At 47.8% G+C, this 71,764-nt stretch overlaps 3 protein-coding genes and 1 non-coding gene across 6 annotated transcripts; 2 read left to right on the top strand and 2 right to left on the bottom strand.

The window, feature by feature from the left end:
- The first annotated feature begins 16,726 nt into the window (after positions 1-16,726).
- LOC127314473 (uncharacterized) lies at positions 16,727-17,389 on the top strand. Its single transcript, XM_051344944.2, has 2 exons — positions 16,727-16,872; positions 17,024-17,389. Exons 1-2 carry the CDS (start codon positions 16,866-16,868, stop codon positions 17,221-17,223), a joined length of 207 nt encoding a protein of 68 aa, XP_051200904.1. The 5' UTR covers positions 16,727-16,865; the 3' UTR covers positions 17,224-17,389.
- A 14,403-nt stretch (positions 17,390-31,792) lies between these two features.
- Positions 31,793-33,049, top strand: LOC127335390 (transcription termination factor MTERF8, chloroplastic). Its single transcript, XM_051362049.1, has one exon. It carries the CDS (start codon positions 31,793-31,795, stop codon positions 33,047-33,049), a length of 1,257 nt encoding a protein of 418 aa, XP_051218009.1.
- A 2,380-nt stretch (positions 33,050-35,429) lies between these two features.
- Positions 35,430-35,625, bottom strand: LOC127328015 (U2 spliceosomal RNA). The gene has a single exon (XR_007868926.1). It is a non-coding gene; the product is annotated as a U2 spliceosomal RNA (small nuclear RNA).
- A 272-nt stretch (positions 35,626-35,897) lies between these two features.
- On the bottom strand, positions 35,898-50,992 carry LOC127314456 (LEC14B protein). Of its 3 annotated transcripts, none has more exons than XM_051344926.2 (10): positions 50,778-50,992; positions 49,492-49,931; positions 49,255-49,374; positions 40,312-40,389; positions 39,980-40,156; positions 38,605-38,682; positions 37,788-37,960; positions 37,557-37,709; positions 37,376-37,436; positions 35,898-36,520 (listed from the first exon to the last, which is right to left on the bottom strand). In XM_051344926.2, the coding sequence occupies exons 2-10, from the start codon at positions 49,861-49,863 to the stop codon at positions 36,356-36,358; spliced, it is 1,377 nt and encodes a 458-aa protein (XP_051200886.1). In that variant the 5' UTR covers positions 49,864-49,931; positions 50,778-50,992; the 3' UTR covers positions 35,898-36,355. The 3 variants fall into 3 exon arrangements, with proteins under 3 accessions (XP_051200886.1, XP_051200893.1, XP_051200896.1); XM_051344933.2 differs by having other exon boundaries at positions 49,492-49,927; XM_051344936.2 differs by lacking the exon at positions 50,778-50,992 and having other exon boundaries at positions 36,380-36,520; positions 37,336-37,436; positions 49,492-50,711.
- Between the last annotated feature and the right edge of the window lie 20,772 nt (positions 50,993-71,764).

The following is a 71,764-nucleotide window of genomic DNA, read 5'->3' as shown; positions in this document are numbered from 1 at the left end:
GCATGTACCGTCACTGTCGATCGGCCGGTTGTTGAACGAAAAAAGTCCATTTCAAACCCTGAATTTGTAGAGGTTAGGCGAATCAAACCCTGAAGTCGAAATCCCTGTCGTTTGCACCCTAAACTTACCAATCCCGGTCTAAATCAAACCCTGAAGCCGTTTGGAGCGACCGATCCCGGCCGGGATTACACCTACTCTCACTGATGGTAGGGCCCAACTATCATATTCATCTTCTTCTCTGGTTTCTTTCTTTTTATTCACCCCAAATCAATCATGATCTACTAGCTGCGTCGGCACATGGGGGCGCGCGGGAGGAGCCAGATAGTGCAAACGACGTGCGAGGACAGCAGCACGCCACCGCGTGACGGCTCGGCCCGGGCCGCATCGCAGCACTGCTTGCAGCTCGCAACAGGGGAGCTCGGGGTTGAGGTGGTGACTGGCGCGGGGTGGAGCTTGGGCTTAGGAAGCGACGAAGCGACGGCGAAGCACAACTTGAGGAGGGCACAGTTCTGCTCGGTCGCGATGCACCTGGTTCCTTGGAGCTCCCGGGAATAAAGTATTCTGACGTGTGGCATGTCCGTCTATACTTTGTACTACCCATACAGACATAACAATTTGATCTTAACAACATTGATACGTACTCATTGGATTTGATCTTAACAATTTGTACTACCCATACAGAGTAAGTGGCAAGAGAAATCAATTAGGTATGTTTTTGGAGGTTCTGCAAGTGAGGTGATCTCTTGTGCTTCATGATTTTAGCCTGGGAAAATGCGTGAAAAAAACTGCAGAGACAGTAGCTTTTAGACGCACCAGCGTGTGAAGGCTTGATGAGAACGTGGTGGGAACTAGACGCACTAGCTCGCACGTGTAGGTTTGGCTTAAAGGGACATGTCAGGTTGGATTTCCACAAATAGAAACCGCGGGTCAATCTTTCCTTTTTCGGGCGATGGCCGGGTTCGACTAACCAGCCATCGTTTGCTCCCTAGACGCTCCCAATAAAAAAAGGGAACCAGAGGAGAGAGATGAATATGATAGTTGGTCCCACTCAGTGAGAGTAGCTTGTAATCCCAGCCTGAATCGGTGCATTCCCGGTGCTCCAAACAGCTTCAGGGTTTGATTTAGACCGGGATTAGTAAGTTTAGGGTGCAAACGACAGGGATTTCGATTTCGGGGTTTGATCCGCCGAACCTCTACAAATTCAAGGTTTAAAATGAACTTTTTCCTTGTTGAACTGTGAAGGCGTGACAGCAACTGGACTGTGACACAAAGAGATCGATCCGTCCTCCTCGGTTCGCCCTTCGTCGGGTCCTCGCTCGCCGGAGAGGAGACACCGGGCGGACCACCGCCGGCGTTCATGAAGTAGATAGGGGTGGTCGGCGGCGCACGGCCCCAGGTGACAGCGAAACGATTGACCAAAAGCTTCTGCTTCGACAGGACGCCTGCTGCAGCCTGAAGCAGAAGCTGAGCAAAGCAGAGACGGTTCGCGATCCTGCATGCTTCACTGGTGACCTTTGCGGCTTCGCCTGAGCTTTTTTCCTTCGTCATGTCATGTGCTGGGGTCGCTCTGGAAGGAAGCGTGACGCCGACTCGTCTCTTTCCGTTCCCGGACCGATCTTGACTGCTCTCGGGGCCGTCCTTTTTTGGCCATGGAACGGAATGCGTTCCTCATCGGGATCGAGGTAATTTCAGCGTGGCGTCGCCGCTGTCGCCAGAGGGGAAAAGGCAAAGGTTTGAAGACGAAGAACAGATGACACGGTCCGTTTCGTGCTATGAACTCTCGTTCTCAGTCCCGTTTTGTGTGTCTGTGTTGCCGCGGAAAGCAGCCGACGGAGGTGATTCAATTATTCAAATCCGAGAGTTTAAGTTGAACGACAGAACGATGCGAATGGCCGGAAGAGCAACCAATAATGATCCATAGAATAAAAAAGATACTAAATAAAAAAGGAAGAAATTGGATTTCTAACCCATGACGCTCTCGTCCCTTTCTTACAAGAGAGAATTTCTTATACGACACTAGTTTTAAATTTGATGCCTTATATGATACTATCAACTTTTTGCTTCCTCATGTGATCTGTTCTATAAAATTTATGCCTTATATTACATTCTGTCAATTGTTCCGTCAGTTTTTGCTCACGTTGGACCAAAATACCCATGTTTCCCCTTTTCCCTGTTTGCACACCATCCACATCGAACTAGCCCGCACCTCACGCGTCGGGCGGAACCCTACCAGCGGCGGCGGCCAAGGACCGGCGGCCGAGGCGTCGGTTGCTGCGACCATGGAGGAGACGGCCGGGTGCGGCGGTCATGGAGCAGGCGGCCGGGAGCGCCGCGGCGGCGGGCGCGGCGCGGGCGGGCAGGCGCGCGGCGGTGCAGCGGCGCGGCGGCTGCTGTGGCGCGACAGCGGGCACGACGCGGCGGCGGGCACGGCGCGACGGGCGGGCACGCGCGCAGCGGCCGTGCAAGGACCGGCGGCCGAGGGCAAGGTCCCTCACGCGTCGGTTGCTTGCCGCTCCGTTTCTGCGGCCATGGAGCAGGCGGTCGGGCGCGGCGCATCGGCCAGGCAATGCGCGGCGGCCGACGACAGACCTGGAGGCGCGGAGGGAGGATTTGGCGGCGAGATGGGCGGGCAACGTGCCGATGCGGGCTGGTCGGCTTGGGCAGATTGGCAAGAAGGGTGAGTGTTGTAGGATAACGTTGCATAGAAAACAAAAATTTTCCTACCGCGAACACGCAATTCAAGCCAAGATGCAATCTAGAAGACGGTAGCAACGAGGGGTTTATCGAGTCTCACCCTTGAAGAGATTCCAAAGCCTACAAGAGGAGGCTCTTGTTGCTGCGGTAGACGTTCACTTGCCGCTTGCAAAAGCGCGTAGAAGATCTTGATCACGATCCCTCCGGCGCCACGAACGGGCAGCACCTCCGTACTCGGTCACACGTTCGGTTGTTGATGAAGACGACGTCCACCTCCCGTTCCAGCGGGCAGCGGAAGTAGTAGCTCCTCTTGAATCCGACAGCACGACGGCGTGGTATCGGTAGTGGTGGAGAACTCCGGCGGAGCTTCGCTAAAGCATGCGGGAGCTATATAGGAGAGGGGGGCGGCTAGGGTTTGGGAGGGGGTGGCCGGCCACTCAAGGGGGGCGGCCAGGTTGTGGTCTTGGGGTGGCCGCCCCCCTCCCCTTGGCCCCTCATTATATAGGTGGAAGCCCCAAGTGTTGAACTACAAGTTTCCGAATAAGATCCGAACCCAAAACCTTCCATATGATAGGGAAACCTACCCAAGGTGGGAATCCCACTTGGGGTGGGATTTCCCCCTTCCATATGGGGGGGTGGCCGGCCCCCATAGGGGGAGTCCACTTGGGACTCCTCCCCAACTAGGGTTGGCCGGCCATGGAGGTGGAGTCCCTCCGGGACTCCACCTTCCTTGGTGGTTTCTTCCGGACTTTTCTAGAACCTTCTAGAACCTTCCATAGAACCTTCCGCATCATTTTAAATCACATAAAATGACATCCTATATATGAATCTTATTCTCCGGACCATTCCGGAACTCCTCGTGATGTCCGGGATCTCATCCGGGACTCCGAACAAATATTCGAACTCCATTCCATATTTCAAGTACTACCATTTCAACATCCAACTTTAAGTGTGTCACCCTACGGTTCGCGAACTATGCGGACATGGTTGAGTACTCACTCCGACCAATAACCAATAGCGGGATCTGGAGATCCATAATGGCTCCCACATATTCAACGATGACTTTAGTGATCGAATGAACCATTCACATACAATACCAATTCCCTTTGTCACGCGATATTTTACTTGTCCGAGGTTTGATCTTCGGTATCACTCTATACCTTGTTCAACCTCATCTCCTGACAAGTACTCTTTACTCGTACCGTGGTATGTGGTCTCTTATGAACTTATTCATATGCTTGCAAGACATTAGACGACATTCCACCGAGAGGGCCCAGAGTATATCTATCCGTCATCGGGATGGACAAATCCCACTGTTGATCCATATGCCTCAACTCATACTTTCCGGATACTTAATCCCACCTTTATAACCACCCATTTACGCAGTGGCGTTTGGTGTAATCAAAGTACCTTTCCGGTATAAGTGATTTACATGATCTCATGGTCATAAGGACTAGGTAACTATGTATCGAAAGCTTATAGCAAATAACTTAATGACGAGATCTTATGCTACGCTTAATTGGGTGTGTCCATTACATCATTCATACAATGATATAACCTTGTTATTAATAACATCCAATGTTCATGATTATGAAACTAATCATCCATTAATCAACAAGCTAGTTAAGAGGCATACTAGGGACTTCTTGTTTGTCTACATATCACACATGTACTAATGTTTCGGTTAATACAATTATAGCATGATATATAAACATTTATCATAAACATAAAGATATAAATAATAACCACTTTATTATTGCCTCTAGGGCATATCTCCTTCAGTCTCCCACTTGCACTAGAGTCAATAATCTAGATTACATTGTAATATACCTAACACCCATGGCATTCTGGTGTTGGTCATGCTTTGCCCTAGGGAGAGCTTTAGTCAACGGATCTGCTACATTCAGATCAGTGTGTACTTTGCAAATCTTTACTTCTCCATCTTCGATGTACTCGCGAATCGAGTGGTAACGCAGCTTGATATGCTTCAGCCTCTTGTGTGACCTTGGCTCTTGTGCATTGGCGATGGCACCCATGTTATCACAAGAGAGGATTAAGGGGTCCAATGCACTAGGAACCACCCCGAGCTCAACACTGAACCTCTTCATCCATACCGCTTCGATGAAGCCTCTGAAGCCGCTATGTACTACGATTCTCGTTGAAGACTTCGCCACCGTGCACCGCTTCGAGCTTGCCCACCATCGCAGCACCATTCAATATAAAAACGTACCCAGATTGTGACTTAGAGTCATCAGGATCAGTGTTCCAACTTGCATCGGTGTAACCACTTACAACGAGCTCTTGGTCACCTCCATAACAAAGAAACATATCCTTAGTTCTTTTCAAGTACTTCAGGATATTCTTGACCGCTGTCCAGTGTTCCATTCCTGGATCACTTTGATATCTGCTAGTCAAACTAACAGCATGTGCTATATCCGGTTTAGTACATAGCATGGCATACATGATAGATCCTACTGCCGAGGCATAGGGGATATTACTCATCCTTTCTCTTTCTTCTGCCGTAGCCGGTCCTTGAGTCTTACTCAAGACCTTGCCTGGTAACATAGGTAAGAACCCTTTCTTACTTTCGTCCATTCTAAACTTCTTTAGAATCTTGTCCAGATATGTACTCTGTGATAGCCCTATTAGGCGTCTTGATCTATCTCTATAAATCTTGATGCCTAATATATACGATGCTTCACCAAGGTCTTTCATTGAAAAACTATTATTCAAATAACCTTTAACACTGCTTAATAGTTCTATATCATTCTCGATCAATAATATGTCATCTACATATAATATCAGGAATGCTACAGAGCTCCCACTCACTTTCTTGTAAATACAGGCCTCTCCATGACACTGTATAAACCCGAAGTCTTTGATCACCTTATCAAAGCGTCGGTTCCAACTTCTTGATGCTTGCTTCAGTCCATAGATTGAACGCTGAAGTTTGCATACTTTGTCAACATTTTTAGGATCGACAAAACCTTTGGGTTGTACCATATACAACTCTTCCTCAATGTCTCCATTAAGGAACGCTGTTTTGACATCCATCTGCCAAATCTTATAATCGAAAAATGCAGCTATTGCTAACAAAATTCTCACAGATTTTAGCTTCGCTACAGGTGAGAAAGTCTCATCGTAGTCAACTCCTTGAATTTGTCGGAAACCCTTTGCGACAAGTCGAGCTTTATAGACAGTAATATTACCATCAGCATCTGTTTTTCTCTTGAAGATCCATTTATTCTCGACAGCCTTTCGGCTATTGGGTAAGTCTACCAAAGTCCATACTTTGTTATCATACATGGATCCCATTTCGGATTTCATGGCTTCTTGCCATTTGTTGGAATCTGGGCTCATCATCGCTTCTTCATACGTCGCAGGGTCCTTATCATTGTTATCCACAATCATGACATTTAGACAAGGATCATACCAATCAGGAGTGGCACGTTCCCTTGTCGATCTGCGAGGTTCAGTAGTTTCCTCGTTCGAAGTTTCATGATCATTATCATTAGCTTCCTCTGTTGCCGGTGTAGGCGGTATAGGTACAACTTCCGGTACTGCGCTACTCTGATCAACGAGTATAGATTCATCAATCTCATCGAGTTCTACTTTTCTTCCAGTCACTTCTTTAGTGAGAAATTCTTTCTCAAGAAAGGTTCCGTTCTTAGCAACAAAGATTTTGCCTTCGGATCTGTGATAGAAAGTGTACCCTATAGTTTCCTTAGGGTATCCTATGAAGACGCATATCTCCGCTTTGGGTTCTAGCTTGTCCGGTTGTAACTTCTTTACATAGGCTTCGCAATCCCAAACTTTCAGAAACGACAGCTTAGGTTTCTTATTAAACCATAATTCATACGGTGTCGTTTCTACGGATTTTGATGGTGCTCTATTTAAAGTGAATGCGGCTGTCTCTAATGCATAACTCCAAAATGATAACGGCAAATCAGTAAGAGACATCATAGAACGAACCATATCTAAGAGAGTTCGATTACGACGTTCGGACACACCGTTTCGTTGTGGTGTTCCCGGCGGTGTCAATTGTGAAAGTATTCCGCATTTCTTTAAAAGCATGCCAAACTCATAACTCAGATATTCACCTCCACGATCAGATCGTAAAAATTTAATCTTCTTGTTACGTTGATTTTCTACTTCACTTTGAAATTCCTTAAACTTCTCGAAAGTTTCGGATTTATGTTTCATGAAATAGATATACCCATATCTACTCAGATCATCTGTGAAGGTTAGAACATAACGATAACCACCGCGCGATGCTACGCTCATTGGTCCGCACACATCAGTATGTATGATTTCCAATAAGTCAGTAGCTCGCTCCATCATACCAGAAAATGGAGTCTTAGTCATTTTACCCATTAGACATGCTTCCCATCTATCAAGTGACTCAAAGTCAAGTGATTCAAGTAATCCATCAGTATGGAGTTTCTTCATGCGTTTCACTCCAATATGACCAAGACGACAGTGCCACATATAAGTAGAATTATCATTCAATTTAATTCGCTTAGCATCAACGTTATGTATATGCGTATCACTACTATCGAGATCTAACAGAAATAAGCCATTCTTTTGTGGTGCTCGACCATAAAAGATATTATTCATAAAAATAGAACAACCATTATTCTCAGACTTGAATGAATAACCGTCTTGCATTAAACAAGATCCAGATATAATATTCATGCTCAATGCAGGTACATAATAACAATTATTTAGGCTTAAAACTAATCCCGAAGGTAGATGTAGAGGAAGTGTGCCGACAGCGATCACATTGACCTTGGATCCGTTTCCAACGCGCATCTTCATCTTTCAGCAGTTGTCGTTTATTCTTTAGTTCCTGTTTCGAGTTACAAATATGAGCAACCGAACCAGTATCAAATACCCAGGTACTAGAACGAGAACCAGTGAGATAAACATCTATAACATGTATATCAGATATACCTTCTTTCTTCTTCTTGACAAGGCCGCTCTTCGGATCGGTCGGATACTTGGAGCAATTACGCTTCCAAGTGTCCCTTCTCCTTGCGTAATAGCACTCAGCATCGGGCTTAGGGCCGTTCTTAGGTTTCACAGGAGGCGTGGCAGCTTTCTTGCCACCCTTCTTGAATTTTCCCTTAGACTTGCCCTGTTTCTTGAAACTGGTGGTCTTGTTGACCATCAACACTTGGTGCTCTTTCTTGATCTCAATCTCAGCAGCTTTTAGCATGCCAAAGAGTTCAGGTAACTCCTTGTTCATGTTCTGCATATTGTAGTTCATCACAAAGTTCTTGTAACTTGGTGGCAGTGATTGAAGGACTTGATTAATCCCCAGTCTGTTAGGAATCACTATTCCCAAGTCACTGAGTTTCTTCGCATGCCCGGTCATGGCGAGCATGTGCTCACTAACGGAGCTGCCTTCTTCCATCATGCAGCTGAAGAATTGTTTCGATGCTTCATAGCATTCCACGGCCGCATGAGTCTCAAAAATAGCTTTCAGCTCTTTCATCAACTCATGAGGATCGTGGTGCTCAAAACGTTTTTGAAGATCGGATTCCAGATCGCACAGATGGCACACCGAACTTGAGAGTACCGAATTTTCCGAGTCTCGTAAACAGCTTTTACTTCATCGGTTTCAGTTTACTGCAGAGGGTCACCTAGCGGTGCATCAAGCACATATTGCAGATTTCCGCCAGAGAGGAAGATCCTCACATGACGGAACCAGTCGGTGAAGTTGCTACCGTTGCTCTTAAGTTTCTCTTTCTCTAGGAACTGGTTAAAATTGATTGGGGACGCCATCTCTACAACATATATTTGCAAAAGTTTAGACTAAGTTTATGACAAATTGAGTTCAAATTTTAATTCAACATAATTAAAAATCTAGGTGAACTCCCACTCAAAACAATATCCCTCGCATTGTCTTAGTGATCACACGAACCAAATCCACCACACCTAAGTCCGATCATCACGAAACAAGGTGTGATTTCAATGGCGAACACTCAAAGTGTTCATCATATCAACCATATGATTCATGCTCTACCTTTCGGTATCACGTGTTCCGAGACCATGTCTGTACATGCTAGGCTCGTCAAGGCCACCTTAGTATCCGCACGTGCAAAACTGTCTTGCACCCGTTGTATGTACTTGTTGATTCTATCACACCCGATCATCACGAGATGCTTCGAACCGACAAGACTTGGTAATGGTGCTACTAAGGATGAACACTTTATTATCTTGAGATTTTAGTGAGGGATCATCTTATAATGCTACCGTCGCGATCTAAGCAAAATAAGATGCATAAAAGGATTAACATCACATGCAGTTCATATGTGATATGATATGGCCCTTTTGTCTTTGCGCCTTTGATCTTCATCTCCAAAGCACGGACATGATCTCCATCATCTTCGGGCATGATCTCCATCATCGTCGGCGTAGCGTCAAGGTCAATGGCGCCGTCTTCATGATTGTCCTCCATGTAGCAACTATTACAACTACTTTGAAATACTACTCAACATGAAATTTAAAGACAACCATAAGGCTCCTGCCGGTTGCCACAATACAATAATGATCATCTCATACATATTCATCATCACATTATGGCCATATCACATCACCAAACCCTGCAAAAACAAGTTAGACGTCTCTAATTTGGTTTGCATATTTTACGTGGTTTAGGGTTTTCGAGAGAGAGATCTAATCTACCTACGAACATGAACCACAACGTTGATACTAATGTTTTCAATAGAAGAGTAAATTGAATCTTCACTATAGTAGGAGAGACAGACACCCGCAAAGCCTCTTATGCAATACAAGTTGCATGTCGAACGAGGAACAAGTCTCATGAACGCGGTCATGTAAAGTTAGTCCGAGCCGCTTCATCCCACTATGCCACAAAGATGCAAAGTACTCAAACTAAAGATAACAAGAGCATCAACGCCCACAAAACCATTGTGTTCTACTCGTGCAACCATCTATGCATAGACACGGCTCTGATACCACTGTAGGATAACGTTGCATAGAAAACAAAAAAATTCCTACCGCGAACACGCAATCCAAGCCAAGATGCAATCTAGAAGACGGTAGCAACGAGGGGTTTATCGAGTCTCACCCTTGAAGAGATTCCAAAGCCTACAAGAGGAGGCTCTTGTTGCTGCGGTAGAAGTTCACTTGCCGCTTGGAAAAGCGCGTAGAAGATCTTGATCACGATCCCTCCGGCGCCACGAACGGGCAGCACCTCCGTACTCGGTCACACGTTCGGTTGTTGATGAAGACGACGTCCACCTCCCGTTCCAGCGAGCAGCGGAAGTAGTAGCTCCTCTTGAATCCGACAGCACGACGGCGTGGTGTCGGTGGTGGTGGAGAACTCCAGCGGAGCTTCGCTAAAGCACGCGGGAGCTATGGAGGAGAGAGGGGCGGCTAGGGTTTGGGAGGGGGTGGCCGGCCACTCAAGGGGGGCGGCCAGGTTGTGGTCTTGGGGTGGCCGGACCCTCCCCTTGGCCCCTCATTATATAGGTGGAAGCCCCAAGTGTTGAACTACAAGTCTCCGAATAAGACCCGAACCCAAAACCTTCCATATGATAGGGAAACCTACCCAAGGTGGGAATCCCACTTGGGGTGGGATTCCCCCCTTCCATATGGGGGGTGGCCGGCCCCCATAGGGGGAGTCCACTTGGGACTCCTCCCCCACTAGGGTTGGCCGGCCATGGAGGTGGAGTCCCTCCGGGACTCCACCTTCCTTGGTGGTTTCTTCCGGACTTTTCTAGAACCTTCTAGAACCTTCCATAGAACCTTCCGCATCATTTTAAATCACATAAAATGACATCCTATATATGAATCTTATTCTCCGGACCATTCCGGAACTCCTCGTGATGTCCGGGATCTCATCCGGGACTCCGAACAAATATTCGAACTCCATTCCATATTTCAAGTACTACAATTTCAACATCCAACTTTAAGTGTGTCACCCTACGGTTCGCGAACTATGCAGACATGGTTGAGTACTCACTCCGACCAATAACCAATAGCGGGATCTGGAGATCCATAATGGCTCCCACATATTCAACGATGACTTTAGTGATCGAATGAACCATTCACATACAATACCAATTCCCTTTGTCACACGATATTTTATTTGTCCGAGGTTTGATCTTCGGTATCACTCTATACCTTGTTCAACCTCGTCTCCTGACAAGTACTCTTTACTCGTACCGTGGTATGTGGTCTCTTATGAACTTATTCATATGCTTGCAAGACATTAGACGACATTCCACCGAGAGGGCCCAGAGTATATCTATCCGTCATCGGGATGGACAAATCCCACTGTTGATCCATATGCCTCAACTCATACTTTCCGGATACTTAATCCCACCTTTATAACCACCCATTTACGCAGTGGCGTTTGGTGTAATCAAAGTACCTTTCCGGTATAAGTGATTTACATGATCTCATGGTCATAAGGACTAGGTAACTATGTATCGAAAGCTTATAGCAAATAACTTAATGACGAGATCTTATGCACGCTTAATTGGGTGTGTCCATTACATCATTCATACAATGATATAACCTTGTTATTAATAACATCCAATGTTCATGATTATGAAACTAATCATCCATTAATCAACAAGCTAGTTAAGAGGCATACTAGGGACTTCTTGTTTGTCTACATATCACACATGTACTAATGTTTCGGTTAATACAATTATAGCATGATATATAAACATTTATCATAAACATAAAGATATAAATAATAACCACTTTATTATTGCCTCTAGGGCATATCTCCTTCAAGTGTTTCGAGCTTGTACTCTCCAGATGCAATTAGCATGCTAAAATTTTGTAGCAATGTTTATGTATTTCTCTGTGATTTGCAGGATGGATCCAGAAAAGGTAGTGAAGATGTTGATTGCATATTGTGATCCCTCCAAAGCAAATGAGCCTATCACCGAGGATTCGGTAGATGTTCAAGCAGACAACAACACAAAAAGTATTTGATGATCACCTATGGGCAGCTGCTTACTCGTGGAACCCATATATATTTGATAAGAATTGGGCTGCAATGAGGCAGTAAAGCCAGCCGCAACAGCATATATTAGGAAGTGGCACAATAGGTTGTGGTATAGGAGTCAGTTCTCGACCATATGCAAGGTGGACTATGTAACCAACAACTTGGCGGAGTGCTTTAACAATTGGATCAAGCACCACAAGTCATTGAACTTGGATGGTTTCTTCGATAAGGCGAGGCAGCTAATTATGATCTTGTTGAATGATAGGAGAAAAGTAGCAAATAAGTTAGATGGATTGATTTTGCCCCACATAATGAAGAAGTTAAACGCAATGACTAGAGAATTCAACTTGGAGGTGGTAGAATGCTCAGAAGAAGTGGCTGAAGTGGTTGCATTAGGAGGCAGCGGTTTTAGGTTTGTCGTTAACTTGCAAGATCGAACATGTTCATGTCGTTCATCACGTCGCTTAGTGATGCTCACATAAAGAATTACGTTGACTTCTTTTATTCCACTGAAAAATTTAGAGCTGCTTATTCCAACTAGATCCCTGCTATGCCTGACAAGAGCCAATGGCCTGAATCTGGTCATGGATTTTTCATGCTTCCACCACTACTTAAAGCTACAGCTGGTAGGCCTAAAACTGAGAGATATAAAGGTTGTAGTGACAAGAAAAGAAAAAAGGGCAAGCACTTATGTCCAATTTTTAAGGAATATGGGCATCATTGGCACAACTGTAAGAAAGGTAGCCCTGATGACATTGCTGCAATGTTGGCTATTAGGTAATATAGATTAGTTTTTTTTGCTTCTCTTATTATTTACTTTGCAATTACATGTGTTAACTACCTTTTCTATTGCTCATGTAGAGAACCACCAAAGAAGAGGACAAAGACTAGAAAAATTGCCCTGTCCATTGTGCCTTACGAGGATGGAGCACCAACAAGGATGCTTTTTCCACCACCAAGGTTAGCACTTATAAACTTCTGCCAATGAATCTAAAAACTCAGTTTAAGTCGTTCTAATTTGTTTCTTTCTCATCATAGCCAAAGCTTGGAAACTACAACTAACAAAAAGAGAGAACATGACAACACTGAATCTGGAGATTCAAAGAGGTACTTTTCTGTATTACATAGTTGTTGCCATAAACTTGCTACAGCTCTAAACTTGCAGCTTTACTGTGCCAGATCAAAAACTGTCTCCATTAAGAAGGCCAAGACGAAAAACAAGTTTGCTGAGAAGATTCCGGTGCCACTTGACAGCCCAGCAATGGGCACAAGGAGCAGAAAGTTTAACCCTCCTAGCCCGGCTATGAGCACAAGAAGCAAAAGAAGGCTCAGCTTGTAATTTTCATATGCTTCTATGCTCTTCCATTGATGTAATGGTTATTTTGGAGTTCCTGTGATATGAGGGTTCTTTTGGAAGTCTGTTAGCCTAACTTATGTGAACTATTTGTGACTTATGTGTGAATCTAGTTGCTTCTGTCACTTCTTGAGATTTGTTCAATTGATTATATACTTATAAACTATGTGCATGGAATATGGCATCAAAATACAGGGGAGGTTCTGCCGATTTTTTGATTTATCATTTCAGTTATTATTAGTATATTTATATAGTTAAACAACTCTCTTCTCTTATTGTCACATGAATTTTTGTCACACATTGCAGCAGAGGCAGAACTGACTTTGTATGTGAAAAATTTACACCGTTAGCTCAAAAAATACACTAGAGTGTCATGTGAAGCATAAATTTTACACAAGTGACCATAGAAGGAAGCAAAAAGTTGAGAGTGTCACATAAGGCATCATATTTTAGGACTAGTGTCATATAAGGAATTCTCTCTTCTTACAAACAAAATAATAGTTTTCAGTTTTATAAATGGTCGACTATTATCCATTTCGTAGTAATTAAAAACCACAACATGCTAGTCATCTCGCGGTCACTATGACCAACTATTGTATTCACTCTGTTCCCTTGGATAAGGCATAATTTTTTTCGGTCTTTCTCCATAAACCGGAGCGTAAGGCGACGCAGGGTGCTACTTATCCCTATTATCCTTAAAATGAATAAAGAAAGGCACCGGCCAAGGGGAACAATGCCCTCCTGGTGTAGCGGTCCGCTCATGGGATGGATGGGTTTGTGTAGAGCTCTCAAAGGAGCCGGGATGGCGGTGCCCATTGTTTTTGAGCCGAATATGGGAGAGGAAGGCTGCAAAGCTAGAGGGATGCGCTGGTGGTGGGCAGAGGGGAGGCTGGCGGTAGAATAAGAAAGGGGTGTTGGCCAAAGGGAGGAAAAAATGGGTCGGCCAACAAGGTAGTTGTCCGCGGCGTTGGGATTATGGGGCCAACGTGGGGAAGAGATGAAGAGGAAAGCTTTGCTCAGCTGGACTATCCTAAGTACCAGAGCCAATAGACATATGTACGTTTTGACCATCGAAACAGAGGGAGTGTGTAGGTACGTAGTATATGATTCATCTATTTCTTAGAGAATGGGTGACAAATAGAATCTTCTATTGGTTATATTAAAGAATATGTATGACCTAAGCCCCACGGGAATTGTACTTCGATCGGTTGGAGCACTGCCCGTCAAGGCAAAACGGGCAGGGCCGACAGTCCCGAACTAGGGATGAATGAATGGAGAAATTCATATTTCCTTCTTACTAAGGCTTATAGGAAATTTTCTACCTTTTTTTTAAGAAAAGGTCAAGTTATATATAAGTTTATAACAAGAAATCGTCCTTGTTAGGGCCTTTCCACGATGGATAAACAGTGGAAAAAGACTTATTTTTGGTTGCATATGAAGATATAAGCGATAAATTTTATATAATTTGAAAAATTAAAGCGGGCAAATATTTTGCCTCAGTCTATTAATTATTTAGTTTATTTTATTTTTTATTTATTTTTTCTGATTCTCTTCTTTATGAATTTATGTTATAAAATGTTTAGATTGTGAAAGAATATTAATTGTGTTAAAAAATTGAACATGTCTCGGAAAATGTTCACGTTTTTCAAAAAGGTGTTCGTGGTTTTAAAAATTTTAATGGGCTCAATAAAACTTCATATGCATTAAAAAATAGTTTCACGGGATTCAAAGGAATGTTCACCATTTCAGAAAAAAAATATTCATGAGGTTTAAAAATACTCACATGTTTGATAAATTTCCACCATTCATGCGAATTTATCTATAAATAAATAGAAAGTAAAAAAATAAAACAGTAAATTCTCTATTGGGCCTCATTTTTAGCGGCCCAGAACGCCACCGTTCAAGCAGCACACATATGAGGGAAAAACCCTGGTCGGTGGTTCCACCGCGCGGCACACCCAAGCGTTGATATGGGCCTGTCCCATAATCACGAATCTGTTTTTGTGGCCGGTTTTCTTTTCGGTTTTGACGGTTTTCAGGCTGCTTTTTAGTTTCAATTTGCGGTTTTGACAGTTTTCTGGCTGTGTTTTGGTTTCAGATTCTTTAACTTGATTTTTAAAAAATATTTAAAAATGTTGAAATCTAGAAAATGTTTGAAGGTCGTTCAAATTTTAAATTTGTTCAAGTTTTGAAATTTTTTAAGATTTCAAAAAATTCAAGTCTGGAAATATGTTCAGATTCTGAATTTGTTCAAATTTAAAAAATGTTATTTTATGTAAAAAAATGTTTACATTTTATAAAATCTATATATTTTGAAATTTTTCAAATTTATAATTCATTTAGATTAAAAAAGTTCAAAATTTGAAAAAAAAAAATCACAAAAGATATTTGGGTTTTGAAAAAACGGTCAGATTTTGAAAAAGAAAGAAAAATCATAAAAGAAACTTTCAAAAAAAAAAACAGAGAAACGGGAAGTAGAGATACCTGTGGATGGGCCACGACCCATCAAACTGCTGCGGGTATCGGGTGTGCGGTGGGCTGTATACGCCGAGGCGGTGCGTACGAGTGTCCCACACTGCGTGCCCTTCCCAGCCAGCCCAGCCTTTTTGAAATGCCCAGCCCAACCCTTGTACCACCAGTGTTCGGCCACAGAAACAGCCCAGAACACGGGATGTCCTATACATCGCTTTAAGCGATCTGCTTGGACCATATCGCTCAAGGATACACCACCTGGGCCGGGCCCATTTATCTCTTGTGCTTGGACGAGCTGACGAGCTCCCTCGTTCGGGTCTTCAGGATGAACCATCGCTAAGTGCTGTCTATTACCTTTTTTGTTGGTTGTTTTCTTTCGAAAAATATTCAATGTTTGAAGAATTGTTTGAATTTGAAAACTGTTCAAAATTTGGAAAAGTTTAAATCCAAAATATGTTCCAATTAGAAAATTGTTCAGATTTGAAAAATCTTCAAATGTTCAGATTTAAAAAGTGTTCAAATTCAAAAAATGTTCAAACTAGATAAATGTTCAGAGTTGATTTTTTTATTTTTTTTAAAAACCATATTTGAAAACTGTGGAAATTAAAAATATTGCTCAGTTATAAAAAATGTTCAAAATTGGAAAATGTTTAAATTTAAAATTAGGTTGGATTAAAAAAATTACTCAGATTTCGGAATTTTTCATATTATAATAAAGATTGTAGAAAAACACAAGACGGAAAACCGGAAAAAACGCACAGAAAATACAAAAAACCGACAAAAACAAGTAAACTGACAACGTCCGAAACGCACCAAAAGCCAAGAAGAGAAAGCACACTCATCGGTAGTAATGGGCCGGGCCAACCAATACGCCCCTGTGCGACGCCCCAGATAGGGCTCGCAATGAGCGATGAATAGGTTCCACCGGTTCCACCCCAGAACACTGTCGTTCCAGCCACGCGATTCAACCTACTCCGGCTGGATCCCACCAAATTCAACGGCCCGCGCTGGATCCCACCAAATTCAACGGCCCACGCTGGATCCGGACACGGAACTCTCACGTGATCGGCGCCGACCCTCGTGTCGCCCGCACGCACAGCTTGGACGGCTCTCCTTTTTTCTCCTTTTAAAAATTTATTTTTCTAATACGCCGCAGAACGTTCCAGAACGGAGAGACCCTTCCGGAAGCTCGCCGTCCACGGCCCTACATATAGCCCGCCACACGCCTTCACCCCCGTTTCGACCTCACCATCCAAACCACCAATCAACCACCTCACGATCCGTCCATCAACCACGCCCTGCCCCTCTCTTTCTCCCGTCTCGCAAATTTCTTGGGATCTCGCAGCGGCGGCGATGACTCATATCCTTCACCAGGAATCAAATTCAAGATCTCGTTTCATGTCCTGTTAATTTACTGCTGATTCTTCCGAAGGATTGGTTGGATTTTTTTTCACTGTCACTGTGTGTGTTTTGGATTTGGATTTGTGTTGTCCTTGACCCGGCGACTGCACGCGGCGACCAGAGGGAGCGGGACCGGCAGAGGGCGCAGGCGCGGAAGCCGGGGAGCAAGGGCCGCGACGACGGGCTCACGCCGGAGCAGCGACGAGAGCGGGACGCCAAGGCGCTGCAGGAGAAGACCGCCAAGAAGGCGGCGCAGGCGGGCGCCGCCGCCGCAGACGCCGCAAAGAAGAAGAACGCCGGCAAGAAATAGCACTATACGCATTTTATTCCCGAGCGTCCCGGCGCCGTTCGTCCTGGGGCATGGGATCTGTACTGCTTGTCTCGTGAGCTGTTGTCCTTCTAGGACTACTTCTGGATGTTCTGATGTAAAATCGTTGCATTCTGAATTGGATGTGCTGATGGTTCTTTCATGACAATTATTTCGCCTGATCACGCGAGGGTTCGTTGATGTGTACCTTCGATGGATTTGGTGACCCAAATTTCTACCAGCAACCCAAATTTGATAAAACCTTGTTTCATAAAAATCGCTGTTCAAAAACTAGGCCGATTCAGCGATTACTAGGCTGATTAATCGCTACTAGAGGTCTGGCCTGACTGTGTCGATTACCATTAATCTCTTGTGTTAATCCTTTAGCCCGATTAATCGTACCGAAAGTCCGATTACTAGGTATGTCCCCGATTAACTACTTCACTTAGTAAAAAAAAAGTTTATAAACTTTTCAATGCATATAGCAAGTACAGACGCTACCCCTCCTCAATAAAGTAGGTTTTGCAAACCTCCCGCTTGATTGCAGTCTCCAACGGCTCGAATTCCGCTGTCGCCAACTAGTTCCTTGCCCTCCCAGACCAGTTACTCTCAGTTTCTTAGATATAGGAGCTCGACCACCTTGAGTAGCTCATGCAGGAGCTCAAGGGCGCCTTCGATAGGTTAGGTGGTTGAGGTGTAAGAGGGGTCGTACCCTAGCTAGGTAGGTGGTGGGAGAAGATAAACTTCAGAGGTGAGAGGATAAGAAGTGGAAGGAAGAAACGCGGCTTCGACTAGTGGATCCTGATTCGCTCGTGACCTTGTAGATTAGGTCACGGAGGAGAAGCATAGATGTTTTTCTGGGATTTTAGGCTCTAGAGAAGTAGGGCCAGACATATAGAGGCTTATATACTATTATTTTTCTTATATAAACTATTTTTTACGTGCTAATTTGTGTAGGTGACACCGATTAATAGCCGACCGATTAAATCAGTTAATCGTCCGAATTCCGATTAATCGCTACTCCCAAGCCGACCAAGCAGTTAACGATTACCGATTTCCTTACCATTGATAAAAATACATGGATGCAAAAAAATGAAAACTATGTGGAGTAGCACTTCTAGAGAGAGTAAATTTTGCTGAAAGCCATGTGGAGTGCTTCTAGAGAGTAAATAATCAACTCTTCGATTCAATACTCCCTCTGTTCCATTCTATAGTGTCTATAGTTTTTTGGCACGGAAATTAGCCCAAGAGTATTTTTTACACAAGACCCTTAGCTGAATGATTTGAAATCAACGTAAAATTTGGGAAATCCATATCTAACTAAAATAGTATTGTTATCACCAGAATTTGACCGGATCAGAGGTGGGCCGTGATTAAAGAGGGGCTTGAAGAATGTACACGGAAGATATACATGAATCGGCCTTGTACACGAAGTTTGGGCTGGTTTGCCCGTGTATCTGTAAATATAGTAGGATACGTGTCGGTTAGGTAGAACTTGGCTCGTACACGGTTGGGATTATTCCCACGTTAGAAAGTCTACGGACTATAAATATGTATCTAGGGTTATTGAGAAAAACAACAATCACGTTCACAACAAACCAATCTAGGCGCATCGCCAACCCCTTGTTTCGAGGGTTTCTTCCGGGTAAGCATCATGCTGCCTAGATCGCATCTTGCGATCTAGGCAGTATACGTTTATTCGTTGTTCATGCGTTGCTCGTGCTGAAGCCTTGTTGATGGCGAGCAATGTAGTTATCATAGATGTGTTAGGGTTAGCATTGCTTTATCACGATATATGCTTTTATCTATGCTATCCCTAGACGTCTAGCCGCCTTTACACCTATCTTAGGTGTAAGGGCGGCACCTTGCTTGATCCGTGTTTAGTAGATCCGATCTGTTATGATTGCTCCTTGTTCTTCAAGGATTAGTTTAATATCTGCATAGTTAGGCCTTGCAAACGGGTTGAAGGATCCAGTAGTACGTAGGGTGTAGTTTGCTAGCCCTAGATAAGATGTTCCGGGAATCAACTCCATGTTGGTTTTTAGGCCTTATCTAGGGCTGGTTTATTATCATCTCGCGTGGCTGCCAGGCTCAATCATGTGTAGGATGTTCCGATTATGCGGTGAAAACCCTAAATCGTCGTAGGTCGTTTTAGCTTTATATTGATCAAGCAGGACCACCATGTGATCGTAGACCTCATACGAATCATGGGTGGATCGGCTCCTTGAGCCGATTCACAGGACAACCTGAGAGCCGATCGAGGCTCGTATTTAATGTTTACGTGTATGCCATGCAGGAAACTAAGCGAAGCAATCCATCACCTTCCTGACCAGGTATAGGTCAGGTGGCACGCCCTTGCACCAGCATCGGGACGTGCGTGCCGGAGCTTTGCGGGCCGTCGCTCGAGGGACCAGGGCCAGCCGCAGTTCTGGGAGCCTCCCGGCTCTACATGTTGCCCGTCGCTACTCGCCGGTGGGTTTCGGACGCCAACACATTCTGGCACGCCCGGTGGGACGGTCTTCGACATCAACCGCATCGCCATCCGCATCTGAGATGGCGGAAGATCCAGTCACGTACGAGGATCTGACGGAGGAGCTCAAGAAGAAGTTTGACGATGTCAAAGCTATCTTCGAAGCCGACCTAATCGGCTCTTTCCAGAGGACCCGCTCACACGGCATCAGGTGGAAAGGGTTCTCACCTGAAGGCGCGCTCGATGGAGTGGATCTGTCTACCCCTTCAGAAGAACGCACCAGGTCTCTGCGTCAGGAGGTTAATCACATGGTAGCTCATTCGCTACACCGCCATTCTGAGAGCCTGGTGAACACGTTGGAGCGTGTCGCGCTTCGGGTGATCCAGGAAATCATGAAGCATCAGTACTCTCCGTCAGGACCTGCTCTAGGGACTCACCAAGGAGAGATACCACTCCAGACCCGACCACCGCTGCCATTCGCGCTGGCAGCACCAGAAGTGCCGAGCTCACCGGCATTCATCGTCTACAAGATCGGTGGTGATCCTAGCGATTACCAGTTCTTGTATGAGGCGCCTAAGGAGATCCCGCACGGATACACGTGCACATATGTGCCAGACTGCAGTAACTGGGCACTCACGAACCAGTCTGCAACAGGAGGGATTTCTGGAACAGCTGGAGGGGCTTCTGGATCAGATCTTGAGAAGCAGGCGTGGCTGACTAAGTATGCCACTCCAACAAACCTTCAAAGCTCAACTCCTGCAGCTAGCTCGGATCTTGAGAAGCAAGCGTGGCTAGCTAAGTACGCCACTCCAGCGAATCTTCAGAGCTCGACTCCTGCAGCTAGCACCGCGGATCAGATCAGTACAATCTTGAGAGACCAGTTCGGCATGGTGCCGAAACGGAGGGCAATCGGCTATTCCAAGCCGTACCCCAACGAGTACGATTTGATCCCACTACCACCCAAATATCGGCTCCCTGAATTCTCCAAGTTTAGTGGGTCAGATGGCTCCAGTTCAATCGAGCATGTAAGCCGATATTTGGCGCAGTTGGGCACGATCTCAGCATCAGACGCACTACGCGTGAGGTTCTTCGCACAGTCCCTCACGGGATCGGCTTTCGGGTGGTACACCTCGCTGGCACCAGATTCAATCCGGACTTGGAAGCCGATGGAAGAGCAGTTCCACATGCAGTATCACTCAGAGGCTTCCGAGGCTGGCATTGCCGATCTAACACAAGTACGACAAAAGCGCGGAGAAACAGTGTCAGAATACATCCAGCGCTTCAGGATCATCAGGAACCGATGCTATTCGGCTCGTTTGACTGAAAAAGAAGCTGTCGAGCTAGCGGTGGTGGGTCTTGCATCGCCGATCAAGGATATGGCTTCCCAAGCAGATTATGCTTCACTGGCGCATATGGTTCAGAAACTGTCATTATATGAACAGCGCCACCCAGAGTTGTACCAGGACAAGTTCAAGCGTGCGGTAGTCCTGGTTGAGACAGAGGAAGGTGAAGGCTCTGCAGGAGATCAAGAGGTAGCAGTGGCTGAATGGACTCAGGGGGCAAGCCCCGTGTCCTGCAAGTGGGTTAAGCCACAAGGTCCTCCAAGGGGGTTTGACTTCGACGTAAGCAAAGCTGAGCAGATTTTCGACCTCTTGCTCAAGGAGAAGCAGCTAAAGTTACCCGAAGGCCACAAATTCCCTACGGTGCAAGAGCTCAACGGCAAGCCATATTGCAAGTGGCACAACACGTTAACCCATACCACCAACGACTGCAGGGTGTGGTGTCAGCAGATCCAAATGGCGATAGAACAAGGGCGTCTAATTTTCAACCAGTACGCCATGAAAGTCGACACGCACCCCTTCCCCGCCGTTAACATGGTGGAGTTCGTTTACCCAGAGAGGTGCCAGCCAGGTTTCTCGTTCAGCATTAACATGGTCGGGCCTGTGCACCACTCTGGTAAGGACAGAGACGAGGGCAGCCGCTCTCGTGGCCAGGACAAGGAGGAGGCCGTTCCACGCGATCGGTCCCGACACAATGGCAAGCGCTACATCACAGAGGGAGAAGTGAAGAATGTGCGATATCAGTGACCTCTCTCTGATCATCTCCTCAACAAATATGAGCGTCAGTACGACCAACGCCGGCGATACAACGACGACGATGAAAGAGATCGTCGGGCTAGCAGGGACGCCAGGAAAAATCATCGGCATGATAGAGACGATGAAAGATATGAGCGCCATGCCAAGGAAAAGCCAAGAGAGCAAGATAACGTGGACAAGCACTGGGACTGTCCCTTCTTCAAACACTGCTGGGATTCAGGAATGAGCCGATTGCCCACAATCGGCAACTGCCCAGAATGTAGACAGAAGAAGAAGGGCACATGAGACGTGTCAGTGTTCAAGCGTCTAGGACCTCTCCCATCTCGGAACAAGCAAGCTGAGTCCTCTCGGGTGGAAGATCTCGAGGAATTAGAAGATGACGATGAAGAAGAAGAAGATAAGTACCACCAGCCAAGGTGGTGCCCTGATGGACTCAGCCACTCCCAAAAACGTAGGGTTCAGCGACTACGTTGCTTGGAGGAAGCCGAAAGGTTATACCTGCATACGTTGAGGAAAGCGCGGCCTGATCTGGCCGCGAAAATCCAGCGAACTCTGGACGAGGAGGGTCGACCACAGAAGAAAGAGTGGCGCCCCAAGCAGAAGAAAGCCGATGATGAGACATCGGCTGGCACAAACATGGTGTTCATCCTTCCAGCGGAGTTTTGTGCTCCTGGAACCGAAGAGGCACCTATGGCACAACTTGACTGCGGCCCAAGGCCGGTTATCTTTGAGAAGCCACGAGAAAGAAGCTACAGACACCTGAAGGCCCTGTACTTACGAGGTTATATCAATGGGCAGCCTGTCAACAAGATGCTGGTTGACACTGGAGCGGCAGTCAACATCATGCCATACTCCATGCTACGTCGTCTGGGACGCTCTAGCTCGGATCTGATCAAGACCAACGTCACATTGAGCGACTTCAACGGCCAAGCATCAGAGGCACAAGGTGTTCTGAACGTGGATCTGACCGTAGGAAGGAAAACCATCCCTACGACATTCTTCATTGTCGATAGCAAGAGCACCTACGCTGTCCTGCTAGGGAGAGATTGGATCCACGCCAACTGTTGCATTCCATCCACGATGCATCAATGCTTAATACAGTGGGATGGAGATGAAGTAGAAATCGTCCACGCAGATGACTCAGCCGAGATCTCAACGGCTGGCATGAACGTTTGGGAGACGGTAGGCCAAGAGCCACTCTCCGGCATCACCTTGGACGACTGTGAGCGCATCGACGTGACAAAAAACGGGGTGAGGCTGGTCTTATCCACCGGCCTGACCGTGTAACAAGAGCAAAGGCTATGGACGTACGTGGCAAGGCCGATCCCAGCGATCGGCCCCAAAAAATAAAAAGTGATGATCTTGTCTCAAGCATGTCACGTAGTCAGAGTAAAACACGAACAAGATGTAAACCTTCATTGAGCAATGCAATCAAAATGGGGGCCGATTCCAGCAATCGGCCCATATTATTATCCTCGCCATACGTTTTGCCTGTGTTCAGCGTCGATCTAACAGGTGACGGAAAGCTAGGGTATGGGTTTACATCGGCTGATGAGCTAGAAGAAGTCGACATTGGTCCTGGGGATAAGCCACGACCAACTTTCATCAGCAAAAAGTTAGATCCACACTTCAGGAGCCAGATGATAGCTCTGTTAAAAGAATACCCAGATTGCTTTGCGTGGGATTACACAGAGATGCCTGGGTTAGACAGGAGCATTATTGAGCATCGGCTCCCTCTCAAGAAAGGATTTCGGCCGTTCCAACAACGAGCACGTCAGATGAAGGCCGAAATTCTCGAAGAAGTCAAGAAGGAGATCGAGAAAATGTTAGCCGCCGGGTTCATCAGGCCATGCAGGTACGCTGAATGGATCTCCAGTATCGTACCTGTAGAGAAAAAGGACGGCCGATGGCGTGTGGCCATAGATTTCTAAGATCTCAACAGAGCCACTCCAAAGGATGAATATCCAATGCCTGTGGCAGAAACATTGATCAATGCAGCTGCTGGCCACAAGGTTTTAAGCTTCATGAATGGCAATGCCGGCTACAACCAAATCTTCATGGCTCCAGAAGATATACACAAGACTGCATTCAGAGTACCAGGATCGGTGGGCTTGTTTGAATATGTGGTCATGACTTTTGGGCTGAAGAATGCCGGTGCAACATACCAACGAGCCATGAATTACATTTTTCATGATCTGATCGGCAAGTTGGTGGAAATTTACATCGACGACGTGGTGGTTAAGTCTGTCTCCATGGAAGGACACTTGGATGATTTGCGACGCATCCTAGACCGAACTCGAAAATTCGGGCTGAGAATGAATCCAAAGAAGTGTGCCTTTGGTGTGACGGCCGGTCAGTTCCTAGGTTTTTTGGTTCATGAACGAGGAATTGAGATCGGCCTGAAAAGTCAGGAGGCAGTACGTACCATGCAGCCGCCTACCACGAAGAAGGAACTCCAACGTCTTATCGGCAAGATCAACTTCGTCCGACGGTTCATCTCTAATCTGTCAGGACGAATCGAGCCGTTCATGGCGTTGGTGAAGATCAAATCTGATGACGAGTTTCACCGGGGGCGTAACAACGCGAGCGTTTGACGAGATTAAGCGGTATCTAACAACGCCGCTTTGTGCTAGTTCCACCTCGGCCAAGACAAAGCCGTTCTACATCTACTTGTCGATGGTACGACACGTCCATTGCTTCAGTGGTGGTGCAACTCTACGAGGGGGTTGAAAAGGTCGTCTTCTACCTCAGCAGAAGGATGTTGGATGCAGAGACGAGGTATCCTGAGGTCGAGAAGTTATGCCTTTGCCTATTCTTCACCTGCACCAAGCTTCATCACATCCTTTTGACGGCAGAAATCATCGTCATATGCAAGTCAGACGTTGTCAAGCACATGCTGTCGGCTCCTGTTTTGAAAGGCCGACTTGGTAAGTGGATGTTTGCGTTATCGGAATTCGACCTCCGGTATCAGCCTGCGAAAGCAGTCAAGGGAAAAGCGTTGGCCGATCTGATAGCTGAACGGATCAATACTAATATAGCAGCACTATCTATACGTGCATGGGCTATGTTCTTCGACGGATCGGCTTGTGACGATGGTTGTGGCATCGGCATTCTGCTCGTGTCGCCTCGGGGGGCAACATATTCCTTCTCCATCAGGCTATCTACACCTTGCACCAACAATGTCGCTGAGTATGAGGCGATGCCGCGAGCTGATGGCAAAATTTCGGTACATCAACTTCAATTGGGTCCCAAGATCTCAAAATACCGAGGCCAACGATCTCGCACAGATGGCGTCAGGCTACAAGGACATACCAGACGGGTCAGAAGTTCAGGTGCAGTTTCTGGAATAGGATGACTGGAGAGCCGATATCTTCAATTACTTGAAGGATTCGGCTCGGGGGGCACCTAAACGGATAAGGTACAAGGCCATGAAATATGTCCTTATAGGAGATGACATGTTCTACAGGACGTTGGAAGGGTTACTGCTCAAGTGCCTGGGACCAACTGAGTCTAATCGGCTCTTACACGAGGTGCATGAAGGCGCCTGTGGAACTCACCAATCGGCTCATAAGATGAAGTGGCTGATCAGGCGATCAGGGTTTTATTGGCCCACCATGCTTGAGGACTGCTTCAACTACTACAAAGGGTGCCAAGCGTGTCAGATGTTCGGGAAGATTCAGATGGTACCCGCATCAGCAATGAATCCCATCATCAAACCTTGGCCATTTCGAGGTTGGGGCATGGATATGATCGGCAAAATCCATCATGCGTCGAGCAAAGGCCACGAGTGGGTTTTGGCTATTACGGATTACTTCACTAAATGGGTGGAGGCCGTCCCTATGAAGAAGGTAAAATCGGAAGATGTTATCAAATTTGTGAAAGAACATGTCATTCATAGGTTCGGGATTCCTCAAACCATCACGACCGATGGAGGTTCGGTCTTCATCTCTAAAGAATTCAGAAAGTTCTGCGATGACATGGGAATTAAGCTGATCCGATCATCTCCATACTATGCTCAAGCCAACGGGCAAGCTGAAGCGTCCAATCAGAGCCTGATCAAGCTGATTAAGAGGAAAATGGACGAGAACCCTAGGGTTTGGCATGAAACATTGTCAGAAGCTTTGTGGGCCTATCGCATGTCATGCCATGGAGCTATAAAAACTTCGCCATACCAGCTCGTCTATGGGCAGGAGGCCGTATTGCCTTGGGAAATTACGGCTGGATCGAGACGTGTCACGTTTCAGAATGATCTAACAGCTGAAGAATATGCAGCCCTGATGAGTGATACTATTGAGGATGCAACGGAACTTAGACTTTGGTCCTTGGAGAAGATTAAAGAGAACAAAGCCAGGGTGGCTCGCGCATACAATAAGAAGGTGAGACCAAAGGAGTTTCAAGTTGGTGATCTAGTATGGGAAGCCGTGTTGCCATTAGGAACCAAGGATAAAGCATATGGCAAATGGTCTCCTAATTGGCACGGTCCGTACAAAGTCGATCAGGTATTGAAGGGCAATGCATACATGCTCGAGCAGCTGGACGGTGTTAAATTCCCAGTAGCCGTCAATGGTCAACACCTCAAGAAATATTTCCCAAGCATGTGGGACGATGGACAGTGAAACATGGGGGCCGATGTATAAAATCGGCCAGTAAAAAAAAATATAATCACAGCCGATGCACAGACATCGACTTTAGGAACATGGATACCAGTACAGCCGATGCTCGGACATCGACTTTAGAATAATAAAAAAGCCGATGCATGTTCATCGACTCTAGAGGAGCAAGCTCAGTTGAGCAGGTTAACAGATCAGTTTCAGGCCAGAGTCCATGGCATTTGAGATGATTCTCCCGTTGGATTTGCTGAGGTGTTGAATCTGTGCGTTTGAGATTGGAGGATGGCGTGGACACGGATTGGATCTGTTTGACCGTGTGAATAGGCAACTGGTTTGGCCTTAAATCGTGTTTATGGTGCAAGCCGATGCCCTGCCATCGGCTCTTTGTGCATTGACTTCGTTCGGCAATCGGAAAAATTTACGAGAAAGCAAAATTGATAGAGGAATATTTTCTTCATTAATAAAGGGGATTTCTTACAAAGAAAGAGCCGATTGCTCAAGGGAGGAAGAACAAAAGAAAGGTCTATTGACCAATCTGCTACTACTACTAGACCTATACTAGTAGATCCTACTCTACGGGCCGTCGCTGCCCTCGTCGTCGCCCTCGGAGCTCTCGTCGGTGCTGCTGCCGGCGGGCTCCTCGTCGCTGCTCCCATAGCCCTCTATGGGAGCTTCCTCCTCCTCGTCGTCGTCGTCATCGTCATCGTCATCCGATCCGGCGCGGAAGCGCTTCGCCGGCGGATAATCCTTGAGGGAGTCGTCGTCGTCTTCTTCTTCCTCCTCCTCGGAGGAAGTGTAGCCGTCCCAGGAGAACGAGTCGTCCTCACTCGTCGCTTCCAGTTCCCCATCGGCAAGGAACTGGAGGTCATCGTCGCCGCTGGTCAAGGACTTGTCGTCCTCGGACCAGACGAAGGGCTCGTGGTCCTCGTTGTCCCACTCCGTTGGGGCGAGGATGTCGTGCGCCGCCAGCGAGCCCCACTCCGGCGTCGGCTCACGAGATGAAGAAGATTGGGAGGAAAGATCCGACGAGGTGGAGGAGGACGAAGAGGAGAAGGATTGGGAGGAGAGATCCGACGAGGCGGAGGAGGAAGAGGAGGAAAACATTGCTACTGAGATGGGGGTTTCTTGGTGCCGATGGCTAGAACATAGCAAGGGGATGAAGTGGTGAACTGTGCGGCGCGGTTAAATAAATGGGTATAGTGGAGATTCAATGCCACATCAGTTTCCGAGGAAGTGGTGCCCAAAGAAAAAAAAACTGCCAGGTCACGCAGAGAAGTTGAGAAGGCAAGGCATCATGATGAAGGATACTGCGACGGTTCTGCTCTGCCACGACATGACCCGACGGCGAAATAGCAGAGTGGTTTTGGAATTATCATTTCCAAAACCAGGGGGGCATGTGTTATCACCAGAATTTGACCGGATCAGAGGTGGGCCGTGATTAAAGAGGGGCTTGAAGAATGTACACGGAAGATATACATGAATCGGCCTTGTACACGAAGTTTGGGCTGGTTTGCCTGTGTATCTGTAAATATAGTAGGATACGTGTCGGTTAGGTAGAACTTGGCTCGTACACGGTTGGGATTATTCCCACGTTAGAAAGTCTACGGACTATAAATATGTATCTAGGGTTATTGAGAAAAACAACAATCACGTTCACAACAAACCAATCTAGGCGCATTGCCAACCCCTTGTTTCGAGGGTTTCTTCCGGGTAAGCATCATGCTGCCTAGATCGCATCAGTATACGTTTATTCGTTGTTCATGCGTTGCTCGTGCTGAAGCCTTGTTGATGGCGAGCAACGTAGTTATCATAGATGTGTTAGGGTTAGCATTGCTTTATCACGATATATGCTTTTATCTATGCTATCCCTAGACGTCTAGCCGCCTTTACACCTATCTTAGGTATAAGGGCGGCACCTTGCTTGATCCGTATTTAGTAGATCCGATCTGTTATGATTGCTCCTTGTTCTTCAAGGATTAGTTTAATATCTGCATAGTTAGGCCTTGCAAACGGGTTGAAGGATCCAGTAGTACGTAGGGTGTAGTTTGCTAGCCCTAGATAAGATGTTCCGGGAATCAACTCCATGTTGGTTTTTAGGCCTTATCTAGGGCTGGTTTATTATCATCTCGCGTGGCTGCCAGGCTCAATCACGTATAGGATGTTCCGATTATGCGGTGAAAACCCTAAATCGTCGTAGGTCGTTTTAGCTTTATATTGATCAAGCAGGACCACCATGTGATCGTAGACCTCATACGAATCATGGGTGGATCGGCTCCTTGAGCCGATTCACAGGACAACCTGAGAGCCGATCGAGGCTCGTATTTAATGTTTACGTGTATGCCATGCAGGAAACTAAGCGAAGCAATCCATCACCTTCCTGACCAGGTATAGGTCAGGTGGCACGCCCTTGCACCAGCATCGGGACGTGCGTGCCGGAGCTTTGCGGGCCGTCGCTCGAGGGACCAGGGTCAGCCGCAGTTCTGGGAGCCTCCCGGCTCTACGTGTTTCCCGTCGCTACTCGCCGGTGGGTTTCGGACGCCAACAACTATAACAAATTTGGGACCTGAACAATCTAGGAGCTGAACGGGGAGGGTGTAATTGAAAAAAACTAAGCTACAACCTTATATTCTAAAATAAATGCCAAAAATCTATAGACACTATAGAAAGGAACGGAGGTATATAATACGAAAAGTAGAGATTGAAAATCTTTAAATATATATTTTTTTGGACCTTATTGAAACGTACTTGAAACGGATAAAACGGTCTCGTTTAAATGTTTATTGTTTGATCAAAATTACTACAAGTATATAAAAATTCTTTGTACGAAATTAGCATTATTAGAATGTGCTTTTCAATACGAATCCAATGGTACTAATTACGTATAATATAATCAATATTTTGTTACTTAATTTTTATGATTAAAGTTTATCTTGAAATACGCAGAGGTAGTATGTATTACTTCCTCCAATCTAAAATAATTATTTAGTACAAATTTAAGATTGAAAATATTGACCGCATAGTTAAGTGGGGGTGATATTGCTTTTATTATAAGTCTTGTGAAATAACAATTAATTAAATTTATAGTACTATAGTATTCTAAATAATAATTACATAGTTAGATTAAAATTCTTATCTGACACCTTTACTTCCGTGGAGATTAGGGAAGGTGGATATTTATAAATCGTGACCTAGTTTATACTGACATACTCCCTACTGCCCAAGATATGTTGTATGAAAGCTTTGCTTAAAGTCAAACATTTATATTGATAAAAATATAAACATATACAATAAAAGATTTTTTTAGAATTGTTATGGAATAGATTTTCATATTATATGTATTATGCATTTTCATGTTAAAATTTTATATTATTATGTATATTTTTAATCAAAGTTTGCATAGTTTAATTTGGATGAAAAATTATACGCAACAGAAGATAGGTAGGAGGGAGTACATCAGTACCTCATTTCGTGCTATGCAAGAGTAGACCTTCTTAATACCACGCTCGAAAAACAAAGACGTCAAGAATTGTGTCCTACATTCTAAGCAACAATAAAAGTGGGTTCTCCAATTTTAAAAGGTCAAGCACGTCGGTAAGCATGTCTAACTGACAAGTGTGGTCCATGGGGAGACGCTACTAATTGCCATCCATATTTGTCCTTCAACTATGATAGTAGTACCGGTTGAAATTATTAATCCCGCAGGTATCTTTTGCTCGTTAATTTGACCAATTTAATATAAAATATTTATTTCAATTACACAAATATAGTCGTACAAATCCATATCATAGTCATACAAATTTATAGTGCATACAAATCACTAACATAGTCGCATAGTATGTACAAATTACTGACATACTCCTCTGTTTCTAGATATAGGTTATATAGTTTTTTGAAAAAACTAGAACATAAGGTCTATTGCGTTGCCTCACTTGTATGGACAATATTTTTAGGAATTTGAATAAGTTTCCTTATCTTATGTAAAATCCTCTATTACTCATGTTAGTTGCCTAGGGTTAATCCTAGCTAAACATGGTGTAATTTACCCCAAATATGTGTTCTTTAATTTCCGTGTCAAAAGCAGGAGAGCTCGATAAAGATGATCCGGGCAATCCCGGCAGCTAGGCAAGTCCTTCCACTCGCGAGGATATCTCCTCCTTGCTCAAAGAATCGAACGAACGATTCCTCTGGCGTGGTCCACACGTCCAGAGATACAATGCACGAGAGCTTCACCGTCCAGTGCTAGGCTACCACGCGGGAGTGGTGCAACCTTTCGGCGTATGTGGAGAGGGAGAGGGAGACATGGCCAACCAAAGGGCTAAAAGAGAACTACGAGAGAAAATTGCACATCATTTGAGGTGGATGGGCACCTCTATTTATACGTGGAGGGGGGCATTAACTTGGTAAGGGGCTGGCTCTCGCCGCCCTCGGGCGCCTAGGGCTGGCTGCTGCTCTTCCTTAGGTCAGTTCGGTCAGGGGTGGGCGAGCCCACCCTAACCCTAAGGCCCATCGTCCGGAAGGGGGGCCAAAGGAAGGTGATGCGCGATGGGCCCTGGCCGGCTAGCCTAGATGGGTTGGCCTGGCTGGCTCCTAGAGGGCCCTAGTAGCTTGGTTGGCCACCTTCCCCTCTCTCCTTCAATATAACTTTTCCCTCTCTTATTTTGGTGGCCTCTAGACAATCCAGACTTCACCGGAATGAGATTTCCCCAATACAAAATATCATCTAAATGATTTCGAGAATTACTAAATATATATGGCAACCCTGAAACACTTGCGACAAGGTTAAAGAGACTCCCAGATGTTTCTTAGTCATAAAATCTCTAGAACAATTCTAGATCTTGCTGGAATTATTCCAAACTATTTCAAAAATTGAAGTTGAACTGAAAATTTGAAAAAAAAGTACTTCCCGATCCAAAAAAAGAGTCGGGATGTTAGTACAATTACGTTTTACATTACACCACTCGGAAATCAGGAAACTAGACCATCAGTTTAACTGGGCCTGGCCAATGCCCCCAACTGTCATGCGCCAAGTAGATCCACGCGCGCTCACTCCCAGCGACCTGGAGTGCGGGTTTTATAAAAGACAAATGCAAGGTTGTTTTCGTAGAATGACCCGCTCGACATATTTTCCGGATCGGAGGGAGTATAGTAAACCATATAAGTAAAATTATTGTTCTGCATTATGGGGAAGTTATATCCCATTCTTATCGATGATTTGTGAATAAATGCCATTTTGAGCTCAGTAACTTAAAAAGGTATTTATTCACAAACCAATGATCCAAACATAACGAAGGATTTGTGATTTACTGATTTTTTTTTCATTTCTTCTAAACAGTTATAATTTTTTTTAGTCTCAAAATTAAAGCAATCTTGTACGCTGGATATACAACCCAGGGCAGATGAAGTTGCTCCGTGACTTTGCCTTCACGACGTCACTGAAGCCGAGTCCTACAGTTCCCCCCCATCCTGAATTCATCATGTTAGCCTCCATTTGCCGGCGGCGGCTCCTCGGAACCCATCAAATTCTTGGCAGCGGCGGCGGCGGCGGCAGCGATCCCCTCCGGATCATCCTTAGCACCATCCCTTTCGCCCACACCTACTCCTCGTCCGCCGTCGCCGATGTCCCCAACTCGGAACCCTGCCCAGCCACCGTCTCCTACCTCATCTCCTGCGGGCTCTCCCCCGCTGGCGCCGCCGTCACAGCCACCACTAAAAAGATCCGCATCCTGTCGACCGACAACGCCGACGCTGTGCGCTCCCTCCTCAGAGACCATGGATTCGACGACGACGACATCGTCCGGACTGTTCGCAGCGCCCCGACGATCCTCCTCGCCGATCCCGAACGGGTCATCCTCCCCAAGATCCAGTTTTTCGCCTCCCTCGGCTTCGAGCCCCGCAAGCTCGCTACGGCGCCTCTCCTCCTCACGCGCAGCCTCGACGAGCACCTCGTCCCCTCTATCCAGTTCCTCCGCGGCGTCATCGGCAGCGAGGACGACCTCCGCCTCGGCTTCTCCCGCGCCCCCAGGGCCCTCCTGGCGGACGTCGAGGAAAACATGCGCCCCGTCGTGGAAGCCCTCCGCCGCTGTGGCTTCACCGATGCGGCCATTTCGGAGCTCCTCGTCACCCAGATGGGCGTGCTCTTGACGTCGCCGGATCGCATCAGCGAAGTCTTCGAGCAACTCAAGGCAATCGGTATGTGCATCTCGGACCCGCGCTTCATGCACTGCTTCCGTGAGATGTGTCGCCTTAAGAAGGACGCATGGCTGCGGAGGCTGGCATTGTACCAGAGCTTCGGGCTGTCGGAGGGTGAGGTGCTCGAGATCTTCAAGGCGCAGCCCATGATACTGCAATTCGGCAACAAGAACATGGAAAAGAAGGTCCGGTTCTTGCTGGACGAGCTGAAGCTTGGAACAAGCTTTATAATTGCACATCCTGAGATTCTGTGTTCTGGCTTGAACGAGTGCATCCTGCCAAGGTGCGCCGTGCTGTTTGTGCTGATGAGGGAGGGGAAGATCCAGGGAGGTATCGAGTTGGTTGAGGCATTGCTGGTCGATTCAAGTGTTTTCTCGGAGAGATATGTCTTGAGCCATGCCGACGATGTGCCAGATGTTGTCAAGGCGTATGAGGGTCAGATTAGATTTGAAGGATTCAGATGATTTATCCGATACGACACACTTCAGAATGATATAAGACTGTGGATTAGGCTTATGTTTCCAGGCGCCAGGAATGTTAAAGATGAAGTCATGATCCATGGTTTTAGCACTGCTTCAGAGAATCAGAGGATAACTTGGCCCCATTGGTTGCCTATTAAACTCTAGAGTCATGGTAGATGCTATACTGTTCTCGAAATTCCTTGGTCGGGTATGTTCAAATGGTGGTTCTGCTAATCGTTATGCCCTTTACATTGACCATCCCATTATTTTTTGAGTTACACTAGTAAAATTGCATGTGCGTTACTTTTTGAGTTACACTAGTAAAATTGCCTGTGCGTTACTACGGATTCTTCATTGGCTTGTATGCGTCGCTCGAAACTTTCTTGAGCTTTGAGGCGTTGCCCCTGTTCATGTCCCATTAACAGTTCAAAATTAGTTTTTTATTTGACCAATACATATAATATAACTGAATCTACAATAAGAACCACCGTTCAAAGAAAGTGTGCAAAGTAACAAAGGAGGAAGGCAGAGTCAGCTCAAATTCATCAATATTGACCAAAACATAAAGAAAATCCATTTTATGCATAGTTAGCTCGAACACGTCGATCTTGGTAATAAAATGAGGTCGCTTTTAACTTAAAACGTGAACTCAGTAATCTGGCCTCGAAAGAATACACATACAAAGAAAGGTGTAAAAATTAAGAAAATAGTTATTACATATACTATAACCCGAAAATATGGTGAAGAACCTTGGTACCGGCGCTACTGAGAAAGATTTATTTTCTGTCCTAGTGTGGTCATATTGATCATGTTAATTGTTGCTGAAAAAGCATGTAAAGAAGCAACCAAGTAAAATTATTTGATTGTAGATTATGTTATTATTGCAGTGAAGGTCGAGATCAGACATAAATTTCTAAGCAGAGAATTCAGTTAACCAACAAGCACCAGAATATATTTTGATGTAGATTGCTGGGACGCCCAACACCCCCCACCGGCAATTCCTGTATAACAAGGTTTAAATACATATTTTAATAGTTTCAACACATCCAAATGTAGTTAGTTCTGTAAAAATTTGAACTGCAAGATTCAGAGAAGAGACCATGATTGTATGGAGAAACAAATATAAAATCGACTGTGCTTCTTAAAAATGATAAAATGAGGCGCTAATTGTATGGCATATGTGGTCAGTTCCAATTCCTGTACGTTTCAGCGAAACGCTGTATGCTAGAAAGTAGAAACCTGGAGCATCACAACATCGGCTAGGCCTGAAATGCTGCAGCTCGTGAGGCTCAATAATGTCTAGCATATTGATGTTGGATATTGAGGTACCCTGTATATTGATGTTGGACCTGACCGAGTGCAGGATCAAATGAGAAACAGAGAGTCCGAGGCTGCATTCTCGGCATTCCGCTGTATCCTACAAGAACATGGATCTAACACTGATCTGGCATCTGTTAGTTTTTCTCGTGGGATCTTTCTGAATGTTCAGAACATTTGTTGTTCTTGAAATTACGCAGCCTGATCTGTTCGATCTTATGTAATGTTAGTGTTCATTTCATGGCCACTGAACTTCTGTTTTATCTATAACGCATGTCCATCTCCTTGGCATTTTTACTTACCAGGCTCGTGCTTGAATGCATTGAGTCACTTACCTTCTGAAACTGAAAGTACAGCAGCAGTTGGAAGGATGCAAATGGCCTGCTGATGAGCCCTTTGAACGCAGAAATAACACTTGCTCTTGCAGGAAAATTGTCTGATCTCCTGTATTAGTACGGAAATCACTATGACTAAAGCATATTTCGGTGTCAAGAGCATCGCAGGTGAGATTTTGAAAATGCCTGTTGGAGTGGTGTTCACTTCTTTTACCATCCAAAGTTCTAAGTGTGTTCCTCTGTTGCCTTTTGGCGTTTGTGTATATGGATCTTGAAGCATAGCTGCTCCTGCTCTCAATTATATCCTTGAAGGTAACTTGACCTTAGGACTGTGCTTGATCTTGCTAAAGAGAGAGGGTTACTTGATCTCCATATGCTGACTATGCTTCAGCATGTTATTAGCGCATCAGTTGTAACGTCGATACCAATGGCTCTTGTCCCGGCGACCAATCTTTCAGATGATCTGAGAGCACGTCAGATTCTACATCTGTTGAACTGAGACGAGGTGTCCTTAATTTTGGCAAATACAGTAGTACATGAAAACTTATTTACTTTATAGCTGAAACCCTCAATTGTCTGGTCTCTGCTGTATCGTGATGTATGTCACGATTTCAGAGCTGAGGCATATAACGTCGCCCAACTTAATGTCTTCTTGAAAAGAGCATACAGAGCATATCGTTGTGCACCTTTTCAGCAACACGAAAAGCATGTAAATTTGGATTTTAACTTGGTTGGGGTGCGCCTGCCCAGGCTGTAGTGCAAGGCCTGGGCGACACCTGAAGGCCCCAATAGCAAGCTATTGTTGTGAACCTTCCCCCACAAAAAATAAATTTAATATCGTTGTGGGCATATAGCCCACATATCAGATATTAAACTGATAAGAACAGATACTACACTTGATCTTAGCCAAAAGGCCGAGAAAGGTATGATTTCCTCAGCGTCCAGGGTCTCATTATATAGCGGGTCTGCGGCTCCGGTACTTCCTAGCTGGGCGAGGTGGGACTAAACGAAAGAGCAGCACCAGCGCACCCATCCGTTGGTTACTTTGGGAGGCTTTGCTCTGCTGATTGGGCCGTAATACAACGAAGCCCAGAATTGCAACTGCATGACTTTCGACAGGCAAAAACGTACATTCGTAGGATTCTCTTCCGTCTGCCTCTTATTTCGCTGGATCTTTAACCCTCAAAAAAAATATGTGATAAAGAACTTTCAAGGATAATATATTAAAGAATACGAGGTACCCAGTTCTGCTTTCAAAATTTTAGACCAAAAGGATACAAAGTACAAATGCCCATGGAAGGTACCCAGTTCTACATGGATCTTTAACCCTCAAAAAATATGTGATAAAGAACTTTCAAGGATAATATATTAAAGAATATTTTATACCAAAAGGATACAAAGTACAAATGCCCATGGAAAGTACATAATTAACAGTACATGGAGTACTATGTTTTACCTTCATCAAAGGTATGACGAAACACCACACACACGCGCTTGACTCGGCCTCTATTTTGTATGTACAATGTAGGGTTCTCTTTCTTTTCTTCTTCTTTTTTGACGGTCGCTTTCTTTGCTTAAACTATTCCTTCAACCGAAGATCACACATGCTTTCTATACATTACATGACGAGAAGTATCTGCACACTCGAGTACCTGACTCAATCAAGTTCAGAAGTATCTTGCTGTGAACAAGCTCTGGACCATTTGGCAATCCGCCCGTCCCAGGATGAACTGACAAGCAATGGATCAGATGGATGCCAGCTGCAGTCGCGAACTGCCAGGTGATGATATCCTTGCAGTTTGGCGACTTGTGATCCACTTACCTAAACATGAAACAAGGCATTTCAAAATATATTTTTCAAGAAAACACAAAGCTTGCATCTTGATGCACTGATAAGAAGTCAATAACTACAAACATTAAATATGCTGGAACAGCTTTTGGAAATCATAAACACAAAAGGGAACTAGTCTAATTCCATGTAATAAGGTGATAGGGAATGGAGTGTTCAGTTGCCTTCAGTCTTGACTACTTATGTAATGCCACACGACCAAGAAACTTCATCAGTGTTCCAATTCATCAGTGTCACATATCAAATTCAGAGGCAGCATGTATACCATGTTTAATTTTGAAAAGTGGAATTTCAGATTGCCACAATTTATCATAATGGGATGTGGCTATACAGCATCAAATATTGCCGTTGAATTAACAACGATAAAATGGAGCTCTCTTAAAATAGGGGAAAACAGAGAACCGAGCAGTGCTCAGGTGGCTTGAGGCGCGGTGGTGCGCCCAGCCCGCCTGGGTTCAATCCTCGTCTGGGGCAAATTACAGGTGCCTCACCTCTTCTAATTCAAGAAATCGTGGGGGCCCTCCCCCGCCGGATTAATAAAAAATGCAACGGAGCAATGGTACTTCTAGTATCCATTTGCATCACTTTGTATTGCCGTTGAATTCGTGCAATCAGCCTTCTAAATTGCATTAAAAATATACAGAAGATTGTACAGATTTGTTGTATGAAATTATACTAGATTTATCACTGGAAGTACTTCAACGCTATTCGATGTTCAATACAGCCAGTAAAATAATGGAGGATAAACATCTCTACTGCACTATCATGCATTTTTTTTTGCGACATACCACGTCATAGATTTATCATGATTGTTGAATAGAAACATACCACGTCATAGATGCAGACACTAGCATCGTAAGATCCTGTGTATATGTACTTTTGTCCCGTGCTGTAGGAAGAAGAGGATATTAGCACATATATGTACTAAATAATTATAAAATAACAATGATGTAAAGTTGTCGATTAGTTACACAAGATAATAATACTTGACATGGCATAGTGAAGCTACCTGTACGTGGGAGAAAAGTAGCAACGGATTAATGTGCGGAGAACTGAATGGCCCCGGTATGTAGCTAATGACTGATCATGTGGATGCTTTTGCTGCTTCTGTTGTGGATATCTTGAATATCTGTAGTCCCAAGCAGGGACTCTGTTTTCAGAACTGCATGAAATATAAATTTAGTATTTCAAATCTGAGGAACCAAATAATTAAGCAAACTATATGTTCCTTAAGACATACCCATCAACATTGGATGTCATTTTCCTAATGTCCCACATCTTAATAGCTTGATCTTTTCCATTTGATATGAAACATCGACCATCTCCACGGCTGTCAATATGAGTAATGCCATGCAAATGTCCAGTCAAAACTCCAGCAGCTTCCCCTGAGGACAAACAACGTCTGTCCCAGACCTGAATGGTAACAAGATCAAATACCACAACATTTCTAAAATGACTAAAGTTAAGGAACATTTAAGTTTTTGTTCGAGAGGAAACCTCAGAATTATCTTAGTAAACACATAAGTTGTCATGTCATGCAAAACTACACAGGAATTACTAACAGATGCATTCTGGGTGTTTGTGATTAAGAATATATTCGAATCAATTTGAAACTTATTTCGTTTGAGAGTTAAGAACCAGGATACAGTACTGTGAAAAACGGTTCATATATAGGTAACAATACTGGACTAAAGGAACAAACTGGATAAGTTAGAATATTGACATTACTACCGAACCATCTCATTTTATTTTATTTGTACCGATCAAATTTTATTTAAGCACCCGCACAATGCATATCTTTCAGGTACCAAAAAAAGTTCATCTATTTCGTGACATGTAATAATTTCTTTCTTTCTTTGTCAGGAACGATGACATGTAATCTGGCACTACTGGACACAAAAACATTCAGAATCAGTGTGTTCAGTCTTTCAGCAATTGGAGGTGGCAACGTAAAAAAGACTTCACACTTCATATGTTCCAACATGGTGGATAAATCTGAGAAAAGAAATCCAGTCATATGTGGTCTGACATAATATTAACTTCTAACAGTGAGCTACCTTGCACAAATTATCATCGCTTCCAGAATAAATGAGATTACCACTTTCATCAGCGAATGCTACTGTGTTGACATCAGACTGAAATATCAAAAGAAAAGTAATTCAATTAACATACAAAATATTAGGTGCACTAAGATGCTACCAATCCATAGAGGAAGAAGGATTCTAATACACTGCAGCAATAATAAGAAAGCTGCATGCTACCCCCTCAATTTATGCATCTTGTATTATGCTTCCAGCCTAACTAAGATGTTCCTAACATGCCTGAGTTTATTTGGCAAAGTAACAAGTATTCGGACAGTTCATTCTTCAAAACAAAGAGCACAACCCAGTTTGACTGAGCCAAACAAACCAGCAGAGCAAGATGCCAAGACTGGATTGATCGTTTTCATTTGCTAGTGATAGCCAACCTGACACTTCAAAATATATATTGGTGCCACTGGATTCTAAAAAAAGGATTTTATCAAGTCAGTAATCCAAAGATAAACTCCCTGACTGGAGCAACTTGCTAGCTTTTGTACATGAATCATAGTTGAAAAGCAATCAATCATTGAGTAACTTAGGATACTAAAATTTCCATCACAACATACTCTCTAGAAGCACAATATGTGAGCACATGAGTGTCATACTTAAAAGAGAAATACTAACAGTTTAGGTGTTTGTTCTTTTAATGTTGGTAAGAAAAACCTTATTAATCTAAATTAATTGGTAACAAATATCAATGGAGAGATGTTAGGGCTATATCGTCTGTCCAATTGGGTGTATCAGCATGTCTTGCAAATAAACTGGCCAACACATGGTGGGGGCATAAAATAGATCAGAACTTAATTGATGTCAGTCCTGATTGCTGCCACCCTTTGAAAGGCCTGCCATCCAAATGAGAGCTTTTATATCCTGTGTCCACCAAATATCATTCACCGATACCATTACCGGTCTTCCTATTCAGCAATATCTTTTCTTTCCGAGAAAAACACAAAAGTTTCGTCTGGATGCATTGATGTAAAGAAGGGTTTAAGTACAATTCCGAAGATGGACGAACACCACATGTTTACAATGTTACGCCTAAGTATTAGGGACTTGGGGCAGCAGCAGCAAGATCATTTTATATAATTTTGGGTTTAGAACTTTAGATAGATCATTATCAGGGTAAAAATACAGTACCATATTTGTAACCCATTTCTAATTTAAAAAAAAGGCAGATAGATCATGTCTGGATAAGCATGAATGAAGCCACTTGGCTGATAAGCGAGAATAACCAACTTCAGGACATTTGGCCGTGAAATATGAACCCAAAATAAATAAAGAGATACATGCACAAAAATGATCATACAAAGATGAAAATGACAACAATCCAAGAAAGTATAATATTTCATACTGTATGAGCGGGTAAACGCAATGTCAGTTTGTCCGCCTGAAGGTCATAGACATATATTGAATCATCGTTACTGCCAGCGACAAGCTCTCGGCCATCAGTGGAGAACTTAACAGAAAACATTCCAAACGAATATCTAACATCTTCATGCTGGGAAAAATCTAATCCGTCATGGATGTCCTACAGAAAGATTTAAGAAGCATTAATAGCTGAACATAAAAGTATTCATCAGGCATGTTTGAGCAGAAAAAAGAATCGAATGCAAGAGTTCACTATCTTAATAGGGGTGAAACGGCCATTTTCCTTGCAGGGTGCAGATCTTGATGAGAACTCACAGTGACATTAGCATATGATTCTCTTGAAGCAGTCCCGATATTGACAATATGGATAATAGGTGCCAGGCTAGAGTAGACCTGCAGATTGACACGTCATAAGGAAGATCAGAAATGCAATTACGCACGAAGAAAGGAAAGAGTGAGAGAAAAGGCACACATCCACATAAACAGAGACCAGTGAAGTAAGGCCTAGATAAAATGTAGATAGAAAGAGCTAACTAGTGTGTAAATTTTTACATCTCCAATGCTCGTACCAGCACATGAGTGATCGAATGGCCTGGACGAACCAAATGAATTGGAAAAACTGTCTCCATATCTCCATAGCTAGACATTAAATTTACTTGGATTTTAATATAGAAAAATTCAAAAACCATCTATGATTCTGTGCAGAGCTGAGCTACCGAAATGACCATATTTGAATCAGTAAATCATCGATACAATGAGCTAAGTCCAGCAATGGCCAATTTCTAAAATGTTGGGTTCTGCTTAATAGCCCAATTAATTCACCATTCTATTTTCTTAATCACCAAAAACTTAGTCCCGTTATGTAAAAAAATGGGTACCCAATTAGGCCACCATTTGCGCAAATGAAACGTTCAGTAACAATTTTCAACCCAGGCCATATTTCCACTACTGGTACCTGGAAGCACACACTGGCCCAACTAGTCCAGTGGCGGAGCCACGTTATATGGCAGTGTAGTCAGGCGACTACACAGATTTTGGCAAGTTTAATACCCAGATATGCATACCCCACTGCTCAATGCAAATTTTTTGGAAACCGATTAGCATGCCCACTTTTCATCTGCATCGGGTAATCGTTTGTCTGCTCATACTGCAAAACAAAGTAATGGAACCGCGTAAACTTCCTGACTGATCCTCGCGATCTTTGTCCAGCGACTTCTCTTATTCTCTACATATTCTGTGCAGTACTGGTTATATGTCACATATTCTCTAGGTTTATCAATTAATTAAATTGCTTTCTTATAGAAACAACTTTTTATTGCCAGGTCTTAACTTTGGCAAATGGATATATTTCTCAAGAAGTGAGAGTCTGAGTCAAATGTTGCATATTCTTCACAAAAAAATGAAAATTAGGAAGTCATATCATGAAGATATACATAATCGCAAAGGGATTCTACTATAATTATGCTGCAATAAAGTGTGATCTTTTCTACTCATGTTTAATTTGTCTACATAAATGTGTTCTCAACAAAAACAATCTTCACATTTTTAAAGCTTGACATGAGCGAGAGCGAGCGCAGCGAGAGCGAGAGCGAGAGCGAACCCTGCTCCCACCCTGGGACGGCGACCATGACCACCCCTTCACCCACCCCGTCCCCCTCCCCCACCCCGTCACCGGCGGCGAGTCCGCGCGGCCGAGCGGACCGCTGGCGCGGCGGCCAGGGATCCGACTCGGAGGAAACCCCTCGGTCCTACAGCGAGGCCTTGGCCGGCGGGAGTGCTACGGGGGGCGTCGACGGGCAGGAAATCTCTCAGGTGCGTCGCGAGGTGAGGTCCGTGGTGCGGGCGGAGGGCTTGAGCTCCGCCATCGATGAGCTTGATGTTTCCGATGATATGCTCGACGAGGAGGAAGAAGGACCGTGGGAGGAGCCCTCGCACGTCACTCGCAAACGTGCGCGGGGACGCCGTGGTGGCAGGAGAACTGCGGCGAGGGTGGCGCGCCCGGCTGCGCGTGAAGTCGGCGCCTACGCGGATTTCGAAGGGCTGTGCTTGCTTTGCATGCAGCCTGGCCACCGCGCCGAAAGAACTAGGCCTACTTAGGTAAACAGGCACCCCATCACCACCGTTTGACCCCGATCCTACGATGCCTATTGCTATCAAATCCTCTTTACGAATTCTATAAAGAGGTTTTTCTTTCTCACTAGAAGTCGATTCTCTCTCGAATTCTGAGCCATCTAATTCATCTCCCTTATTAGACACAGAATAATTACTATCTACAATAAATACCTCCTCATTAGATATTTGATCAATATGATTCGTATCATCAACGAATAATAAGTTGAATATCCTTAGAATATCAGTCTTGTGGTTATTATACCAATTATATACAAAATGAAACATGGTTTATTCTCTTGTGTTCTAAATATATGTTCTTTCAGGTTAGGGATTTAGTATTCTTTTGCAACTGGCCACCGCGCCGTCGACTGCACCACAGGGCCAGTGTGTGCGGTGCAGCGAGACGGGTCACATGGCGCGAGAGTGCTCGCAGCCACGCCCGCCGAGACCGCCGTCGCCGCCTGGAGAAGGTGAGCCAGCGCGCAAGAGGCTGAACGACGATGGGCGCGGCTGTCGTATGGGTGAAGGCGCCGGCGACTTCCGCGCGCGTGCGCCGGAGGCGCGCCAGGCTGCCATGGATGCGCAAGTGCGACACCATGAGGTGGCGCCTGCGGTGCGTGCCGATGGTGGCAACAGGAGGGTGGTGGAGCCGCGCTGTGTGGTGGCTCCGCTCGGCCGCGATGATGGTCCACGCCGTGCGCGCCGTGTGGAGGCTCCGCTCGGCCGTGACGATGGTCAACACCGGGTGCGCCGTGAGATGCAGGGTGTGGCAGGCACCCGCGCGGCCGCGCCCGTACCGGCGCGTGGTGATCGTGTCGGGCACGCGACTGCTGACCGTGCCATGGCCCCTGTCCTGCCGGTGGCTCGCCAGGCTGTGGAGGTGCGGCCACGCCGGGGCGCTGAGGAGCAGGTCGTCCCCCTTGGCCTACGCGCACCGGCCGTGGGCGGTGAGCTCGCGCGCCCGACCCGAGCGGTGTGCGTGCTCCCTCGCACGCCAGAGATGGACGAGGCCGAGGAGGCGTTGTCAAGGGCGCTCCTGGCAGTGATCGTCGGCGTGCGCAGGGCGGTCACCACCGAGGAGGTGTCGATGGCGTTGGAGGACGTGCACAGGCTGACGCCGGGGAGCTACTCCGTGCACTGCCACAGGCCGGAGGATTTCCTCATGTTCTTCGCGTCGCGTGAAGACCGTGACAGGGTGCTCGGCGACGGCGTGCTCGCCTCGCCGTACTTCAGGTTGCTGCTTCGTCCATGGTCGCGACGCACTCACGCGGCGTCGGGCGGGCTCTGCGTCCACACCGAGCTCGAGATCGAGGGAGTTCCGGCCAACGCGTGGAGTTTGGCCACGGCGGAGGCAGTGCTCGCGCCGTCGGCGTGGGTGGAGCGGCTTCACCCGCTCACCAGGAGCCGCGCGGACATGGGCATCCTACGGCTCACCGCGTGGTGCCTCGACCCGGCGTCGATTCCGCGCGAGGTGGACCTCCATGTCGTTGAGCCAGACGACCCTCCGTCGCTCACGGACATGGCGGCGCCGGCGCAGGCGGTTGTCCCTCCGAACATCAACACACTGGTGTACCCCTTACTCGTGCACGTCACGAGGACGGTGGACTTCCGGCGAGCCGTTCCCGGCGGCGCTGCGGGTGGTGGTGGCGCGGGCGGCGACGGCGGACATACATCGGCCTGGCCGGCGCGGTGGCAGTACCAGTACACGCGCGGTGTTCCCAACGTGCTCCCCGGTTCTGGCGATGGCGTTGGCGGCGCTCCGGCCGCTGGCCAGGCTGGCACCAGCAAGGGAGGGGCCACGAGAACGTTGTCGTCTGGCGTCGTCGTGGGGGACCTGGCCCTAGCTGTGTCGCGACAAGCTGAAGAAGCGGGGTGGAAGAAAAGTGAGGGAGATTCGGGCTAAAGCCGCTTTGGCTGAGAGAACCGCCGCAGAGGACGCGCAGGCTAAGACTGCTTTTGCTGCTGAGAGAAACGCTGTGGAGGAGGATCAGGCTGAGACTGCCACTGCCCAGCCGTTGGCTGCTTGTGGCAGTGAGCCGTTGGGACAGGTCAACATTGGCGGCTTGGCTACGCGTGAGGCCGACCGTGAGCTGGAGTCGGACGGAGCAGCGCGCATGGGCACGGAGCTACTGGTGGGTTCCGTTGTGGTCCTGCCCGCTGCCGCCATCGTCCCTGCTCGGTCTGCCCACGAACTCCCTTCGGTCCAAGTCACGGACGTGCAAGGTCCTAGCTGCATGGGCGCGGGGCAGAGACGTTTGTTGGCGACGATGGAGGCGCCGCGTCCGGAGGCTGAGGTGGCCACGGGCCTGGCTGCCGATCCAGGCCCAGTTGCACCCCGGAGGCACACATCCCCACCCGAACAAGGCCCGAGGCTCCTGGGCCAGGCTGCTGTGGGCCAGCGGCGTGGGGCTCCGACCCAAGTGGAGACGTCCACGCGGGAAACTGCCCAGTTTCAAAATCATGATCAGGTGCACCATGCTGCTGCTGTCTCTACGGACGAGCGCGCTGACATCGGCGATCCAAGCCTGGGCTATGCCCGGTGATCCAATTGGCTGACCTCCATACCTCGGTTGGCGCAAAGGTTGCTACATCGAACGAGGACGACGACGATGAGGGGGTGGACGAGGAGATAGTCGTGGACCAGCCTCCGGCTTGCGACGATCACGCCGGGGCCCAGACCTCTTCTCCACCACCTGTCCCAACCCCGGCGGTGTGCCGCTTTGCCTCGCCACCTGTGGTGTTCCAGAGAGCGCGGCAGCCCCCTCCCTCTCGGCCGCAGCCGGCTTTGGCGAGACCCCGGACTCTTGGTGAGTTTCTCACAGCTGCGAAGGCACGCTCGGATGCACTCCTTCAGACCCCGGCTGTCCAACGTAGGTTGGTCGAGCTCAACTTCCAGCCTCGCCGCAGCTCGAGGATTGCGGGACAACCTAGTGGTCTGAACGCCGAGATGAAAGCAGTGCGAAACCTGATGCGCAAGCTTGGCCTTCTACAGGGGGATGATGCGCCGTCAGAGGCTGCCCTGGAAGCTTACCATAAGATGTACGAGCTTCCCCTCACAGATGACATGATTGAGGCAATCGCTGAGTTCTACGGATGGTCGCTCTCGACGATCAGAGGTTGCTCCCCACCACTGCTGGGGATGACGGGTGGTCGCCTCGTCGAGGCTTGACCCCTACAGGGTGTTTCACGCGGGTCCAATGTTATACGAACCTAAGGTGCTGGTGGCCAATGTGCGAGGCCTCAATGATCGCGCAAGGCGTACGGGTGTTAGGAGTGTAGTGTGTACTACGGGTGCGTCCATTGTATGTCTTCAGGAGACAAAGCTATCTGTTGTAACTCATGCTATCGTTATTGAGGCGCTAGGCGTAGAGTTTGATGCTTACTTATGCTTGCCGGCGACTGAAACTCGAGGGGGGATCATAGTGGCTTGGAATAGCCAGGTCGTGCATCTCGACAGCGCCCACTACGGGGCTAACAGTGTCACAGCCAGGGTTTCCCCCAGGGTGGTGGCTCTGCTTGGTGGCTGACTAGTGTGTATGGTCCACAGACCGAGGTTGACAAGGTCGCCTTCCTGGATGAGCTACGCGATGTTCGCAGGGTCACCCTGGACCTTGGGCGCTTTGCGGGGATTTTAACCTGATCTACCGCGATGAGGACAAGAACAACGGTAACCTTAACCGGAGGATGATGAGCAGATTCCGGCGCTTTCTGAATGATTGCGAGCTGAAGGAGATCTACCTTCACGGACGCCGCTACACGTGGTCGAACGAGAGGGAAATGCCCACTCTGGTGCGGTTGGATCGGGTGTTTGTCACGGCTGCCTGGGAGGAGCTGCACAACAGCTGCATGCTGCGCTGCTTGGCGACGGTGGTGGCTGACCATTGCCCACTCCTCTTGGACTGCACCACCAGGTCCACGGGACCGAAGCGGTTCCAGTTTGAACGCTTCTGGCTGTGTTTAGAGGGCTTCGACGAGGCTGTGCGTAGTGCCTGGGATGTCGTGGAAGGGGACCCAGACCCCTTTCGGCGGCTCACCGCGAAGCTAAAGCGCACGACACGCAGCCTGATGAGCTGGAGCGACAAGAAAGTTGGATGTGTCAAACTGCAGCTCATGATAGCGCGGGAGGTGGTCTTCAGGCTGGATGTGGCCATGGAATCTAGGCAGTTGTCGTAGGATGAGCGTAGTCTCAGGGCCCATCTGAAACACGCTTACCTGGGCCTGGCCTCCCTGGAGCGCACCATGGCTAGGCAACGGGCCAAGATCGCGTGGTTTAAGGAGGGGGATGCCAACACGGCCTTCTTCCATCAGCACGCAGCTTACCGTCACCAGAAAAATGTGATCCATAGTCTCCAGGTGGGGGGCGCGGTCATTTCTGACCATGCGACCATGGCTGAGGCTGCTTTCGCACACTTTGAGGGCCTGCTTGGCACCTCGGTGGACAGACAACACTCACTAGACTTGGACTTCCTGGACACCCGCTCCGAGGATCTCTCGGAGCTGGAGGATGCGTTCACGGAAGACGAGATCTGGGAGGTGATTCGGCGACTGCCGGTGGGCAAGGCGCCCGGACCCGATGGGTTCACGGCCGAGTTCCTCCAGAAGTGTTGGGGAGTGGTCAAAGGTGACTTCATGGCAGCTTTCGACAAGCTGTTCACGCTGTGCGGGCGCAGGTTCCAAGGCCTTAATCAGGCCCTCCTGATCCTGCTGCCCAAGCGCCCGGATGCGGCTGCGCTTGGTGATTACCGGCCGATTAGCCTGATCCATATCTTTGCTAAGCTGGTTGCTAAGGCTTTGGCTACTCGCTTAGCCCCTAGGATGGAGTCGCTGGTGGATCGCAACCAATGCGCGTTCATTCGCAAACGTTGCATCCACGATAACTTCATGTTGGTCCAGCAGACAGCCAGATTTCTTCATCGTGAGAAGGAGCCGCGGGTGATGCTCAAGCTGGACATTGCTCGAGCCTTCAACTCCATCTCTTGGGGTTTCCTTATGGAGATCCTCCGCAAGATAGGATTTGGACCAAGGTTCCGCGAGTTGGTCTCCATCCTCCTATCCACTGCGAGTACCAGGGTGATGCTCAATGGCGAGCCAGGTCCCCCGATTTGGCATCGGCGGGGCCTGAGGCAGGGAGACCCCCTGTCGCCAGCGCTGTTTGTTCTGATGATGAACTCGCTTAACAGGATGTTGGCTAAAGCGAGTGAGCTGGGGGTTCTGAGGCGCTTAGCGCGGCGAGATTTAGTGACGTCGGTGTCACTCTACGCGGACGACGTGGTAATCTTTTGCCACCCAGATGAGACGGAACTGCGCGCCGTGCGCGGTATCCTGGAACTCTTTGGGCAGGCATCTGGGCTGCGCACCAACTTCGCTAAATGCTCAGTATCTCTGATCGCTTGTTCCGATGGTGAGGCTGCGGGCGCTGCTAGGCTCATGGAGTGCCAGCTAGCGCCGTTTCCGGTGAGATACCTTGGTATCCCCCTGTCTGTCAGGAGGTTGACGGCTGCCGCATTCCAGCCCCTGGTAGACCGCCTAGCTGACAAACTACCCACCTGGCGGGCATCGATGATGCCTAGGGCGGGACGCTTGGCGTTAATCCGCTCGGTCCTCGCAGCGATCCCCCTGCACCAGCTGATGGTGCTAGGACTCCACCAAAAAACGCTGAAGCAAGTGAACAAGATCCTGCGAGGTTTCCTTTGGGTTGGCAGGGCGGAGGCTAATGGTGGACACTGTCACGTCAACTGGGCGCGGGTGTGTAGGCCGCTGCGACTGGGGGGACTGGGGATCCCAGACCTCGCGCGCACCGCCATCAGCCTCAGGGTGAGGTGGATATGGAGGATGCACACTGACCCCCTGCGACCTTGGCGCGGGTTGGACATGCACTTCTCGAAGGCGGAGCTGGATGTCTTCGCGGCCTCCACCTACATGGTGGTTGGCAACGGGGAATCCGCCCTCTTCTGGGAAGATAGGTGGCTGGACGGCAAGTCCATCAAGGAAATGGCGCTGGAGGTTTACGCTTTGGTGCCGAAACGCCGACGGAAGGCGCGCACGGTTCGAGAGGCGTTGGTTGAGCGCACCTGGATTACCGATATAGTAGGTGCACCGAGCGCCCTGGCTCTGTGGCAATACGTGCAACTATGGGGCCGGCTCAGGGACGCCCAATTATCGATGGATCCAGACAGACTAGTCTGGCGTTGGACGACGGATGACCAGTATTCAGCCGGATCCTGTTATGACACCCTCTTCCAGGGGGCGATCACCTCAGGCTCCTGGAAGCTTAACTGGAAATCCTGGGCGCCGCCTAGGGTGAAATTCTTCGTGTGGTTGGCCTGCCTCGTGTGGTTGGCCTGCCTTGATAGATGCTGGACGGGTGAGAGATTGGCACGACGCGGTCTCCAGCATGCGCCTAGATGCCCGCTTTGTGACCAAGCTACCGAGACCATGAGCCATCTGCTCACAGGATGTTCCTTCTCCAGGACGATTTGGTTTGAGGTCCTGTCGTGGATCCGATCCACCTCAGGCCCTCCCATGGCTGAGGGTGACTTCGCGGAGTGGTGGTCGCTGGTGGTGCGAACCGCCCCCCGCCAACTGCGCAAGGGCACTTCGTCGATTATCATGCTTACGGCATGGTGGATCTGGAAACACCGAAATGCGGCGGTCTTCGACAACGCACGGCCTTCGGTGACTTCCTTGTTCAACGACATCGTGGCCGACGCGCGGCAATGGGCGGACGCGGGAGCCCGGGGTGTGCGCCTGCTACTCACCTAGTCTAGGTTTTTTCCTTTTCTTGGGTCGAGTTGTACGGCGTGTTGTGTCCGTCCTCGGACTTGTACATAAACTCTTCTTTACCTATCAATGCATCGAAACGCAAGGCTTTTGCGTTTTCGCGAAAAAAAAAGCTTGACATCACAGGTTTTGGACCTTGGCTCCACCACTGAACTAGTCCTATTATGCAAATCTGACTTGATATACTTTAGTTTATCCTTGTCATTTTAATCCAAATGTATGTCAGATATTTCTTCCCAATGAGCAGAATAAAATATATTGACTGCACAAATTGATAACGAAGTTGCACAGGAAGCCACAGGAATACCGAAACTGAACTAATGCATGCAACAAAGAGGTTACTAGATAAGTTATTGTGAAACTTACAAGAAACCGTTGATCAGGTGATAACGATACATCACTAATGGTCCATCTCAAACTTCTAGCATGAATATCTTTGTGCACTTCCCAATCTTTATCGACATCATATATTCTTATGTCGCTTCCCTGATGATTAAAGCCAAATGACAATTAGGGAAACCAAGTAAAATTTTAAGGAAATTTCACCTGCGTTTACTTGAGCCTAGTAAAACTTCTAAAATTATTGGTTGGAGCATAGCATACCTGAAAACCAGCAACAAAAAGAGAACCATCGGCAGAAAACTGTGAGACATAAGCTCGGGAATCCATTCTGTCCACTATTTCAGGACCATCCACCGGAAGATAATGACCAAGAGCAAATGCACGATCAGCTGAAGAGAACTTCCCATTTCCTGAAGAGTTAACTTCCCTTCCACGTAATAACCTAGTTATTGAAGCTGTATCCCTGGACTTGCAGACGCTTTCACTAGGTCCTGATCTTAGTCGGGTCAACTGGAAAATATCATTATGTAATTTTGAGAATTCATTTTTCACTTCGACTGCACTAGATCCATCAGTATTCTCCCCTTCATGTTCACTGTATGCCTCATGTAGCCTACTCATCCCGTAACCCATCCTCTCCGACTGTTATATGTACCAATTCTCTTTCCAAATGCCCATCGATGTGCAGACTCCAAAGCTTGCTTCCGGAAATTGAAGAAGTTCCAAAAGACAAAGAAGCATGCTGTGAGTGTGCGAGTAGGTACAAGCATATATTGCATAAGAGTTATATATATATATGCTTGACAATTGAAAGATATGTGCACCCATGATTATGAAACATTCTATGAGTAACTGAAATAATAACCCCCAACCAAAGGTCATGTGATCCTGCACTCCAATATATTTAATTGTGAAACAGTATATCAAATCAGTGGACTACAAGGTGACAAGCACCAAACAAATATATATTTACAGAAGGCTCGTTACTAGTTTACTACACAGCTTAGAATGCTCAGTTTAGCCAAGTCCTACTATTGCAGAAATATCCAGAGCTATAAGTTGCTATACAAACAATTAGCCACTGTCCTGTTACTATGAATCTTCTCACAAATGTATTCTGCACATGGACGCTCTCTTAGTGGTAAGAAGTTATGGTCGCATAGTGAGAAATGCCAAACAACCTCAGTCTGAATTCCTGCATATTTGCTTGCATTATCTCAGACAGCTCTGGCCTACTACTACCAGTTTCAACACAAATGACAGATTCTTTTACGAAGCAGTTCGTTATGATCGCAGTAAGCTACACAGAAAGGACGTTGAATCCGTCACAATACCCCGCACGTTTCTTCAGTTATTGAGCTTAGAACAGAAGGATTGAAGCCGGAAGCTAGGAGCAGCAAGCGGCGCCGCGCAAACACTGCACTGGCCGCGCCTGCTACCTACCACCGAACCTGGTACATGCTAAATTGCAAACCATTTCCTCCACGGCGACACAATCAATCACTCGGACCAAAAACAACGAGGAATTCGAGGCGGGCGGAACTAACCGAGCAGCAAGAGGGGCCGATTTGATCGGAAGGAGAGGGGAGGACGCAGGATCGGTCGAATCGCACCGGAGCGGAACCGGAGCAGCGTCGGAAGATCGGAGTCCACCCAGACCTGTGGCGGCGACTCTGCCGCCGTTGCTCACTGGACGCGTGGGAGTTGGGGGACTGCAGAACTGCTCTTCCTCTCACCCGGGAGGAGCCGGCAGATTTTCGCCAGCGCTTTCTCGAGCGGGTCCCGCTCGCTGACAACCACCGCTCGCCAACCGCTAACCCGTTTCGGGCTTTCTGTAGCGGACCAGAAACCGTACGAATAAATGGGCTGAGTCAGGCAGTCAGGCTGCGTGCTGGCCAGTGGGCCTCATTGATTATGGCCCATTACATGCTGACTGACAATATTTTTTTAAAAGAAATGTCAAGTACCTCAATACTAAAAGAAACTCAATACTTACCTTCACATAAAGACAAAACATAGTAACAGAACATCAGATCCATGGAATTTTAATATCAACGAGTTGCCACCATTATATTTATATCCATGTGACACGTCGACTCTCGATAAAACAAAATCTTACCTTTATTAGAAAAAAAACAGATAAAGAAAGTTTTTATTGACTCAAATATTTTCGTATCAAGATTATGCGGTCCCAAAGGGCACACAACCGGTTTCCACATAACTAGACCTTGGAAGCAAGCAACAAAGACTAAAAATAAGAGAATACATAGTTTGGAGAGAAAAAAAATGCAAGGCCGCTTGGGGCATATACGCATGATAACGTAAATAGCTCCACGTGCCATAGTCGATAATCACTAAATTGAAAAAAAAACAAGTGTGAAGCTAATGCATGATCGAGTATATAACCTCCCATGGAGAAGATATCATTTCATTTGTCAAAAATCACATCATTCCTGCTTAGTCATAACGCCGAACAAAGGGTCATCACGCCCGCAAGGATGTGGGATATAGCCTCCAACGTCTACCCACAGCCAGTTCCACACATGTTTAGAATAGCCGAGACAAGTAAAACTCTGAAGCAAGTTGAATGATCAAACATGCAGCACGAGCGAGGGATGGGTGTTTAAGGGGAGCCAAATGCAGATTATGCTGATTGGAGGTGGCCATTTGGGCTAATTTAGGTCAACTGGGAGAGAAACAACACAATTTATTATGGGATTTCCACTAAAAACAACATGGGGGGGGGGGGGGGGCAATGGCCCCAGCTCGTCTCCCCTACCTCCGTCCGTAAGCACGAGCAACCATATATAGACAAATGCAGATCAGTACATGGGTGTACAATTTTACACCCATTATTTTGGGCAAATGCATGTATATCTATGTTCAATTCACATTAGAGCAATATACTCCCTCCGTCTCGTAAAAGTTATCTGAGATTTATCTAAATTTGAATGTATCTAGACGGTAAATATCAACTAGATACATCTACAATTTGACAAATCTTATATAAGTTTAATTAGACGGAGGGAGTACATTAAATAAATTAGGAGAACTATTTGTAAAAAGGTGATTTTAGTGTACTTTGTACACCCATTGTTCATGCATTGACTTTAGCGTACCTTACATTCGAACAACATATGATTTGAAGAGGTAGGTTAGTAAGGTTGTAGCTTGATCTGCGAGCTGTGAGGTACAAACACCTCCTCTAGCCACCCTGGCATACATTGTTAATGGTTGGTTCTTGGCGGTGTTCATCTCTGTATATATTGGATTGAAGATTCTTGGAAGAGGTGTGATGGTAAACTTGTAGGCTGATCTCCGAGTTGATGTATGATCGCCGAGTTGCTTCTTTTACAATGAAATCATAATCCGCTTGCTGCTCTACGTGGTAGGCCCAACGACGTGATTTCTATCATGCAATCATCGCGCGGATCATTTGCTCATTGCGTATAGTTTTTCGTCTTTTAGCATGGTACATTCATTGCCAAGTGTCAAGTGTCACATGGATCGGCTCCAGAGCAGAGCAGAACCCGTCTTGGTCAAATGCAGCGCACCGGGGTGTAGTCGTGTAGACGACGGCGCGTGCATGTGGGGCTGGGTGACGTGACCTCCCGATGGATCCACCTCATCATCACCATCGACGCCATCCCATCGTACCCCATGCACAATGCACCACAGTACACGCGTCCTCTCGGCCAGCCAGCGGCTTGCAAAACGGAGAAGAGAGCAGCGCGTGATGAGCACGCTTTTGTTCCGGCCGGCGGTGGAGGCAGAGCGTGACGCTTGTGAGCACAGTTGGCTGGACCAGCGCGCGCTGGCTGGTTGAGGGAGAAGACTGTGGCCCGAGATGCAGAAGCCAGCGGCAGACGAACGGGTGCGCAGCGGCACGCGGCGAGGTTGGACTTCTCCACTTCCCCGGTGGCGGCCGGCCGGCCGATACGTACGAAAGCAAAGCAAAGGAAAGGACTAGCAGCAGCCGGGAGGGAAATAATAGGGACACCTACGTACTCCACTACTGACCTAGGAGGAGTCCTAGTAAAAAGGCTGCGCGCGAGCGTAGGAGTTGGTCTGCGCATGTGGAGGCAGAGGTGGACACGTTTCGGACTCTCGCTGGCGCGCAAGTCCCTCTCACCGCAAAGCATCTCCCTCCGTCTCGTCTCCTTGCTGCCTTCCTGTCCCGCCATTTCTCCGTCGCCCCTCTCCCGTCTCCCGTCTACTCTGCCTCCAGCTTGCGTAAAAAGTGCAGAATCCTCCACTCGGTTGATCCTGCCAAGTGCCCAAGTGCCAAGTTAACCTGCGCGAGCGCACTATCAATCAACCCGGATTTAGACTACTGACAGCGGACTCTGCGACTTTAAAAGTCTGAGAAGTTTTGAAACTGAAACTGATCGACAGACACTCACACAACCTCCCCAAGTAAACGTGGATCTGGAGCGACTTGCACGAGACGCCGCCCGGTTGACCATCAATCCACCCTGCTTTGAGCTTTCAGATGCTCGTGAACCACCAAATGCTCGGCTCGTGGCCACCAAGTGGGAATAACATATAGCTTTTCCATTCCAAAAAAACAAGTGGCCGATCCCGTTTAGTCCATCGCTCGCCACCATTTATGGATCCTCAGATCCCCCGAACTAATTCCCGCATGCCTAATTGCATATCACGCTAGTTAGGGTTCATACTTGCTAGCACAATGCTAATTCATCTGTTTTTAACTAACATATGTTTGTGTTTAGTCAAGACAATCTTTGTAGAGCCTGGCCATGTGTGTAGCAAAAAGAAATCAACATCTAGAACCAAATGCAAGTAATATAAAAAAGAGAATTATTAAACCGTCAAATTTATACTTATATAGTATTCTATTTTGGCTTGCTTGCTAATGATTAACTTCACATTGTAGGTGTTGGTATCATTTCCATGTACCTGGTCAAACTTTACGGAAGTTGACTTTGAGTAAACCAGAAAACAAGGTACTACATTTGATCTAAATTGCCATAGGTCCAATTAATCTACACAAAATTTAGGCAACATTTTCCGAAATTCGCGATAGTTAATTTTGATCAGAAGGCGTAATTATTATCAGAGGGAAGGACTAGTACACGGAGACCCTTCTTGAAATTTAAAAACAACAATTTTCCGCCTCCCTATGGAGTTCGGGCTACATGTATACGCTTTCTAAAAATTCAAAACAATACTGTAAAGATTCATAAAATCCAAAATTATAGTCATCATGCGCCCCCAAGTGGTAGCAGCCACGGTACAGCGTGTGTCGGTGAGCAGCGCAAGAAGGACACGTAGAACACATAACCACATACGCATGCTGTGATCACTTCCGTCTCTATCCTTCGAAGGTCCTCTATGACACAGGTGCATGCATGTTAACTTTATATATGATACATTTAGGACCAGATCTATCTGCCTATCAGCCTGAAGATTTCCCTGGCCAAGTAACATGCGATGCAACGCAGAGGCTTAGAGCATCTCCAGTAACGTCTCTTAAAAACCGTCCGGCAACAATGATTTGGGCATGTTTGGAACCGCGTCGGACAAAAAAAACTACAAATCTATACAAAAAAATAGACCCTTTTCAGTCACGTCCCTCAAACAGCGTCCGGATGCATGCATTTTAATATAAGAAACCACCCCATATGGAAAAAGTAGGTGAGAGAAAATGTAGGAAAAAAGAATGACATGTGGGAAGTAGAGGCTGCATGCATGCGTCCGAACGCTATTTTTGTGTCCGGCGTCCCCGGTAGAGATTCTGTACATAGAGTCTCCACCGAGAACGCCGGACATTAAATGAGGTGCTATTTAGCTTTAGGAGATGCAAGCGAAACGCGTTTTTCGTCATTTCTTGTCCACCATCGCCAAATATTGTTTGAGGGACGCAGAGATGCTCTTAGCAATCACAAAAAGTCTACCTATCAATCTATAGCTATGTGTGCCATGTATAGTATGTTACAATAAGAAAGCAGAGTAGGTACTTGCTCTTCCAAGCAAGAGAGTGAGCGTACTTGGTCATACTACCACGGTCGTCCTCCTTCAAGTCCATTGATTATAGGGACACCAATATGTGGTTCAGAATTTCTCTTATAAGTATTTTTTTACTTGAAGAAAATGATGCCCACTTGTTCGACGATTGATGCTTCAGTGAGGAGTTTTTTTTTCAGCATATGCTTCAGTGAGGAGTTATGTCGTAGGGCAAGGATGGGCCTCAAGCTCTAGAACAATTAATATCATGGGCTGGGCTTGACCCAGTCCACCCGGCCCAACTTAGCGGCCTTGTCGATAGCTAATTGCATTGTTCTCAAGAAGTGAATACCTCTTGTCAACCAAGTCATTACATGGCACGTGAGCGTAAGTTTTCTGTTTGCGAATGGTTAGCATACTTCATAATCAATGGACCTCAAAATAATACTACCTCCATTCCAAAGTTTAGGATTTATATTTTTTTTAGAAAAGTCAAACCAACTAAAGTTTGATCAAACTTTTAGAACAATCTATTAACAAATATAATATTCTGTAGATGGACAGAGATTTGGTGCACATGACCACCAGTGATCTCACTTCGAAAAATAAATTAAAATTCTAAGCTTCAAAAAAATCTGAAAATAAATCATGATGTAGCCGGTATTGTATCCCATAATCGTGTAAATTTTCAACTGCAAAATAATGTGTATTTTAGGCTGCACAAAAATAACAAACGCATAGATTCAAATCTACAAAAAGAAAACAGATTTTGTCATTTTTGTATAGGTCAAAAAACAAAATATTTGAAATTGAGATTTTGTAGGTTAGTGGGGTACATCATTAGGTAATTTTAAAATTTTGTTACATAATTTTTTAAAACATATAAATATAATTTTCAAATTTTTTAATACGGTGAGAGCACTGGTACCCATGATCCAATATGACTTTTCGTCTGTAGATACGAAAATATATTTTATTATCTATTTAATGATATTATTTTATATTTTACATGTTAATATAAACCTTAAACTTTGGGATAGAGGTAATACTAGTAACTACTCCCATCAACCGCTTCCAATCCAAGCTGCAGTACGCTCGACATGTATAGTTCATATGTGCTCAGCAGTTGAGAATTGGCATCCAGACCTCAACGACGACGCGCACGATTCAGGACGTATTGGTGCTGCGGAGCGGATCAGGTTTAGCGGAGAACCTAGGTCACCTGATTTTAAAAAATTCGAAAAACGTTATTTAAATGTTTCAAAAAAAAATTGAAATAATTACCGATCGTACATCTCATCTCAATACTTATCTGGGAAAATTTTCATAAAAAAATACGGCCGTACGTGACTCATACAAAATAATGAAAATGAAGTTTTGTTATACTGTGAATAGTACACGTATAGTCATTATACTATGAACAGTACAGTTTGTTATTTTTGTGTAGGCTACGTACTTTCATAGGTTGAAATTTGACATGCACGTACCAACATATGTGCTCCACACACATGATTTATGCCAAATTTTTCGAATCAATTTTATTATTTTTTTCGATTTTATTGCTAAAAGCGGGTGCTGACGCACCCAGGAGCCAAAAATCCGCGTCCACCTTTCTATTGACTATAGTTCTGATCCCATTCGCTATTGTTCCTTCTTTCTTAATTTGGTGGGCTCACCGTTATACTCTTAGTATTTGTGAACGTCATGTGTAGAGCCATTTTATTCGCTTTTATCCCTGTGTGGCCTTTCTCCCTTTTTGAGGCATATGCCCAATCTCCCGCTCATCATTTTTTTTTGGCTCACCCATTTCCCTCGAGTCTCTTTTCTCATTGGCTCCATGTAGCTTTGACAACTGGAGTAGAGGAAAGGGTCACCGTGCCTATGAGGCTATGACCCTATGATATTATCTACTTTCTGGCTGAAACAGTTTTGCGATGAATAAATTGGCGTTGAGAACTAAAATTGTATACTCTGTTCCTTCATTTAATTAGTATAGTGCAGCACTGTGCTAGGATTTAATTAGTACGTAGTAGATGCTTAGACTAAAAAATCACATAAGGAGCAGACCCGCAGCTTGTGATTAAGTCTCGCCATTGTTGTATAAAACCATTTCTCAGTGAAAAACGCGGGGATTAGATCCATTGTACTTTGGGAAAATGTCAAGACGACAATTTCCCCTCGATTGAGGTAGCAACGATTTTGAGAATTCTCGACTGAGGTACTCGTAGCACCGTGTGAAAACGTACGTACTACACTTGACCTTATACGGTGTATATGTTTGAGCAAAAGCCGAAAAAAACAGAGCTAGAAATGTCGTCGAGAAGTCTAAGTAGCTGCATCATGACCGGAGCAAGATATACTAGACAATTCACCACAGGAATCTGTACATATGCCGACGGCCTACGACCCTCGGCGTAGCACAGCCTCGCCCTCGGCGAAGGCTACGCCGACGGGAACCCTCGGCGTAGCTCCTTGGGGAAGACAGACCTCGGCAGAGCCCACGTGACCCTCGGCGTAGCGTCCCCGTCGGCGTAGACGCAGAGACCCGACGGCTGTCGCCAACCATCGGCGTACTAGCGCTCGGCGTAGCACGGTAAGAGGCGCCGTTCGCCTAACGGCCGTTACAGCTACGCCGAGGACCCAACCGTCGGCCTAGGCGGCCACGTGTTGCAGCCTGGACTTCAAAATCTCAGTTCGTCGTTGCCAGCTGTAAGACTAGGGACAGGCTTGGACTTTGGCTCTTGCAGTGTTTGCTTCATTAAGCTTACTACTTAAATTAGTGCTATGGATTATAGATCTGTGTAGTTGGGTTGAAGCATCAGACTCTAGGAGCTGTTTTGCCTGAACCCTTTTGCCATTAAGCTAAGCACCGGGGATCAGAGTTTACGAGCTGTGCTCGTTTCAGATGAAGTCAACGCGCTTGATCAGCCTACTCCTCTCACATCGATCGTCCAGCAACGGATTAAATCTGGCCACGGACGACGACCCATGACTATTAGCCGTCTAATCTTGTAGTAGCTCAGGCGGAACATCACAGCTCACATCCTTGGAGAAGATCGCTCGCAGGATGTGAGGGCGCCAAGCGAGCAATCATCGTCTAAGATATTTATTGAGACGGGCGGCAGTGCGTGTTAAACATAGTATTTGTATAGGACTCTTAGTCCGTGTTCTACAAGCAATTGTAACCGACATTGTATGTCTCTCCTATATAAGTCAATGAACGAGAGCTCGGGAATCATCCGAGTAGATTGATCTAACCATTGTCGCTAGAATTTTTACATGGTATCAGAGCATCAAATTCTTCATCCATGGCACCCTTCCAATGAGGGTCAGCTAGAGCAGCTTGGAGATTAACAGGTTCATCAGTTGCTACAGAGAGACACCAAGGAATAGTGCCATCAGAATATTTCTTTGGTTTCACCACACCACGAGATGCCCGAGTAACAGGACGAGAAACAGGGGCCACACTAGGCTGCACAGGAGGAGGAGGCACAGCAGATCCGGGCGGTGCAGCCCTGCCATGATCAGAGGAGGCAGAATCTGCCGTGGACCCGGGAGCAGAGGCTGGCGCAGACGATCGGGCGGACGATGGTGTGGCCGAAGTGCTGCTGCTGATTGGTGAGGGGGCACGGTCCGGCGCAGAAGATCCAGCGCGGGACCGCTGCGGCTGCTGCTGCGGCAGATTTGGCGGGGCCTGCTGCGAGCGCGCGGATGCAGAAGATCCGCCAGGTGGCGGACTCGGAGAGGCAGACGGTGGATCCGAGGAGGATCTTGATGATCCCGAGGTTGACTGCTGCAGCAAATCGTCATCGTGTCCTGTGCGTTCGTCATTTTCTGCTGATAATTCATGTGAGCTGTTTGAGCTCATAGAAACTTCGTTTTGGCTCAAATTTTCGCTGGTAGCTTCAGTTCTGCGATCTGTATCCTGTAGAACAGCAAGAACAGGACTGGCAATGGTATTAGTAGTACGAGTATTTTCCATATTAAAATCATCTATAGGTTCATGCCCAAACTCAGAATTGTGAAGGGATGGATCTAAGAGGAGAATTTCACGACGAAGGAGAGCATGTGATGAAAGGGAAAAACTGCTTCATCGAAGACAACATCTCGCGAAATATATACACGACCAGTGGACACCTCAAGACATTTGACTCCTTTGTGACGAGGACTATAGCCTAAGAAGACACATTGAGTGGATCGGAAGGCTAGCTTACGTTTATTGTAGGGACGTAGATTCGGCCAACATGCACAGCCAAAGACACAGAGTGAGGAGTAATCTGGGCGTGTACCAAGGAGGCGATGTACTGGTGTATCATTGTTAATAACACAACTAGGAAGCATATTGATGAGATATGTGGCGGTGAGAAAAGCTTCATCCCAAAATTTAAGTGGCATGGATGCATTAGCGAGAAGGGCAAGACCAACTTCAACTATGTGACGATGTTTACGCTCAGCAGATCCATTCTGCTGATGAGCATGAGGACAGGAGACATGGTGTGAGATGCCTTGAGTCTGAAAAAGAGAGTTAAGTTTTTCATACTCTCCTCCCCAATCGGATTGAACAGTGAGGATTTTCCTGTCAAACTTTCTTTCCACAAGTTTTTGAAAATTTGTAAAAGCAGCAAGCACATCAGATTTTTTCTTAAGCAAATATATCCAAGTGAACTTGCTATAATCATCAATAAAACTGACATAATATTCATGACGACCAACAGAGATAGGTGCAGGACCCCATACATCAGAGAAAACTAACTGTAGAGGAGCTGTAGATACACTGGTGGAAATAGGGTAGGGGAGTTGATGGCTCTTGGCACGTTGACAAGAATCACAAACAGACTCAATACTGGAATCTCTAACACAAGGTAATTTATGTTTGCTAAGAATTTGTCTAACAATTGCTAAAGAAGGGTGACCAAGACGACTATGCCACAATGTGTGTGAAGGCTTGGCGGCAACAAAGGCATGCTTCATTGAGTTGGTGGACGCCATGGATGATATGAGAGGATAAAGGCCGCCAACACATCGTCCTCTATGAATTATTTTCCCGGTGACCTGATCCTTAATGAGAAAGAAGAAGGGATGAAACTCAATATAAACATGATTGTCTAGAGTGAATCGATGAACAGATAGTAGGTTTCTAGATGCACTAGGGACATGAAGAATATTGCGAAGATGAAAATTCTGAGTAGGGTTATGAACTATAGAATGACCAATGTGGGAAATCCTCATACCTTGACCATTGGCCGTGTTGACCCTATCATTGCCCTTGTAAGCATCACGAACCGTCAAATTGTTGAGTTCGCCGGTGATGTGATGTGTGGCACCCGTATCCGAGTACCAATTTGTGTCGACGCCATAGTATGCAGCATTGCCTTCTTTGTCACCATAGGAGTCGTCATCATCATCTTCAAAACGCCACCAGCAGTCCTTGGCAGCGTGTCCTTCCTTGTTGCAGATCTGGCACATAACGTCGACCCAGGGTGTGGTGCGGCGGCGTCCACGACCACGGCCACGACCCCCTCCAGGAGGTGCACGTCCACCCCCACGGCCGAAGTGCTGCTGCGGGCGCTCATCGCGACGGCGATCATCACGGCGCTCGTCACGTCTGTCCTCCCGACGGTCACCGCGGTCACCGCGGTCACCGTGGTCACCGCGATCACCACGCGGGCGGCCATAGTTGGAGCAGTTGCGGCGCTGGCGAGAGGCAGCATTGGCTGAGGTTTCAAAGTCGCCATGGGAGCCACCATTGTGCATCTCTTGACGCTGATCGTAACTCTGGATCTGAGAGTATAGAGTGGCTAGGGACAGCGGCGTGGTGACCACGCCTAGGGCTGCCACCAGAGCGTCATAGCCAGAGCCAAGGCCGGCCAGGATATAGGAAACCAGCTCTTTTTCAAGGAGAACACGGCCGGCAGCAGCAAGATCATCAGCAAATCCTTGCATCTTGGTGAGGTAAGCTGATGTGGTGGAAAATTGTTGGCGTTTGGTATTGGCGATGGCGATCAGCAGGTTGGAGACCCGGGCCTCGCTCTGGGCGGCAAACATCGTTTCGATGGCACGCCATAATTCTGTCGAGTGCTCAATCCGATGAACATGGGGGAGGACTTCCCTGGAGAGCGACTGTTGTAGATATGCCAGGACGATCTGGTCTCTGGACAGCCAGGCTGCGTACGCCGGGTTCGGCGCCGTCTTGGCCTTGGCAGGATCGGCGTCCGCTGATTCAATGACCAGCAGCTTCTCGGGAGCGAAGTCGGAACCATCCAGGAGGCCAACGAGTTGAGCTCCACGAATCGGCGGCAGCACCTGAGATCGCCAGAGAGGATAATTCTCTCGATTCAGTTTGTCTGACAAGGGCGAGCCGAGGTTGATGACGGCCGAGCTCGAAGACGCCATGGGCTAGGGTTTGTGGTGGGTGGGTTTCGATCGGGGAATATCGGTGGAGATAGATCAGGCAGACGAGGCGGAGAGGCCTGCTCTTGATACCATGTCCTGTGCGTTCGTCATTTTCTATTGATCGATACAAAGCTCGCTTGATTGCAAAAGGGTTCAAGCAACGATATGGTATAGACTATGAGGATACCTTCAGTCCTATTGTCAAAATTGCCACTGTTCGCCTTGTTTTGGCTATTGCTGTTTCCAGGGGATGGAGTTTGCGACAGCTAGACGTCAAGAATGCGTTTCTTCATGGTGTTCTGGAAGAGGAGGTCTATATGCGACAACCACCCGGATATGAAGATAGTACTCGGCCCAATTATATATGCAGGCTTGACAAGGCGCTCTATGGACTGAAACAGGCGCCTCGTGCATGGTATTCTCGACTAAGTTCTCAACTAATTCAGCTTGGTTTCATTGCCTCCAAGTCTGACACATCCTTGTTCATATATCACAAGTCCAACATCACTATTTTTATGCTCATCTATGTTGATGACATCATCATTGCGAGTTCCTCTCATGATGCCACCAATGCTCTACTTAAGGACTTGCATCAGCAGTTTGCTCTAAAAGATCTTGGTGATCTTCATTATTTCTTGGGTATTGAGGTTAAGAGCATCTCCAGTCGCGTCCCCCAAAGCGTCCCCCAAAGGGATTTGGGGCGCGCCGGACAAAAAAAGCGTTCCAGCCGCGTCCCCCAAAGCCCTTTTTTGTCCGGCGCTCCCCGATACGGTGTCCGGCGCCCCGAGCCCGTCCCCGTCCCACAGGGGACGCTCCGGGGACGCCGGACACAACGAAAAGCGAGGCCAACCGACGCGGGGCCGACGCGTCAGCGGCACAGTTAATTTTAACCTAACCGTCGCCTACCTCGCGACGGTAGTTATTCGCGCGCAGCGGCATCTTTGCCTTAATGGCGACGGAGGGGCAGGCGAGACGTCTCGTCGGTGCTGCGCAGCCTCCACGCGTCGCCGGCGTTCGCACGCCACCGCCCGTTCCCGCGCGATCTTCCCGCCTCTTCTCGTCTGTTCCCGCGCTTTCTTCCCGACGCCGGCGTCTATAAAAGGTCTCCCGGCTCATCAATGGTAGCCACCACACCCCGCCGGCAACAAACACAGCCCTCGTCGCTCCACAGCCGTCTCCTCCATCACCAGTGGCAATGGCGAACCGCCCCGGCGATGGCCACTTCCCTCCACCGCCGTCTCCTCCATTGACGAGCCGGCAGCGGCGTGCGGCACTCGAGGAGGCACTCGAGGAGGAGGCCCGCCAGCGCCGTGAGGCGCAGCAGGCGGCGGATCTAGCGGCGTTCTCCGCCCCTGCCTCCGCAGCTGAGGAGGCCGCGGCGGCAGCGTGGCGGGGAGCAGCGGTGCGACACCGTTGCGGCCTCGACGGGACAAGAGGCGCGACGGCGCCGTGCGGGAGGAGATGGAGCAGCGATGGGCTGACGAGCGCCGGCGCCGGCGCGATGAGCGGCAGCGCTGTTCCGTGAACGACGTGACTCGATCGAGCGCCGGCGGTGTGAGTCGATCGAGCTCCGCAGCAGTGCGACGGCGGAGGAGCGTCGACAGCGGGAGGCGGCGCTTACGGCGCTATGGGGGAGGCGGGCGGAGCAGTTGGCGGCGGCCGACGCGTTTGCGGCGGCGATGATGGAGGCGCCAACAGATGTGGAGGAGGAGGCGCCAATGGAGGAGGAGGAGGCCGAGGCGGAGGAGACCGAGGTGGAGGACGACGACGACGACGACGAGTTCGAGTGGTCCGACGACGATGGGCCGCACCCGGACGAGACGGCGGATCAGCAACGCGCCCTCGTCGAGTCCTTCGAGTCGGAGAAGAAGCTCCAGGACGACGCCCGTGCCCTCGAAGAGGCGCATATTCGTCGCGTCATCGAGCTCTCCCTCCAGGCGGCGCAGCAGGAGACGGCGGAGGACGCGCGGCGGGAGCGGCACCGTCTGGCCGCCGCCGAACGCAAGGAGAGGAGGCGCGCGCAGGAGGAGCTGCGGCGTAGGGGAGGCGACGACGGGGCGGGGCCGTCGAACGCGCCGCCGGGCGGTCAGTAGTCTAGGTTTAGATGAAATCTAGCCGTTTTCATTCAAACTTTGTAATATATAATCAAAATTAAATGAAAACCTTTATTTTCGTGCACAAATATTCATTTGGGGGCGGCGTTTGGGGGACGCGGCTGGGGAGCGACGTCCCCCAAACGCGGCACGAACAAAACACGTCCCCCAAACGCTCGATCCGGCGCGGTTTGGGGGACGCTTTGGGGGACGCGACTGGAGATGCTCTAACAAGGTCTCCAATGGTTTGGTGTTGAATCAAGCTAAATATGCTCATGATGTGCTTGCCCGTGTTAACATGACACATTGCACCGGATGTCCAACTCCTCTTTCTTCCTCCGAGAAGATTACTGCTGAGGATGGAACTTTGTTGGGACCAGACGACAGTACAAAGTATAGAAGCATGGTCGGTGCTCTTCAGTATCTTACTCTCACGAGACCTGATATATGTTATGCAGTTAATAAGGTCTGTCAATATTTACATGCTCCTACTTCTGTTCATTGGACAGCTGCTAAGCGTATACTAAGATATGTCAAAAGTACTATTACAGTTGGCTTGACATTTACAAGATCCTCCTCTACACAAGTCAGTGCCTTTTCTGATGCTGACTGGGCTGGCTGTGTAGATGACCGTCGATCCACGGGAGGGTTTGCTGTATTTTTTGGACCAAATTTGATCTCCTGGAGTGCTAAGAAACAAGCCACTGTGTCCAGGTCTAGTACTGAGGCTGAATACAAGTCTCTTGCCAATGCCACTGCCGAGGTGATATGGGTACAGTCCTTGCTAGATGAATTGAGAGTAAGACAGACTCAGAGACCATGTTTATGGTGTGATAATCTGGGAGCTACATACTTGTCAGCTAATCCTGTGTTTCATGCAAGAGCAAAGCACATTGAGATAGATTTTCACTTTGTCAGAGAACGGGTGTTGAAGAAGCAACTTCAGGTTCGATTTATTTCTTCTAAAGACCAAGTTGCTGATGGTTTCACAAAGCCACTTCCATACCAAGCATTTGAAGCATTCAAGCATAATCTCAACTTAGCTAAGTTGTGATTAAGGGAGGGTGTTAAACATAGTATTTGTATAGGACTCTTAGTCCGTGTTCTACAAGCAATTGTAACCGACATTGTATGTCTCTCCTATATAAGTCAATGAACGAGAGCTCGGGAATCATCCGAGTAGATTGATCTAACCATTGTCGCTAGAATTTTTACAGTGCGGACACGCCAGCCTTGCCTTGATTCCACTCCAGCTTTACTCGATGCCGTCCGAAACTAGAATGCTGTTTCATCGGCGTCGTCGATGCCTTGTCGTCGCGAGACGACAACCGCGGTTCCCGGCGGGTTAGGGCTAGCTTGTTGCCGTCGTCGTCATGGCGATGGAATAGATTGTGTGGGATGACAAGTTGACAGTTGACAATTATATTACCGCCTTTTTGGCACTCTGTGATTACTGTTGGTAACGAGCGTAGTTTTGAGGAACCATTTGATGTCGCTGTGTTATGTGCAGGATCTATTTGGTAGATACGGAAGGAGTGAGAAGCTGTGATGGCAATGGCATTGCATCCTGTGGAGCCAAATAGAGCTTTGCCTAGACGATACAGGCATACAGCCACCTTCTCATCGCGCGCGAGGCAACCGGTGCAGGCTCGTTTTCGTCTCCGTCGATCACCACCGGCGCCATGTCGCGGCGTGTCCGGCGGCTCCGCGGGAGTACGTACGTAGCCGTGTCCTGCTTGCAGCCGGAATAGGCCGAGCAGAAAGGAAGAAAGATGACCGGACCCCAGACGTGGACGGGTAGAGGCTCGTGTGACGTTGCATTATGCACGCGCACAGCACCGTGGGAGCCAAGTTGGTAGAGCAGCACGCGCCGCGACGGGGCAAGCCACGTATCCAGCCTCGCCATCGCTCCCTCCTTGGCCAACTTGCTCGGCTTTGGCGTGGTGCCAGTCTTAAATCAGGAGGTCGTGGTACCAATCCACCCACAGTGGGGCTCTCCCGCTCCTCGTCGCCACCCGCTGTTTTGTCACCACGCTCGGGTACTGCGAGGTCCAGCCCCAGGCCCAGCCGCGTCTCCGGTGGTCCGATCATCCCGTACGTCGTCGGTGTCCGAGCTGCGACTAGGGTAGAGTGGACAAGTGGGACGGCAGCCGTACCACGGAACGGGACGGGGAAACTCTTCCTTTTTGCCCTTGCCTGCTTGCTTGTAGTAGGAGTACCACCACGCTACAGCTAGCCGTAGTCCGGACTTGGGTGGGGCGGTGCTAGCCCGCTGCCGACGTCGTCCTCGTCCGGGCAATGTCTGTCCTCTCTCGTCTCTCGCCTTGTGCCACGGAATACTTTGCCTGCCCGGAGTTGGAGCTCATTTTGTTTGCTAGCGCTGCCTGCCTGCTTAATCGATCCGAGCTTGAAGTTAAACCGTTCAGGTTGCTCCTGTCGTTGCCTAATCGACGGTACCCCGGAGGAGGGATCCTCACGAGGGGGAGAAGAAGTAGGGGCCATAGGGCGGAGTGCACACGGGACGGTGGTACGCGAGTTACCCAGCTTCGGAACACCTGCACGATGACAGGGCCTACTGCTGCTTGTCTGGAATTATCTGGGCGCTTTCGCGTTGTTACAATGAGTTGTGGTTGTGCCACTAGGGCTCCCGGGATCCGGCTTATAAAGGCGCACGGATCTAGGGTTTACATGGAGAGTCCTAGCCGGATTACAGATAGCCTAGCTACGGTACAATATCTTGCCGTGCACGTCACGGATCCGCCTTCCATACACGTCGTACTGGATCCGGGTTCCTCATGGGCCTCCCTGGATCCGGGTCACTCCTAGGTCGGTGCGGATCCGGCCTGCTGATCCTGGGCTGGACTTCTTCCTTCATGATCAACAGCAACTGGGCCGCCCGATGGGCCACATGCCTCATCACCGTCTGTGGGCCACCTGGGCTTGCCGGATCTAGGCACTGTCGATGGTACACCCATGAAGTATACCCACAACAGTAGCCCCCAGAGTTCTCCGAGTTTCCCCTGCAATTTCCGCCTTGCTGGTCCATCATGATCTCCGGCAAACGTTGGTAACGCGGAGAAACTTGAAGAGCTCCAACCTTGCATTTTCTTCCTTTTCCAACTTATAGCCGGAAAATGCTCCCATCCCGCGGGACTTCATCCATCGACGTTCCAAAGAACATTTCCGGGTTACTCCCTGCTCGAATCAAAGCCAATCTTATCTTCACAGAGTTACCCGGAGTCTTAAAAGACTCAAACGGCTTCGGAAATCCTTCACCTTTAGGTTATGCTTAACAACGGAAGTTCCGTATTTCACAGCACAACTTCCTCATTTCCCGCGCTAAATTTTCGCGAGATGCAAATCTTCAGCCGGAATTTTCGGGAGTGCATAGTTAAGTTACCTCCACGTCGTTTTACCGCATTTGACCTAAACACGTGTCATCCATCCAACGGCGCGACCGTTCGGTTTCCACCGTTGGATCCAGGATCCCGAATCTCCGGCGCGGCTTATAAATACCCCGCGGCCCGGTAAAAATTCATTCTTTCACCCCCTCTCACCACATCGTCTTCCTCCTCGCGCTGCGCCCGCCGCGAGATCTTGATTCCGGCGAGCTTCGCGGCGGCGAACTTCGCGCGCCGCCGAACCGAGGCTCCCCTCGCACCAAGATTCTCACGTTTGATCGGGAAACTCGCTCCGCCGCCAATTTGTGGTCACGCGGATCGATTTCCTTCAAGTTCGGCGACCTCATCTTCCGCCGGAACTCCGTCGAGCCACCGCGCCATTAGCGGTAAGTACGCCGGACTTGTAGAAGACAACCTAGTGTAGAAGATAGGCTTAGTGATCCGGGTACTCAAACACTTTGTATGGGTGCAGCCGGAAGCATGCCACACGAATCGTCACTTTGTACTGGTAGCTCTTCGAGCGGCCCGGATCCAAACCAAATAGAGCCCATAAACCCGGATCCCATATCATTCCTGCCACCATATGTTTCCGACATCGAGACTAGCTCAACCTTTTTCCGCATCTTCCAAAGGCCGCTCCAAGCCGGATCCCTACCCTCCAAGAGCTCCAAGAAGAACTCGAGGGCAAGCTCGGATGGCGGCGAAGGTGCGAGGAGGCGGAAAACAAGAAGGCGTCCAAGGCCCGGATCCGCGAAGGAGAACGAGGTCAATGGTGGCCTTGCGCAACCACCGACGTGGAGCTTAGAGAGCTCCGGAGAGCGAGGGAATGATCTCCTCACACCGGAGTTTCGTTCGTGACTCCGACGCCCCAAGCCCGAAGCGGAGAAGTTGTCATGACCAAGGCTTGGGTGGAACGCGGACTTTCACTCCCTTGTTCGGAATTTTTTCTCTCCATCCTCAACACCTACGGGCTCCGGCCCACAACATTTGCCCTAATTCATACCTTCTCTTGTCCAACTTCGTGACTCTGCGAAGGACATCTTGGGATCCGGCCAGATGTCAAGTTGTGGCAATTCTTTTTCCGAGTGAAGAAAGAAACTAAGGACAAAGCAATGGTGAACTGCGGAAGCATGACGTTCATGCTCCGCCCTAATCGCATGTATCCTCCCCATGATTCACACGAGTCCGTCCGGTGATGGAATGCCGGATGGTTCTACGAGAAGAATGCTTCCGTTCCGGGTGTCCACGAAGGCCTCCCCAATTTGTGAACGAACCTCCGGAAGAACTTGCAAGCTGGAGCTTCGTGCCTCCACTCGCCCGACCCCAACTTTGGAGAAAGCCGCGCGGAGAATCTCCTGGCTAGTCCACGACGGACTGGCCAGGAGCCCAGCTCACGCTTAGCTGGTTCTCCCGGAGAATCCAGCCTCTTCGCCACAACGCGCGCACGATGTGCGCTTATACCGAGGCGACGATCTTCTCCGGGTTACCCGCCATGATCTTCCGGCTGATTCTGCGAAGAGAAGGATCAAGACGCCAGTGAAGATTCCGAGGGGCCAACGAGGTCCGGAACTTTTCAAGGATATCTACACGAATGATCAGTGTCCTCCGGTAAGCTTCATTCTTTCCGCTACTTCAAACTTCACAAGTTTTTTTGATGTTTAACTCTAACTTTTGTTCATTTTCCTTCCAGCTCAATACATTGGCGGAGGACAACTTCCGCACCATCATTCGCGTCCCCGTCACTAGCGACACGGCGGAGGAGGCTCCGGAAGACGATGAGGAGGAAGAGGACCAAGCACCCCGCAAGGCGGCCCCTCGACCTACAAAGCGTCCCCGCGCCAAGGCTTCCGACTCAGGCTGGAGCTAGCGGCGAGGCCTCCGCCAAGAAGCCAAAGACAACGAAACCACCACCGCTTGACTCAAGGAAAGCGGAGCGAGCGCGATCTACGGATGCTCTCGACGGCTGGCCAGGGCACACGCCCCATCATTCCCGGCGCCCGTAAGTTTCCGAGCATGATGCGATTTCAACTTAGCGAAACTATTTCTTGTCTAAACCCTTTCACTTGTTTGCAGGAATCAAATCTGCGCCACGCGGACCGGCAGCCGAGGAGCCCATCACGAAGTACATGAAGAAATCTCCGGCTGTTGGTCCCTCTACTCCGATTCCACCTAGCGCTTCCCACCCAACTCCTCAACCATCGCCTCCTCAGGCTGACCCATCTCCCCCGCCTGCCGAAAACACTCCACCGGAAATAATTCCGGTTAGCAGCGGGCATGCGGAGGAAGAAGATCCCAAGGCCAAAGGCCTTGCCCAAGAAGAGGCGGAAACACAAGGTCAAGGAGATGCGGAAGTCACTTCCGAGAAGGCTGAAGAAGGCGCTGGCGACATAGTCGTTTTTCCGAAGAACTTCGGAGATCCGGCGGACACCACTTCCACCCCCAAGGCGTATGCCACCAAGTTTTTTAACAAGCTGACTGAAGCGGAGAAGTGGGAGCTTGAACAAGACCTGCTCAACGCCATGATGAACAACGCCTGGGGGAAGCCGGATTCCAGGACATCGGAAATCCAGGACTTCAAGAAAAACATTGGCCGATTCTGCGATCAACTTATCTGCAAGCAAAAGGTACTCCCGGTAGCCCCCAAGCATGTAGGCGGAAACTCCAAAAGTAGTTAGCGCTTAAATGCTTAGAAAGAGATTACTTCGGGAAAGTTTTTAGAATGGACCAGTAGCCCCCAAGCATTATGGCGGAAAAGTTCCGGCAATGATGCTTTAAAGGAAACCAACTGCGACAGGCGGAATTTTAACTCTGCTTATTTGTTTAAATTTTACAGAACAAGGGCGTTGCACTACGAGCTGCACAAGAACATTGCCTTGCAGCGCCGCGTTACTCTGAGTCAGGCGGAAAATATCCGGACCCTGAAGGATGAGAATGCGGAACTGGCTAAACAACTGGCGGAAGCCCAAGGTTAGTTTCCGCCTTCTTCGCTATTACCCAAATTCCGACTTCAAATTTTCTGTTTAACGTATATTGTTATAGGCGCATCCTCCTCCCTTGCAACAGCTTCGACTGAACTTGAGAACCTGCGCTCCTCGTACCAAGAATTGGAGACGAAGCTAAAGGAGGCGGAACTTAAGAGGGAACAGGCCGAAAAGCAGCTGGCGGAGAAAAACTCCGAGCATATCAGGGAGAAGGGCGAGCTGGAGCTGAAAAAGAAAGCTGATAGCGAGACCATCCGGAGGCAGCAAAAAGAGCTCAATGGACTCCGGAAATTTATGGAAACGGCGGAGCACCACTGGGACTTACTCAATGAGAACATCTTGGGTATGACATCGGAACCTTTGTCAAGATATTTGCTCCGAGTGTTTTTACTTTGCGCTCAAATTGCGTGCTTATATCCTGATTATCTTTTATGCAGAGCCGCTTGGGTACCCGGAACAGCGCCGGAATTTGTTCCCTCGGGATGACCTTCTTCAACTTGCAGGCGATGACTGCAAAGATCTCATCTCCGCCTCCCGCAAGATATGTTATAACTTGAACATCAAGAGGAGCCGCACTTGCGACGTGCGCAAGCTTATTGGCAAGATGGATGTTCTGCCGGAGCTGGTGACAGATCTGCAAGCATCTTCAGCCCGCGGCGCAGCTGCAATGGCCTTGACCATGTGCCTGGCACACACTCCGGGTCTTGATCTTGATGAAGTGACCACGGGCGTTCCTCCGGATGCGGATGTCGGCTTGCTGCTGGATGCAGTGAGTGGCTACGACACCCGTATCGCGCGCAGGATCCGGCACGAGGAATTCTACGACAAGGTCGTCCTCGCAGCTGACGAGCCCTTGGAAGCGGAACTTCAAAAGGAACTCGAGGCCAAGGCGCGACCTGCGGAATCCGGAGCCCAGTTTACCTGGACCAGCTCCAAGGATGCTCCCCAAGAGGAACCCAAGACCAGCACTGCTGCTTCTGAGGAAAAAGGAAGTGAAGAAGACGTGTCTTCTCCGGCCGAAGGTGCCAAGGAACAAGATCCAGAGCCGGCCGAAAGTGCCAAGGAACAAGATCCAGAGGGCAAGACTTCTCCGGCCAAGGAACAGGAGTGAAAACTTTATTCCTGCGGGAAAAACAATGCATCATTTTGGCCCCAGCGAGGGTTTGTAACAAGACTTTAAATTCTTAAGTAGCTAGGAACGAAACGATTATGCATGGGGCGGAAAAACTTATCCTGCTATCCGTTAAATATTATGCGCATGTTTCGTTTTATGTCGGAAAGCAAGTGCTGACTTCGTTATTTTCCGGCTTGCCCGCTTGACCTTCCACGAGCCGGAAAACCTTAGCCGGAAACGCTCGCCCGGCGCAAGCCCAATCGCAATCCGTCCATAACCGTGGAAACAAGCCCCCAGGCGTAGGTGCCGGAAATCGCTACTAGGAATCCACGAGTTCGCAACAGATAACAACTTAATCAGAAAACTTAAGCTTACGTCCTAAAGGACGATTTTGGAAATCACAACTTTCATACACGCCTAGGCGGAAATATCCAGCTCTGCGGTTTTAGTCGGAAAAACATACACGATCTAAAATGAACAAGAAAGGAGGTAAAAGACTCAAAGAGTGAACCAGAAGCTTTATTTCATTGATCATGTATAACTATTACAGAGTTTAGAACTCGGAAAATATATGCTAAGTGTAGA

This window comes from Lolium perenne, chromosome 1 (assembly GCF_019359855.2).
Source record: "Lolium perenne isolate Kyuss_39 chromosome 1, Kyuss_2.0, whole genome shotgun sequence".
Lineage (NCBI taxonomy): Eukaryota > Viridiplantae > Streptophyta > Magnoliopsida > Poales > Poaceae > Lolium > Lolium perenne.
Note: the sequence above shows the minus strand (reverse complement) of the source record. Positions and strands in the feature narration are given on the sequence as shown.

Excerpts from the sequence above, each read along its gene's own strand:
- LOC127335390 (XM_051362049.1), top strand. The coding sequence starts at position 31,793 with ATGAAGTTGCTCCGTGACTTTGCCTTCACGACGTCACTGAAGCCGAGT.
- LOC127314456 (XM_051344926.2), bottom strand. The coding sequence starts at position 49,863 with ATGGGTTACGGGATGAGTAGGCTACATGAGGCATACAGTGAACATGAA. Across the intron at positions 49,375-49,491 it reads TTTTTGTTGCTGGTTTTCAG|GGAAGCGACATAAGAATATA; the intron begins GTATGCTATGCT and ends TTTAATCATCAG. Across the intron at positions 40,390-49,254 it reads CACCTGATCAACGGTTTCTT|GTCTACTCTAGCCTGGCACC; the intron begins GTAAGTTTCACA and ends GTCAATCTGCAG.